At 38.2% G+C, this 72,089-nt stretch overlaps 1 protein-coding gene and 2 long non-coding RNA genes across 3 annotated transcripts; 2 read left to right on the top strand and 1 right to left on the bottom strand.

Annotated features, from left to right (window-relative positions):
* Positions 1-18,802: 18,802 nt before the first annotated feature.
* LOC111196599 (uncharacterized) lies at positions 18,803-39,380 on the top strand. The gene is made up of 3 exons (XR_007440609.1): positions 18,803-18,887; positions 27,583-30,774; positions 38,145-39,380. It is a non-coding gene; the product is annotated as an uncharacterized LOC111196599 (long non-coding RNA).
* A 7,347-nt stretch (positions 39,381-46,727) lies between these two features.
* On the bottom strand, positions 46,728-49,345 carry sox11b (SRY-box transcription factor 11b). Its single transcript, XM_007260835.4, has one exon. The coding sequence runs from the start codon at positions 49,191-49,193 to the stop codon at positions 47,940-47,942; it is 1,254 nt and encodes a 417-aa protein (XP_007260897.3). The 5' UTR covers positions 49,194-49,345; the 3' UTR covers positions 46,728-47,939.
* A 502-nt stretch (positions 49,346-49,847) lies between these two features.
* LOC111196607 (uncharacterized) lies at positions 49,848-60,354 on the top strand. The gene is made up of 5 exons (XR_007440608.1): positions 49,848-52,304; positions 52,592-52,708; positions 52,808-52,879; positions 59,918-60,091; positions 60,268-60,354. It is a non-coding gene; the product is annotated as an uncharacterized LOC111196607 (long non-coding RNA).
* The last annotated feature ends 11,735 nt before the right edge of the window (positions 60,355-72,089 follow it).

Here is a 72,089-nt window from a genome sequence, read left to right as displayed (position 1 = left end):
AGAGAGTGAATGGGATCTGTGTGTATGTGTAAAAGAGTGAAAAACAGAGTGAAAAACAGAAATAGGGGGAGAGAAAGAGAGAATCAGAGATACACAGTTAGAAACTGTGAGAGAGAATCAGATATGTGGAGAGAAAAAGAGAGAGATATAAAGTAGACCTGAGAGATAGCGAAAGAAAAAAGAGAGAGAAAGAAACAGATAGAGAGGGAGAAACAGTGGAGAATCATAGATATATACAGCGAAACAGAGAATGAATCAGAGATATATGGAGAGAAACAGGAAAAGATAGAGTGAGAGATAGCAAACGAAAAAAGAGAGAGAAAGAAACAGATAGAGAGAAAGAGAGATATATAGAGAGAAACAGAAATAGAGAAAGAGGAACTAAGAGGAGATAGAGAAAAAAGGAGAGAGCGAGAGAGAGAGAGAGAGAGAGAGAGAGAGAGCAGTGCTGTCAGAAGCATATCTCCTGAGTGCAGGTTCAGTGTGTTAGTGATTGAAGTGCTCCAGGGCATGAGAAGGGGAATTACCGGGTGCACTGACATGAGACACCTTACCAACCACAACCAGCACTGAATAAAAACTAAAGTGTAGCCCGTGGCCAAATGTTGGGAAAAATCTAAACAAGCGCCTTCGCCGCCATAAGCCACAAACGCAACCTTTTTCCTGACCTCTCCAGAAAAAATGACCAGCCTCAGCAAAGACCACAACACACAATTCCAAACTACTGCCTCTGATTAATATTTAATAGAGTGCAGAAAATATATAAATCTGTATGTATAAAAAAAATCACAGGGCGGGTTATCTGTCTGCTGGCTGTTGTGTGATTCACTGGCCAGCAGAGGCTGGGGGTCCCAGAGGGTCCCTTTCATTATCACACAGAGTGGAGCCAAAACAGGGCCTGATCCAGCCAGCCAAATAAATTATTCATGTCCACAGCAAGTCTGCACCACCGACCAATTGCTCTATCTATCTGTTCAGCCGGAGTGAGGAATAAAATGAGTTCAGAAAATGTGCTTGGTTAGATCTGCGCTAAGACTGTGACATGCTACGGCTATAATCTACAGCAGAACTACATCAACTGCGCTTCCTCTACATTACATTACCTTTAGTAGAGTAGAAACTGACTTTTGAACGTATTGAGTAAATTTTTATCAGAATACTCGGGTTATTCAAAACCATGTTTTAATGGAGTAAATCATTAATTTTGGATATAATGTTAAATATGACACACAAGTTTTGCAACAGATGTTTTTAATTTTTTTTATTTATTTGACATTACTTATATATAAAGTACATAAAAGATGCATAAGCATTGTGTAACACATTAATGAAAATATTCATTATAATTTTTAAAAGCATCCTGGACTTTGTTATTCAAGAGACTGATATTTAATCCATCTATAACCTGGAAAATATTCATTTCTTCTACATCTACAGTCAATGTAAACAAACATTCAAATCAGGTTAAAGGACTCATAGGCATTGGCAGCACCATAGCAACCACCTGAAGCACCATAGGAACCACCAATTTTGACCATAGCAACAACCAATACCATCACAAAGAAAACACAGTAGCAGTATTAACAATTTAGCAGCCACCTAGCAACACCATATTAACCATTTAACAACATAGAAAACACCTATAGTGACACTACCATAACAATGATTTTGGGATATCAAAGTAACCACCTAGAAACACCATAGCAACTATCTGACCTATCATAGCAACACTCTGTCAACATTATAGTTTGACACCCAAGCGTTTTGTTGAACTATGAACTCAAACCAAAGAATGCTGTTGCCTGATATATTATTTATAGTGGCCACATTTATCAGTTTGTGCTCTGTCCTGTTGAACCCAGAATATACTGAGAACATTTTGGTAAACAAATGAATTTTCAAATGATACTGTGTTTACTTCTGCTAAGGATATTTTGGATCTTTGCTTTTTACTCGATACTTTATATTTTTGAAGACTATACTACTAAAAAAAACAAGGAATTATTAACCAGAGTACAAGACATTTCTGTTACACAAAACAAACAAACCAGAAAAATATAGAGTTATGATTTTCTATTTCTATTTTGTGTTTCTTATTATTTTTCTTATCTCATTTATACAAATATAGGGGTAATTACATACAAAGATTACGTCCTGACATAAAGCTAAACAGATGCATAGATGTAATAAAAATAATAATAATCATTGTTTTTATTATTTTGCCGAATTCAACCCAATTTAAACTCATAGTATGCTAAATGTAGCGTTTTTTACTCTGATGACTAACCGAGTAATTTTCCATGGATCATTTTTAAATAGTCGATACCAATATATCCTTTTTAACCAGACGCTTTAAGGGAGGAGGGGGGTTATAAATAGAGTTGAAGTAGCAGAGCCTGGCTTTTCCTCAGTGAGAGGGATTTGTTTGTCATTAGCATGTTCAATTCATATCTCCTTCTTAACCTCTAGGGGAAAAGAGGAGTCATCACCCTCTCCTCCAGTCCACGTGAGTCATTCACTCTCAATTAGGAAGAGGGAGAGTGAACAGTTTGCAAAGACAACGGTAAATTAAGGCCGCAGTATAATGTAATCAGCTTTGCTATTGAAAACACGCGAGTCATTCCGACTCTCCCTGTTGATTGTGCAAATAAATGCTTCATTTAACTTGGTGCCTCTCAGATGAATGCGGCGCAATTATAGCGTGCATCTATTACAAACTAAACAAGATGAGAGCTGCGCTCTGGCATTTTTTTTTAATCACGGGTTTTATTGGGAAAAGGCAAATTGAGCAGAATAAATAGGCATAACTTAAAGCAGCATCGGCAATCTCTCTCGGGGGACTGGCTCTCTCCACTGTGTTTCAAATCACTTTTAAATATTTGTTTATCTGTTTGCCCCTACACTGTACATTCTTAAGATAAATAGAATTAGGGCCTACATGCACTTCAAAGCGCGGCGTGCCGTACATGTGCTATAAAGCCAGCTTTCACTCATCGCTGGTAATGGAGTGAATCTAATTACAGTACATTTCTACATATGATGCCTGATGTCATCTGTGGCCATGTGGAACAAGTGCATGCCTTAGTGAACAACTTCTGGACACATTTCATCTGCAGTATTACTGTTTCCAGTCCTGTAAATATAGATATAGAAGGCGACTGCTTCTGCGGTTTAATGATCTATACCCTACAATAAGCGGTGCAGCAGGAATGCTTGTTTACGTGATCATGTGGTGCGTGTGCTTCAGATCAGCGGTGAATTTAAATGAACAATGAACTAATTAGCACCATTGTCTAATTAATAGCTATTGAAATGAACTTGCCTACTAATCTATTGCGGTCTAACCTTGATGACACAGGCGTGTCTAATAAGGGCACAGGGTCTCTTCATTTAAATGTATTTAGTAGTCCCGGTAATTGCATTAAATGACGTGAACTGGATGTCTGTGTAGTACTGGTAGTAATCAACTCTATAAACATGCACAGAAGGGCACCAGGTTTTTGGCTTCTTGACTTTTTATAAAGAATGTGTCAGCAGTGGATTATAGGCTTCTTTACTGATCATGTATGGTATATACAGTACATGCGCTGGATCTGCATGGTGCTGTAAGGCTGTGTTGTGTTCATAGGCCCGTGGCCTTCGGAGCCTAAGATTTGCTCAAGACTTGAGTTTCCAGCAAAATGATGATCCCAGTTCATACACAAATACAGTATAGAGTAGTTCAGTGAGCTGCACTGAAAACATGAAGAACTGAAGAGCATTCTTAAAAAGCATGGTCCTAAAACATTGAAGATTCTGATAGAATCTCATATTTCTTTAAATTTTGTCAGGTGGGGTGCGGGAAGGACGAGGAGGCGGACGCAAATGCAAACAAATAAGGAATTTAATAACGAAAACAAACACAAAATAAACAAAGTTAATACAGACCAGGACTGAGGAGCAACGGAAAACACAAGGACCACTAACAGACGTAGAACGTAAAAGGATCGACCAGGAGAAAGGCAACACGGACTATAAATAGAGGAGCACACACACGGAAAACAGGAAACACCTGGGACTAAGGGGCGGAGTTACAAACTGAACACAGGTGAGGGCAAAGAAACACTAAGGAACCAGGGTCACATGGGAGACACACTCACAGGCACAAGCAGACGACAGGCACAGAAAACGTAAATAAACACAGAATCATGAGAACAGCCAGGGACCACGTGACAAATTTGCTGTGTAGTACAGAATCCAGCATAAACTAAGAACATTCTGGTATTTTTTTTTTTACATCTGCTAATAATTATTTTTTGAGAAAAATAATCTGCTTATTACTCTGATATTTTTAAATTTGTATGTTTATTTTAGATAAAAAGTTAGTAAAATACTGGTGTCCAAACAATTTGTCTTTTAGTGGGGTCCAAAAAAATAGAGATTATTATTCGAATCGTTATTTGCCAAGTGCAATATATTTCTCTCTACATAGACATAAAATAGATAAGCATATTTTAGGATATATGTATATTTAATGTTATGTTATACATTTATATAAAAATATGTTGTTGGCAAGTTTTAAGCTTTTAAAAGTGTATTAGACTCTATTTTGTTTTTGAAGTACAAACAATCTGTTATGTGTCATGTCCTGGCCCTGTTTCCTGTCTGTCCTCGTGCCTGTGTGTGTCCCACGTGACCTGTGCCCCTGTGTTCTCTCCCAGTACTTTTCCACCTGTGTCTATTTGTAGCTCCGCCCCCTAGCCCCAGGTGTTTCTACTTCCCGTGTGTGTTATATAGCTATAGTGTTTCAGTCTGTGTTCGTCGGTCTTTGCATCTTCCAGTGTTGTTTGTCTATCTGTGTTTTCTAGTTTCCTGCTTTACCTAGTCATTGTTTATATCCAGTTTATTTCCTTGTATTTATCCCAGCCCTGTTTAGTTTAGTTTATTTCTGTTCCTCGTTTGTTTCTTTGATTATCTCTCCCGGTTTGTTTATGTTAGTTTTATCTCACATTTGTTCCTTGTTTATTTCTTTATCATCGTTACCCCTCGTTTGTTTTGGTTTACTTCTTTTGTTCCGTGTTCCTTGTTATTTGTTTATCTTAGTTATTTATTTAATAAATTATTCATTACGCCCTTACCTGCACTTGCGTCCGCCTCCTCGACTCCCTGCCTGGCTAATCCTGACATTATGGAAGGGCAAAGTATAATTTATTGTTGAAAATGTTTTATTTATGAGAATTAGAATTATTTACTTGTTATTTAAGTAAATATGATTTGAATTGAGCCTTTAAAGTGCATTACACTATATTAATAATATATATTTATTTATTTTTTAATCTGAGAAAATAATTGCTGAAATAGAGCTTAATAGATGCATGCTGTCAGCTGCAGCCATGTCAAACAAGTGCATGCAATTAGTCGAATGCGGGTGGAAAAAAAGTTGAAATCTGTTGCTGAAAGCAACGCAGCTTCCAGGCAATAGATCAGTCTCCATAACCAGCAACAATTACAAGGCTTTCTGTAGCTCAGGAAATGAGCTGCAGAATCTCAGAGACAGTAAACAGCAGCATTTGTCAGCTGTTAGCCTCCAGGCTGTGTGGGCAACATAGGGCTGAGTGAGCTCTTTCATACCCCTTCATTAGCCACACTGCCATGAAGTAAGGCTGGGGTGGAGCGCGAGCAATGGCTTTCGTTTTAGACCAGACTTTACCAGGCGCAGTTATGTGTGTAATCTGTCTGTAGACTTTAATATCAGGGTCTACAAGAGGTTTATACTAGTGTTTTTTATTGATTAAAAAATCTGATTAATCAATACATTCTGTTAACTATCAACTAATTTTAACAATTAATCAATGTATCAGTCTATGATTATCACAAAGGAATTGTTAATGTTTTCTTGTTTAATTGTATATTTTTAGCTTTGAAAACAGATTGTCTTTTATAAATCATATTTAAATAGCAGTTCATTTTATTAGAAGTTTACAACATCAATGCAAAATATGAAAAAGTAAAAAGAAAATGAAGGTTTAGGTTATTAAATCTTATTCTCTCTGTCGTAAGGATTCAGAGTCTTCCTCCTTCACATTCAGCCTATTACTGAGGAAATAAACCACAGTGTGTGTGTGTGTGTGTGTGTGTGAGAGAGAAAGAGATAGATAGATAGATAGATAGATAGATAGATAGATAGATAGATAGATAGATAGATAGATAGATAGATAGATAGATAGATAGATAGATAGATAGAGAGCAGGAGAGGAGAAAGGTATAAGGGACTGATAGTTAGTTATGGGAATTTAATCAATATTTCAAGATAAATAAAAACACTTCTGAGCAGCAGTGACACTGTGTTTACATTGCTACATACCACAGGCTCTGTAAAGAGTGAGATACGGCACACTGTTGGGACCAAAACTGGAAAAATTACTCATTTGCATTAAACAAAAGAAATGTTCGGATTGGCGTTGATATGTTTTTCGCCTGTAGCTTCTGTGAAGTACTGTAAAAGTCTAAAGATTCACTTACTATTGTTTCTTAAGTTTGAGAAAATTACATAAATTTATAACATTGTAATGAGTGGAATAAGGTTGAACAGACAGATTTTTTATATATATATATTTTTTACATTATTTTAATTGTGAATATCATGTACTATGTATTTACAATGCCTGTTAAAATTAATTCTGGATAACAAACAACACTTTAGTTCATTCCAGAGGTACTAGATTAAATGTGGTTTCATGTCAGAGAACACTGCATAAAGTGCAATCCTGGGGGTCTTTACACTCCTGTACCCCACTATTGGTACTGGGCATAGTGACCTTAAACTGACCTTAAGAATTTAGCTTTCGGTGGTTGTCTTTGTTTGTCTATGGAGATTATATAACTAGTTCATTAATATCTGTCAGCAATAGGTGCAGAATTCACTAAATAATGGTGTGACTGAATACTTTTGCACATATATTGTATATATTGTACTTTAGCAAGTAATTTTACCCAAGCTGCCAATGTCTTTCCTCCTATGGCACATATAGGGGGAATTTTAGGTCTCTTGGTGGGCAGTCCCACCCTCAGTCTGAGAAAAAAAAGCCCTTGTACAGTATAGAGACCACTGGTTAACAGATGCGATCTACTGTGCAAAAACAAAGGGGTAGGAAAAATGTCTATGTAGAAAAAACAGTGCCTTCCTCACTTCCTCATTTGTAACACACTCACATGTGTGACTCTCCCAAGGGATAATGCTACTACATTTAGTGTATATGACAGTCAGAGAGGTTGCTAGAAAAAGAAGAAGCATTTTCAATAGCCAAAAAACTATACTTCTTTAATAATTCTTAAATAGTATTTTGTTTAAAATAGATCAAGCTGCCGGTGCTCAGAGGGAGCAAAATTGGCCCTGCTCCCTCCGGGTGGGTAGATGGCGCTCTCTCCCCACATCACTCCTACGGTGATGTCTGCAGCTCAGGTTGTCTGTGAGCTGATGTACCGGAGCCGAGTCGCTGCGCTTTCCTTCAAGCGCGCTGTGATGCTACTCGGCAATGCTGCATCAGCAGCAGCTCGAAAAGAAGCGGTGTCTGAATTCACATGTAGGAAGGAAGCATGTGTTAGTCTTCACCCTCCTGGTGTGTTGGGACATTACTAGTGATAGGGGGAGTCCTAATGAGTGGGTTGGGTAATTGGCCGTGTAATTTGGGGAGAAAATGGTAAAATTATAAAATTATAAAAAAAAAAATATATATATATATATTGTCAAGCTGTAAATATTTATATTTAAATTATTATTATAGCAATAATTTTGACTGCACTTTTAACTGTATGTTAAAGACAATGCCAAGTAGTGAATGATGCACTGAAAGGTGACACTTGGAGTATATGAGAAAAACTGAAATTAACGACCATGAATAGCAATAAATCAGAGAAAGTAAACAGCCCATAAAAATATCAAAACAGTCAGGGATTAGAGGATGGTATGCAGTGTGCAGGAGGTTTGGACCAGGGAACAGTCCATCCCCCCATACAAAGAAAAAAATACATCTATTTAGTGGGTGAAAGTTTGCATAGTGACTTTTGTGTAATGACTATGACAGTACTACAAAAATAATGTAAACAGTTGAGGGACGGGGTGAGTATGGCTCAGCTTTGTATGGCATCACTAAGCTGCACCAAAGACCAAAGTCCAGCTCAGACATCCGAGTTTGAATTCATGTTCCAGTTTCATTTTGTGGTCCATTCCGGCCTCTCTTCATCCTGTAGAATTAAACAGAATTTTTAGGAAGATACAGTTCCAGTCAAAAGTTTGTACAAACCTTGAATTCAGTGTTTTTTTTTTTACTATTTATTTTTTTCTGTAAATGAATACTAGACTTTTGGACTATAGAGAAAAACATATAAAATTATTGTGTAAACAAAAAAGTGTTTTATATTTTAGATACCACAAAATAGGAATTTCTTGCTGAGATGACAGATTTGCAAATCTTGGCTGAATTTACTTAGTCAGCTTTATGAGGTACAGTCACCTCGAATTCAGGCTTTCAGTTAACAGCTGTGCTGTGCCGAATAACCTTAACCTTCCTTCTCCTCTTAATGTGTTTGAGAGCATTAGTTGTAAAGTTGTGAAGAGGTAGAGTTGGTATACAGTAAAATAGCCCTATTAGGATAATGTTCTAATCCATATTATGGCAAGAACTACTCAACTAAACAAAGAAAAAAATGGCTTTAAGAAATAATGGTAAGCCAAACAAAAACAAAATTCAAGAACTTTGAAAGTGTTCTGAAGTGCAGTCAAAAAGACTATTAAAAAATGTTATGATAAAACTTGCTCTCACATGGACCACCACAGGAATAGGAAGACCTGTGCAACCTCTGTTGCACAGAATAAGGTAGTTACCATTAGGGTTGCCAGCTTCAGAAACTGTAAGTTAACAACACCCCAGACAAGAGCACCACAGAGTATTTTGGTTTGTTGAACACTTTTTAGTTATTACATGATTCCTTATGTGTTCCTTCATAGTCTGGATGACTTATTATATAGGTTAATTTACAATGTAAAATCTTTTTACAGGTACCGTATATGTACATAACCATTAGTCAGTTATGATTGGTTGTCCAGTATTGTATTTTAATTCAAAATGAGTTCAGGCAAAAATAATCTTATAATTTCCATGTAAATGGGTGGGGCTAAACTGCTTTAGATGAAATGAGCAGATACAGCTCAACTGTATGTATACACATTGGTCTTTGTGACATCACAAAAAATGCTGTTTTTACAACATAGCTTCTACGTATAGACTGTGAATTTGTTTGTTTTTTAATAAAAAAAAATTGTAATGTACTACATGATTCTGGTCCTTTAAATGTGTTTTATTTGCGAATGCTTGTAATAATATTTTAAGAAAATGTGCTCTTCCGTTTCTCACAGGATGTTCAGATCATGAAGACCACAGGGCGTCATCACCCACCCTGGCCGTCCTTCTTTGCTGAATCACAACAAATCCCGGCTTCACTGCATTAATCACATCAATTGGTGGACGTGGTCCGCGGTACTCAACGGCTGGAAACCATTTGAATGGCCTTGTCACACAGGGCTATTTGTGCTGTTGTGGGCCGTGTTTGGAGAATGGGCTCCCCAGGGCCGCTGCAGTTCACACAGCATCATTTATGAAGGCCTGTCCAGGATGGTCAGGGTGACCCCGCTGACCCCCGGCGCTCTCTTGGGAGGTCAGCCATCAGAAAGCTGAATGCAGAGCCGGGTAGGTGAGCGGAGAGGAGCTGGTGGTGGTTCGCAGGGGAAGGGGGACAGGAAGCAGGCGCTTGGCCCTGTCTGACCTCAGCTGATTTCCACCCTCGCTGTATGTTTTTCTCTTCTGAGAAGCTTACCTCCTCTGCACTCCAGCCCTGATGAGGTGCTAGGTGACCTGAGTTCTCTCTACCATGAGCGCGAGAGGAACTCCACTTAGCCACTTTCTCCAATATCACTGGCTCTGTTCTCAGAGCTGCTGCTTTAAAAGTCTCATTTCTGCAATCTGCACGGCCGTGAGTTACAAATGACTATGAGTAACTATGAATAACTATAGAAACTGAGACAACAGACTCCAGGTTCTGTTGTTGTTCAGCAAGGTATACAGTATTTCATGCTTGCATTATTAAGAGAAAAACTAAATAAATAGGTTAATTGGCATTATAACATGATTAGGGATTGAATTATAACCTACGTTCACATTACAAGCCACATTGCTAAAATCCGATTTTTTTGTTGAGATTGGATTAAGCTGTCTTGACGGTTCACACTCCAAAATGTACAGGGGTTGGACAATGAAACTAAAACACCTGTCATTTTACTGTGGGAGGTTTCATGGCTAAATTGGAGCAGGCTGGTGGTCAATCTTCATTAATTGCACATTATTGCACCAGTAAGAGCAGAGTGTGAAGGTTCAATTATCAGAGTAAGATCACAGTTTTGCTCAAAATATTGAAATGCACACAACATTATGGGGACATACCAGAGTTCAAAAGAGGATAAATTGTTGGTGCACGTCTTGCTGGCGCATCTGTGACCAAGAGAGCAAGTCTTTGTGATGTATCAAGAGTTAAGGTATCCAGGGTAATGTCAGCATACCACCAAGAAGGACGAACCACATCCAACAGGATTAACTGTGGATGCAGGAGGAAGCTGTCTGAAAGGGATGTTCGGGTGCTAACCTGGATTGTATCCAAAAATACATAAAACCACGGCTGCCCAAATCACAGCAGAATTCAATGTGCACCTCAACTCTCCTGTTTCCACCAGAACTGTCCGTCAGGACAATAAATTACTGTGGTCTAAAGGTGTTTAAGTTCCAGGTGTTTCAGTTTCATTGTCCAACCCCTGTAAGTGACCTGTATCTGTGTGTAGTTTGAACTAATCTGTCCCTGAAACGCCTCACATGTGCACACTGATATGTGTATAAAAGTCGCATTCTTCACAAACAACAAAAAACATCAGATTTGAGAGACGGCTCGTAGCTTTATAAAGGGAAATGGAATGTGTTAGCAGCTCATATGTGGAGCATCTTTTGCTGGAGTGGAGAGCAAACAGCTGGTCTGAGGTACATGCTCAGGTCGAGGAGGAGAAAAAAGGCCAGGCGGTTTGCTTTTGCTGTTTTTGCAGCTATAGCTGCACAGCTGCACCAAGAGATGTGTGGGAGTATGAGAGATAAGCACGTAGCACATAAGTTGAAGTAAAAAGACGTTTACATTTACATTCATGTCGCATGTCTTTGGATTGGTAACATATTCAATTTATGACCACATATGAAAGTGACTCAAATCCGATTTGAAAAAATCGGATTTGGAATTTTCACATAGCCATGAAAAAATCAGATCTGAGCAAAAAATTGGATTTGAGTTACTTGGTGTGGTCAGAACAAACATTTTGGGGCTTACGATTTCTGTTTAGTGGCTGGAGCACACCACACCATATAAACCTAAAACAAATTTAAACCCCTTCAAAACACAGCCAGAACACAAAATTCAACTCATAGCTTAACTTCATCTTTTAAACATTGTCCTACAAGTTTTACAGTTGGTCTTAATATACAGCAGTTTATGAACTCAGCTCAACTCACTCCATTATAATATTAAATGATATGTTTCCTACATGAATGCTGCAATATTTATTTATTGTGTTTTTTTTCCCTTTTTCCTCAAAAGTATTGTTACATTGTGACTTAGGTTCAAAAAGATTTCTGTGGAGACCCGAGTGTAAACATCTCAGAAAAGTTCTGCTAATTCATCTCTAAAAACTAGAATAATTTGAATAATGTGATATTGTGTGTATGTGATATAGTGATAGTATGTGATATGTGATATTATGTATAATGTGATATAGTGTGGTATGGTTGCTGTGTTAATAGCTACTCACTATTTGAGCTCTTTAGAGGGGTTTCCGGTTAGTGGTGTTAAAAGTCTTTATCTATCCTCCATAAGCCATGCTAGTTTTACATATTCTACAGTATGAGTTTCAATTAGAAACAGCAAAATAATAATAATAAAAAAAAAACACACAGTAAGGAGTACAACACTGGTAAGTTGAATGCTTTTCCTGCCCCAACTCACACATATACACACACACAATCTAACCAACCAACAAGCACTTCCTGAGTTTGAACAGGGATGACACGAGTGTGCAGTATAGGGGAACTCCAGGACCAGCACAAGAAATGATCATATGAAAAATATTATAGTTGTCTAATGGTTCTGCTTTTGCACAGATATATAAAAAAGTAGTTATGGAGTTAACCATCCGTGCATGGCCACGGTAAAAGCTGTTCACGTGGCAGCTGAAGACCTCTGCTGCAGCCCAGCCCAAAGCAGGAGCCCATCTGAGGTTATTAATGGGCCGAGCAGTGCACAGACTGCAGCCTTGCTGAAAGTGTATGGCAGACTCATCTGTAGCCATCATTAACATGTCTACTACCACGACCACACCAAAGGCTGGGCCTGTGCCGGAGATGGCTGATCTGAGAGCAGTTCTTAAATCAAAATCTCATTAATTGCTTGCCTGCCAGCCTGTGGCACCACATGCTCTTAGCAGGAAGAATCAAACGCCAGTTCGGCCTCCTTTTCCTCTCCAACTTTATGTTTCTCAATTTCCTCCTCTAGCCAGAGCCACGTCTGCTCCTTCCTCTCTCTCTATTTCTCTCTCTCTCTTTTTTTCTTTAGGGCTTTATGATGTCTGCTCTATACAGCACTATATAAATGTGAAATTTAAACTGACATATTGTTTTGACTTTCAAAACAAGCAACTTGTCTGCTCTGAAATTCTAAATTCACTAATCTTTTAGTTGTAAGTTGACATTCTATCAATCATCTCTGCTTTTACATTATATTAAAGCTGCAATCCTTAATAGTTTTTCTTTTTTAATTAAGAGCAGCATTATTTCTGAGTGGGGAGAAAACAAAATATTATAATAAAATGCATCAGTGTGCAAAGCTAAAAAAAAAACAAAAACACTGGTCTGGTAGGTCCTCTTGGTAGTTTTTCTGACCACCACAGCTTTTTTGGTTACCTAAGCCAGTGTGGGGCTTCTAATGATGCTGACACAATAATTATTGCAAACATGGAGAAAACAGTGGCACACTCAGTCTTAAATTACTAATTTACACACAATTAAACTAAAGAATTACATAATTAGAACTAAATAGTGCTGGCAAGCTAAAGGAGAGCACTCCTTTAGAGTTCTAAAAGAAGACTAAACCACAATGCACGTTTTAAAAATACTTTACTCGTGCTCTGTGCAATTACACATTCTCACCTATGTACTGTCACTTTAACTTATTTCTTCAAATGCATTATTGCTCAATGTTTTCTTCCTTTTCCAAAAGAAAGAGTTGGTGATTTTCTTTTCTCATTAATATATTTAAATCTTCACCATATCCATGGTGAAACTTTATATTCTTGAGTTTGTATTTTTCTGCCAGCAAGAGGATATGAGCTGTTCTCTCAAAAGAAATGAAAGAAGTGGACATAAAAGGGAGGAAATGCTGGGTGTAGTTTTCATTTTCACACTATGGTGTCTTACAACACCGCTAACTCTGCTTACACACACCACCTTAGCAGAATCAGCCTCGCACAGCTCAATCCCAACAGCAAAGCAAACCCCCACGGGAGGCCAGTGTATCTGTTTTCCCAGCTTTGACTAGAAGGACTCTGGGATTGCATTAAGAAAAAGCCTTGGGATAGTCATACTCCTGTGTGTTCCAAGGAAACCGAAGAAAACTCGAGTGGTGATCTTGCTTCAAACTGTTATAAACACAGGACTTTTTTTATGAGCAATCTTAAATAGCTGGCTTTGTGATGAATAAAATAATAGTTGGGATTGGATCATAGCTTTCACAGCGGCTATCAAAGGAGATTGTTCTGTATTTCTGCTGGTAACATCATAAGGAGCTCTGCACAATTATCAATGCAGCCGAACCTGCCTGGAGGGTGTGCTGCATAATTCATTCCAGTTTTAGGGGGGAAACGAATGGGTATGGAAACAGTTATTTTTGTCTTTTCACGTGAAGACAGTGGTTCCCATCTTTAAAAAAAGAACAGGACTGATGTACAGAGGCTTATTTGCCAGTTTCCTTCTCAAATGGGATGCATTTTGCACTTTTTAAATTTTTTTTTTATTAAAGTGCTGCACACGCCTAAAAACACATTCTATAGGCTGTGTGTACGAAAAATAGATAAATAAATAAATTGCATTTTTTACCTATTGTAGTGTCATGGAGGAGGCATCAAAGAAGAAGCACACAGTGAATCAAAGACAGCAATGATTCACTGAATAATGACTAATTACTGCGCTTATCAAAAACGTGCCACAGTCTAGGCAAGGTCACTAAACTCAACATGCTTCCTGTACATGACTAAATATATACATGTGGAAACTGCGCTCACCCTAAGTATATTTTATTGAAAATATTAGTGTTAATCTCAGAAGAATATCATTGATCTAAACATATTATTTATAGTACAGTATTTCTTGTGGGGTTCTTCAAGGATAGATCATATGGCCTTAAGAGCCTGTTCTCTTTGTACACATTGCCTCAAGATAATATTATAGAAAAACATGCAACCACATTTTTTTTTTATACGGAATTATACCTTTCTGTTCATTGCAAAATCAACCAATTGTGTGACAGATATTTTTCGGTTTGTCAATGAAGACAAAAAAAAAAAAAAAAGCATTCATTTAGAAAGAGCTGGTCAAAAACTAAAACTTACTGTACTAACCCCAAAGAGCCCATGGTAACGTGTGTGTGACAGACCACACAGGAAGTGAAAAATTACTCACAGCTCTCTTCACTTTAACTCATGAAGTCCCTACGAGACTTTGGCTACATTCACATTACCAGGCTGAAGTGACTCAAATCTGATTTTTTTCTCAATGTAGTTCAGATCAGATTTTTTTTCACGACTGTGTGAACATGCCAAATCAGATTTTTTCGAATCAGATTTGTCTCATTTTCGTATGTGGTTCTAAATCAAATACATATCTAATCCATGTGCATGCAACGTCAATGTGCGCATGTGAGGCGTTTCAGGGACAGATTTGTTCACATTACACACAGATACAGGTCTCTTACATTTGTGAACGTGAACCAATCTGATCCAATCTGATTTGAGCAATGTGGCTTGTAACGTGAACAAAGCCATATGTTGAACATCCTGAAAGCATCCAGGATGTGATTTGTGAGTATGTGATCCTGTGATATATATCTCCTGCTTGAGATATAAAACAATCTTGTTTTAAAGGTTGATTGTTTTTTTTCTACAGGTCTCTTAAAAACATTTAAACAACTACAATGTTGAATTTTGTATCAATATTCAAAACTACATTTGTGCTCTGTTAGATTATTATGTTACTTTACATCTGGCCTCTAACGTGTGTTAAGATGCATCAGCAATTTCTAGATCATCTTAATTGTTCTCAGAAAATTGGTTGAGTGTCCAAATGTTGTTATGTCCTTCGAATCAAATTAGATAAAGTGTCATTTTTGCCTTTTTTGTAATTGCTTGCTCTTGTCCTCTTGCATAATCCGGAGAGCTGCTGGTACACCAGTAACAAGCTCTCTTGATAGTAAAGATACAAGAAAAAGTTGAAGCCGCACCATGGGAAAACTGTTTCTCTAAAATATATCAGTAAATAGGTCTTCAAAAAAAAAGGGGACTTTAGGGAACTGAAACTAATCCTGACCAAAACTGGCAGGACTCCAAATAAACCACTTTTTTTCAACATCTTTCTGTGTTCACAGCCTTATGTGCAGTACATAATGCTCTGACCAGCTCTGTTAACCAGAAATGTCAAGTTGCTAACCTGTGATGTTACCACAGAACCTACATACATTCTTTTTTATTCTATTTTTTTTTTACCCAGACTGTCACACCAGCAATAAGCTTCAGAGTGAAGCGGCTGTCACTGCAGCCTCCCGGAGTGTAGAAAAGGTCACATCATAGCAGAGTGAGTGAGCAGGAGAGACATAGGGAAAAGGGGAGAGAGAGAGAGAGAGAGAGAGAGAAAGCATATATTGGAGACGTCACTCATGGACTCATGGAGTCTATGGTGATATTTCTCAGCCTGTGGGGGCTGAGACTGTTTACGTTAAACATAGTACCGACCTCAAATTCCAAAATTCACAAATACTTTAAAACCAGTGGCGGCACTTTGCCCACACGGATCATGCCCTGGGCATAGGGCACTACATGCCTGGTGGGGGGAGGCACCAAAAATCATGCTCATGAAAAATTATCATAATAATAGAAGTCATAATCAGGGGTGACATCTGGCCTGGGCCTCTGGGGCGTCAATTTTTTTTTTTATAGAGCTCAGAAGTAGGGCTGCACAGTACTGGAAAAATTTGACATTGCATTGTGTTTTTTTTTTAGCAAAATATATATTGTGATATTAAACAATGCAGGACCCGTGACAGCACCAGCCCCGCCCCACCCATGTGCTGTCTCTCAACAGAGATCCGGACCGACCGAGAGCTAAGTGAGTCCTTTAGAGTCAGTCAAGCACTCAAACCCGAGGAAAACAGCAAAACAACAATAATCAGGAATTTAAATGGCCTTTTAAGAGGTAAATATAAGCTTTCTACTGGAATTAAAGGCATGATTCCGGCTGTAATAAAAAAAAGCTGTGCAAAACTGAGGTGCACAACTTTGGACAGGCTGTGGAGGCCATGCGGTTACCTGTGTTTATGCCCGCTGTAACAAAGCCGACAGTTTTCTGTTGAATAAATTCTATTGTGCAGTTATTTGTACTTCTTCTTTTCTTACCTAAATACTAGGCTAGACATAATATTGGAATACTTTGTACTGTTGCAGTTCTTTATTGTGTTTTTATTGCACATATATATTTATTGCATATATATTATTTAAATAAAAGTGGTGGCTTTTATTTATTATTTTAAATTATTTTATTTATTTATTTAATACTTGGTGCCATTGTTAAATCAAAATTATAGTGTTATCAAGATTTCAGGGTTCACACACTTAGTAAACATATATGTTTACTACTTAGTAAACATATATGTGTACATATTTATAAACATAATTGTTAGACAATCTAACATGTTTGTAAATATTAATATATGGCTGGAATTTTTGCATCGTATTTAAAGATTGCTAATTTCAAATAAGTTGTATTTCAATATGTGACAAAAATTGTTAAGCATAAGCATATGAGCCATTGTGACAAGAGATGGGTGGCCTATTGTCCTCACACATAACAGACAATACAAAAAAAAATGCAATTATGTAAAATATAAAATAATGTAAAAATATAATTTGAATAAAGACTACAGACAATATAGAGCAGCTTATTGTTCTTTAAAGTGAAAAAGTCTACTGGGTCAGAATATTACCAAAACATTAGGAAGGTATTATGGGCTGTTTCCTGTATGCAGTGGTCAGTACCTAAAAAAAAGTCTTCCAAGATAGAACAAGTGAACCGGCCACAGGATCAGAGGGTCAAGGCTCATTAATGCTTGTGGAGATCCCACTGCACAACTTACAGGACCTATAGGATTTACTGCTAACATTAGTCCTGGTGCCAGATACCACAGGACACCTTCAGAGATCATGTGTAGAATAAATCATGTGGAGTTAAAAATAAATACAGTAGGCTATATAAGCGTATAGTGAATTGCTCTACTTCAGTTCTGCACTATTTTAGAGAAAAACCTCAGCAGTTCACTAAACTGTAGTAGCCAGTTTGGACGATAAAAGGAAAAGGGGATTTGATGAATCAAAGGGAATTAGAAAGTAGGGCACCCATGATGCATCACGGATCCCCCTGCCTGGAGGCCATGGTGAGTGTGCAGAAACCAGACTATAAAAACTGCTGCACAATCTCTGCTGATGAGTCAACACACACTTCCCAGTCCTGAAATACCTGGAAGTGCAGACTGGATGGAATCTGTTATCTTACAGATCAACACTCTTATACTTCACACAAACACACACACACTTGTATTCATTCAGTGTGTAACTTACGCATATATTGTGTATGCACACGGCTATGAGCTGTGTTTTTTTTTTTTTTTTTGGGAGGAAAAGACTGTAAGTCTGGGCAGGTAATGTTCCACTGAAACTCTACGTGTCTCTACACGTCTTTCTGTATGGCTGTGTAATGATGTCAGTATGAGTAAGCATGTGCTAATATCACAACAGTGTGACTGTTCCCTTACGCACACTCGAGACTTCCAGAGGCAGTCAGGAGGTTATGTTAATATTTTTTTTTCTGGTCTAAAACGCCCATCCCAGTGTTACATAGATCTGAACAAGAGAAAATATCATTCATGCAGTATATATTCTAAATATTCCAGAACTAAAGTTTAAATTATACATATACACTGTAAATATATATATATATTCCTGAGCCCAGTGAATTAAAGATTTTACCTTAAATATTAAATATGAACTTTCTTAATTAAACAATATTTTGTTGGTGTATTATGTTTAGAATTTTGCAGGAACATTGCACATAAAGGTAAGTCATTAAGACAGTAAGAACAGCACAATATTGTGTGTATTTATTTTGTTTAGAAATTTGTAGAAACATTGCATATAAATTTGAATATAGTTAAGAAATCTTTGTTAACTATGTTCAAATTTATATGCAATGTTTCTACAAATTTCTAAATCTTTGCATATTATAACAAGCTTAATTTTGCTTAACTAAACTCATTAACACATTTCAATATTGTGTGTGTGTATTTTGTTTAGAATTTTGCAGATAATTGCATATAAATTGAAGTAAAATCAGCATGACAGATTTGAGCATGCCTAACAATGTATTTTAAGACTGTTTTGGACCCCAGATGTTTCAAGACACTGGTGTATAGAAGCCATCACACAAGAAGTCTTACAGAAGGATTACACGGTAAGAGCTCGGTGTATTTTAAGTGTGTGAAGCATCTGTGTAGTTTGAGTTGGTTTTGGAGACACAGCGCTGCAGGGAATTACATTTGCAAAACAGCTTACAACTGTTTTTTAGAAGAAGGCAAGTATGAAACTGCCAATACAATAACTTAAGCTGGTGGCTAGTTAGCTAGCTAGCTATAGCATATTGGTGAATTTATCAGGCAAATATCTAGTTTACCTAGCTAGCTGAAAGTGTAGCTTTTCACAAGGTAAAATGGCTCATTTGTCCGAGCTAGGTTGTGCCAGATTAGCTAGCTAGAGCGTGAAGCTTTAGCTTTGCCCGCTAAGCCCGGTAGCCAGCATTGCTAATACATTTAGCCCGACTGTCCAAACCTGGTCGATGGTGTGGCTAATGATGAAGCTAGCGTGTTGCTAATACCACTTTGTGCACACTTAAAGCAGGTATGTTTTGGGTGGTGGGTCTCAGCACTGCAGTGACACTGGCATGGTTTTACATACTTTAAAAAGAAAAAAAGAAGTTGATTTAAAATGATCTAAGATTTGTTTGTGTATTTATAAATGTTTTTTAATGTACATAATGAACTATAATCAGCTACAGAACCTATTTAGTAATAGTTGTAGTAGTAGTAATGTAAATTCTTACTCTTATTCATGTAATAATAAAAACATGCCTTATTTTATTTACCGGAAAGTAAAGGCATTTAGTGAAACTTAGACTTTTTTATGATTTTTAGTAAAAATTATATTAAAAAAAATGTCAGTTAGCTGACTCCACCCTCAGCTCAAATAAAAAAAAAAAGCAAAAAAATGGGAAGGGTAGTTTTTTGAGGGGCACTGGGTGATGTATGGGTTTAGGGGCAGGGCAGGAGGGGAAAGCTGATTGGGCTGAGCTGTGTGCAGGTTGGACTTAAGCAGGGGGGTGGTATTATTGATAGCTACGCAGACACTCACAATACGCAAATCAGTGTAATTACACAGACATTCCATCCTTGCCTATAACATATTTAAACCTGAGAGGGCGCTGCAGAGCCAGAAATGACCAGAATAAAAGCATTTTTTTAAGGTAAGGAAAGGTTCATAAACATTTTAAGCAGGACTGGTATGTTTCATTACTTCAGAGGAACACATTTCAGCTATTAATGAAAAAAAATATGGCTTAAGGTATAGTGCCTCTCTTTAAAAATAGGATTGTAAAAATGTTGCCGTTTTTTTTTATATAAGTAAAACTATCACATATTTTTTGTGTACATTTTTATGGCAGATGGGCTTATCTAGAAACATATATGAACACAATTTAGAGTACCTCTAAAAGCAATTATTAAAATAAAAGTAAACACGTTCTTTAAGTAAACAACTTGAGTTCAATTAAAATAAATACCAGGTCAAAAAATACTGTCCTGAATTCTGCCCTGGAACTGCAGTGGCATTTCTAGCTACAACAAATAGTAACTGTGGCATAATAAATAGAAACACTGTCTCAGCTTTAAAATCCTACATGTAATTAACTCATTAGGCCTTCATATACTTATTAGACAAATGCATTTGCAAGATGTTATATCTGCCAAAAACATATCCTATATAAAACATATCATATATTTTTACATACAGATTTATCTCCCCGAAAGAGCTATATTTACATGCCAACTCATATAATTGTGTACAAACAAAATTAAACATTTGTCTGAAAGCTGAATACTGAAAAATCTGTGGGTCTGAAAAATGCCTGGGCTATGATGACATCACTTCTAATGCACTAAGGAGAGTCTCTCTCTCTCTCTCTCGCTCTCTCTCGCTCTCTCTCTGTGTTTTGGTCATACATTACACGCAGAATCACCCTGATCCCTTTAAACTGGCACTAATGCCTTTGCTCACAATTGACCTTTAAGACTGTGTTTTACAGTCAGACCACATGCACACAACCATCAACAACCATGACGCTGTACCAGCAGAGCACAGTGAGCCATGACCTCCATTCATGCAGAGAAGACAGCTGAGACACACATCTGTAAGAATAGTATATAACATGTACACAACACTGTAGTCAACTTAAATATAATAAAATAAATATAGTGTGTCTTATTATGAGATTCTTGTAGGAATACCCATCTTAGTTTTTTTTATAAAACCATAAAAAGGGCAGTGGTGCCTCAGAGCATTGAGCAACAGTAGATGTTGGGGTTGTTTATTCAATACCCAGGTTCGACCTTGAGTGAGGATCTTAACCCTCACTGCTCCTCATGCTACCCACTGCTCTGGGACATGTGCTTACTCTGTGTGTGTGTGTGTGTGTATTCACTGTGCATGGATGAGTTAAAATCAGAGGCCACATTCCAAGTTTGGTGAATATAGTTGCCTCGTCTAAAACCTTTGTACTAGATCCTGTATACAGACTAGATTTAGGTTAATTTCATAAGATTATTCATTTGCTGTACAAGCAAAGTAGCCTGAACATTCACATTACTGTGCTCTAATGTGCTCTAACTTATGTCAAAGTGAAAGTAGCATAAAAAAGAAAATAACTTGAGTAGAAGTAAAAGGGTAAAAAAAAACCCTGCTCCTCAAGTACTGGAGTTCCCTATAGAATTACAGTGGGAAATCTTTGCACATCCAGCAGGAGCACAAGATGTTCTTTCTGTCTCTGTTGTTCTCTTTTTAGCTGTATATAGAGCTTAGATTAAATGCAAATATTCAAAACTGAAAAGTGAACGGAACTGCTGAATATATATTAGTTTTCTACAAAAAAAATAATACAAAAAACAACAGAACAAAGTCAGTAAAATGTAGACTCTAAAAAACAGAGGTACAATATAAGTACTTTTTTGTACTCAAAAGGTACACTCTTCATAACTGTAGTCATTCCTAACAGCAATAAGTACAGATTTGTACCATTTAACCAACCAAAATGCACATTCTGTATTCTTTATCACTGCACTGATAAACAATATATATTTTAATTGCACATTTTTTAACTGAAAGCCAGACAATTATGGATCGTCATTTCTTGACACATATTCAGTTGATGATAATGTTTATAATCTTTACAATCTTTACTGGCACAAAATAACATGGGTCCACTGAAAGGTACTTTTTTTGGAGCTCAATATAAGGTACAGCCCCAGCCACAAGCTTTCTACTCTTTTAAAAACAAATCTGTACTTACCTTTCTTAGTGTGTTTAGTGCTTTTCTTATTCTCAAATCAAAGAAAATTTTATTAATTAAATACATAAATATTTCTAAAATATATACAGAAAAGTAGCCTAACAAAAAATAGCTTAAAAGGTACTCTAGAGTTCTCTAGAGAGTTCTCTAAAGAATTACAGTAGAATATTTTTTGGACATCTATGGGTACAAGAAGTTCTTTTATATTCCCTTTTTTATATTTATGTGTAATTTTGGTCTAAAAGGAAATGCAAATACTTAAAACCGTTGCAACAACGCAAGCAAACCAATCAATTGCCCAGGGCCCAGTGCCGGCCTGGGGCCCCTAGACAATGACTGGCTATGAATTGATTGCCCTTGCTATAGTTGCTGACAGAAGCCAGCCTGCTAAGTTTGTGATTCCTGCAGCCGGCAAAATATGAAACTTCAGCAATCATGATGCAGAGTTATCCATTAGAAAGCCAGAAAAGAAAAAAACAAGAATGCAGTAAAGTGATAATTTACATTGACTGGATAAATTAGGCCTACATTTCTTGTGTAAAATGGTGTGATTTTAGTAGCAGAAACTAAATATAAGGTTAATGCTTATGTTAGCTGCCTGCCTAGCAGTCAATGCTAATGATGAACTAAAACGTTTAGTGCATCTTTTTTTGAACAGGCTAATAATATGACTCAAAACTGAAAGACATGCACAGCAGAAAAAGAAAAAGGGGAAAAAAACGTCAGTGTCAAAATAGAATTATGTAAAAGGTAAAGTGTTTTTCTCACACATTCTTATAGCAGATAAAATATTAGATTTAGGAAATAATTTGAGTTCCTGCTGTGTAAGCACATTTTGCATATTTTAATGAAAACCACGATAAACTCCTTTAATCTAAAAAGAATCAGCACTTAATTTGCAGCACCAAAAGGCTTCGGACGTGAAGATAAGTTGCTGTGGCAGTAGGAGAGTAATTGGTCATTAGATTGTATGTTTGGGCTCCAGAAAGCCCAGGCTCCAGGCACAAATACCCAACAGTTGAACAAACACACTCTCACGGCTCAGCCTCCCTGACCTCCCACCTCGAGCACGCACCCACCGCTCTACCCCAGCACATCACATTACACACACACACACACACACGCACAGATTAGAAAGAGGAGAAACAGATATTTCTACTTGCTCTTAACATGAAGTTGATGGTGTGTATGCTAGACAGATAATGTAATGCTATTATTTCTGCTAGGAAGCACAGTCACAGATGGCACATTCTTATGCCAAGCGTAGACAGGGCCTAGTAACTGCCTGGAAAAATAAATAAAACAAATTCCTCACTGCTGTACAATCATCTGATATAGGAGACAAACAACTATTGTCTTTTCTATTGCAACAACAGGAAGAATGGCAGCAGGATTTGGCATCTTTTAATAGGAAGCAGGGAATGGTGGGTCTATTTATAGAGAGGTTTATACATACACGTTATAGAGCATGTCTGGAATGTGCTTCATATGATAATATTCTGGTGAGGTGTAGAATAAAGTATGGATAGATGTAACCTACATTTTTACAATCTGCATGGAGATTATTATGAGAACAGAGTTTTATACTGGAACAATTCATATTATGGTATGAATGCAGTTTCCAATTTTGAAAAAGCACTAAAAGCATGCAAATGTAAATTTGGTAGTTGGACCCACATAAATACTACAAAATGACTTGGAATAAAATATTTTCCTTTTAGCTTCAGTTGATTCTTTTTCCTTATCCTGTAACATTGCCATTTTGGAGATGCAAGGTTTTGTATAGTGCAAATCTGTGGACTGAGTCAGAAAAAAACAATTCAATACAATGAGACAAAATATTACAGTGTGTCTCAAATCCATTTGATTGATGTTCTAGAGGTATTCTAAAGGTTTCACAAACTTTTCTGTATAGAAAACACAGATCAAGCATAACACTGTGACCACCTTCACCTCCACCCTTTATACATTTTAGCTTCACTGAGCACACAGGAGCACTTTGTAGTTCTGTAATTACATACTGTAGTCCTTTAGTGCATAATTTATTATCCTCCTTTCACCCTGTTCTTCAGTTCTTCAATGAACAGTTTGTGCTAGTCATCAACAAGACACTGCCCCCAGGACACTGCCCACAGGACAATGCCCACAGGACACTGCCCACAGGACAAGGCCCACAGGACGCTGCCTCCAGGACACTGCCCACAGGACAATGCCCACAGGACACTGCCCACAGGACGATGTCTACAGGACTCTGCCCACAGGATGCTGCCCACAGGACAATGCCCACAGGAGGTTGCACACAGGACGTTGCCCACAGGACACTGCCCACAGGACGCTGTCTAAAGGACTCTGCCCACAGGACACTGCCCACAGGGCGTTGCCCACAGGACACTGTCTACAGGACACTGCCCACAGGATGCTACCCACAGGACACTTCCAACAGGACAATGCCCACAGGACGCTTCCCAAAAGACACTGCTTACAGGATGCTTCCCATAAGACACTGCCCAATGGATGCTGCCCACAGGACACTTTCTACAGGACACTGCCCACAGGACGCTTCCCAAAAGACACTGCTTACAGGATGCTTCCCATAAGACACTGCCCAATGGATGCTGCCCACAGGACACTGCCCACAGGATGCTTCCCACAAGACACTGCTCACAGCTCACTGTCTATAGGACACTGCACACAGGATGCTTCTCAAAAGACACTGTTCACAGAACACTGCCCACAGCCTGCTGTCTACAGGACACTGCAAACAAGACGCTGCCCACAGGACACTTCCCACAGAATGCTTTCCATAAGACACTCTGTACAGAACACTATCTAAAAGACACTGCCCACAGGACACTGCCCCAGGACACTGTTTTTGTACAATTCTGAGGTGTTTAAAAACAAGTTGGTGATCATAATGTTATTCTTGATCAGAGCATGTACTAATATAAATTAAGGAGAAGTTATAGAACGTGTGTTATGATTTGAAATAGTTTCTAAAATTAGAGTGCAAACATACTGTTGTAAAAGTTTATATAAAGAGTACAGTACAGTGCTGCAGTGTTATACAGTCTCTCGAAAGAAATAAATATAAAGTTATATCAGGTCAGGTCATAAATGTTACCCAAGGAGAAGAATCCCAGTGGAAAGATACTGGAGTTTTTTCAGTAAAAACAAGTCATTGTTTAGATGAGTCATTAAGCAGGATAATAACAGTCTGGTTAAGCTGGGCCTTGGAATTAGCCGTGGTCAGCTCTAAGTGTGTTTAAGCCTTGTGCTGTAATTGTAACATGCTTTTAAACAATGGTTTCTTTACTGGTGGTCTATAATCACTGGGTCTCCTTACAGTCTTATATGTCACTGAGGTGGACTACAGGGCTTCCTGCCATGAGCAAAACACACCCTTTCTCTCTCTCTCTTTCTCCTTGTTTCTCTGTGGGCCTCCCCTTTACTCCCGCGCCTATAATTCACCTAACAGCAGTTTGTGCTGTGGCTCGTAGAGCAGTGAGCAGGATGAAGGCTGCTAGAGCCTGAAGTGCTTCTTTTTTAGTACAGTATACAGTGGGAACAGTACAGCCGGCCCTGTGCTGACTGCTCTCTGCGGATGTTAGTGCTGCTGGCTCGCTGGCCCACACACAGCTGGATGACTCTGGCATGCAGGCGAGACACACACGGAGAGAGGCCGGGCACAGAGCCTGGCAAATTAGGCCCACTGCCAATCAGCTGTCTCCGCCACCTACCCCTAGGCCCCGCTTCAGCGGCCTCTAGAGGTGCCAGCCTGGGTTTGGGCTGCGTGGGTGTCAGGGTTTTACGTAAAGCTTATGTAAGACACGGGGGGACTCTGTGGTCTATAAGCACAAACAGGCCGATTCTTTAGTGGGACTCGACTGATGTGGTGCTGAATGTGAGGAGTTAAATTTGATCAAAGCGATAATAATATTAGCCTAAACCTTTTCACATGGTCATGCTTATACAGGCAGGAATTGAGCCTAGTCATACACTGTGTCTTTCTTTCAATGCAAAATCCCAAATTTAAAATGTTGTATAGTCCAAGGCCCAATCCCATTTCACCCCTTGGCCCTACCACTTACTCCATCCCTTCTTTTTAAGTGTAACCCTTCCCCTCGGAACAGAGTTCAAGCACCCGATACATCATCAGGAGCGCTAAATAAAGTTCAGGTTCTGGTTAACTAGATAACTTTATTGTAGGGCTTTATTGTATGCCTTGGACGTGGAGATGGTTCAGAAATGAATTATTAATGTCCTAAATTCCTTAAATCCATTGTGATTGGTAGCTGAAATGGTAGCTTTGATTAGCTTTTATTTTATTTTATTTTTCTGGTCCGCCTTAAACGCTGCAGCCCCTGCAGTCTCTTGCACCATTTAAGGTGGAATGGGAAAGTTAGCTAGCTAGCTAGCTAGATACTGAGATAAACTACTAGCAATATTTTATGCTTATTATGAAGAATTCAGCCATAAAACATTAAAACTACACATTAAACTAAACTGGTAATATAGTTACTAAAATACTGAAATGTGTGGGTTCCTTGGGTTGCTTGTTAAACCATCTTGCCAGTGATTTTCATATACCTCGGTTTAAAGTGTGCCTCTAAAAAAAATGTCAGTTTGAAGGACTAACAAGCCCTATCCCTTCCCCTAACCTACCCCTCCAGCCTAACGAGAATCGGGACAAGAGGTGACATGGGATTGGGCCCAAGACTATGTTCAATTCCTGCTCCTAATAGTTTAGATGAAAGGCTTTACTAACTGATATGCTTGTCAGTTGTCAAGATATACAGTAAATAATGTAAAGCCGTTGGTGAGTAATAGTGGATAACCCGTAGAAGTTTAGGATTAAAATCCAAGACTGGGCTTGACCTGTGCAACATAATTCAAACGCAAGTCTCACTGGATAGATCTTTCTTGCTAGTTATGTCATGAACGAAAGGTTGATAATTTCATAGAGTAAATAGTGAGGAATACCAAAACTCTTTATAGGCAACTTGTTTTTTTTTTGGAAGACAATTTTTGCTCTAACGTCAAGCAGTTATTTCTAGCCCCAAAAGACCATGCTCTCTTGTGTATGAATGGGGAGAGACCAAATAATTGCATTTAATAATTGCAACTGCATTTTAAAATTGTATTTTAAATAAAGTATTCTAAAAATAAAGAAAATCATGAATAGTTTGCAGCATTTTGCTCAATAAAGCACAAAAAAAATATGATTTTTGGTTTGTTCTGGCTACTAAGCTTGCACAGATCTCTACATCAAAAGAGGGCTTCCCCACTAGCGTCATAATTAATATTTTCACCCTATCTATGTTTGCAGCATAACTAGCAACCTGATTAGCTTTTGTTAAACTGCAAGATTTTGTCCGTAAACAGACGCCACACTGAGTGTCCATGAGTGTTTCAGCTTTTCCTACTTACCTGTCTTTCTTCTTTCCATTCTTTCTTTCATTTATCATTCTGTATTTCTTCTTTTTGTTGCAAGAAATTGTCGATTTATGTCTGTTTTAATTTCATTCCATTCCAGCACAGCTGATCCCAGGATCCTGACATGTCTGAAGAAACCACAAGCTCACAGACGCTCACAGATAAGTACAGCCCTGGCATGACAGGCCATTTTTCCCCAAACACAAACACTCCAACCACATGAATCAGCAGATGAAAGGCATGCCAGAATCAGGGGGCATCGCTCACACGCAGACGTGCCGTATGTTAACGGGCACCATGTATGAAAAAAAAAAAAAAAGAAAGAAAATTATTCACTGTAATCACTGAACCAAGTTCCTTGGTGGTTTTCTCTGTAAGTGTGTGTGTGTGTGTGTGTGTGTGTGTGTGTGTGTGTGTTTGCGTGGGTGGAAGTCAGACCACAGGTGCTGGAAAGATCAAAGAGCAGCAGAAAATCTGACAAAGATTTGGACAATGATTCTAAACATACGGTGTGTACTGTATTACTGGCCCATGCATTAAAGCCTTCACAAGTCTAAATGTTCAAGAATGAGAAGTAGTGCATTTTTCCTTACCCGGCAGCATGGAGGCTTTTACTGCACACTAGACTGAAATGCAAATGAGCTTTTTATTGAACAAATAGACAAATTTAAATACAAAATTATCTCACATCATATCACAATGTTCACAATTTTGCAAATTTGTAACTAGTAGTCATTAAAGTACACCCATTCTCATCACATAAAGTTTTTCACAGAATTGCATTGATGAAAGTACTGTAGACAAATCTTAGGGTCACCATGTGCAATGCTAAGATTCAGCTAAAGAGATGTGAAGCCCAAGTAAAGCTTTACATACAGCATGTTATCTACTGTAATGAAGCAGCATCTATTATCCTTGAGATTAAATAATTGCCCATCTGTGATCACAGATCTCAACGAATGCTTAGTATTCATTTAGTATTCAGCCATGGCTCCCTCCTCATCCATTCATCCACTCTAACCATTCCAAGCTCAGCTACTGTGTCTGTTAGCATTGTGGATCAGACCTTGTTGAGGCCAGCTATTAGCACTGCGGCTAAAATGCTCCAACCCTGCTGAGCCTGGCTGCTGTGTCTGTTAGCACTGCAGATCCAGCTCTGCTGAGCCCAGCTTTTAGGATGCTTGCAGATCTCTATTACTGTGTTAGCTGCTACTGTCCCTGGTAGCCTCACAGCTATCGCATTCAAACTTACAATGTTTTTTGGTTGAGGAATCAATACAGTTTGAAAAATTATCATCTACATATTCATAATATGTGTGTAGGCATATTAAATATTTACATCCTGATTGGTCTCTTCTTTTACTTAGTAGATCTATTACTTTACAGTTTAGTGTTGTTCCGCAAGTCAGTGCCAGAGGGTTGTAATGCATGGTATATAAAATCCACTACCCATACCTGTATTACCCTGTGTTTGCCTATATTACCTTGTGTTTTCCTGTACTACCTTGTGTTTGTCTATATTACCCTGTGTTTGTCTGTACTACCCTGTGTTTACCTGTATTACCCTATGTTTGCCTGTTTTACCCTGTGTTTGCCTGTACTACCTTGTGTTTTCCTGTTTTATCCTGTGTTTGCCTGCTTTACCCTGTGTTTGCCTGTACTACCCTGTGTGTGCCTGTACTACCCTGTGTTTGCCTGTACTACCTTGTGTTTTCCTGTACTACCTTGTGTTTGCCTGGACTACTTTGTGTTTGTCTGTTTTACCCTGTGTTTACCTGTATTACCCTGTGTTTTCATGTACTACCCTGTGTTTGCCTGTACTACCTTGTGTTTGACTGTACTACCCTTTGTTTGCCAGTACTACTCTGTGTTTTTCTGTATTACCCTGTTTTGGCCTGTAATACCCTGTTTTTGTCCCCTGTGTCTGGCTGTGTTACCCTGATTGTAAGACATGGTAAGATACGTTTACAGGTCTAATTCTTTTGACGGTATAATTAAGCATATATATATATATACTAGCTCCTAACAACATATGGTTGTTAGATGGCAAGGCTGTTAAAAAATGTAAAGAAACCTTTAACCGGGCAAAGAACCATTTAAGGATACAGATGGTTCTTTAACTTGTCATGATTCCTTATTGACCTGCTGACTTTACTTAAGAATCATTGAAGAAACTCTGAATATTATGCTTAGTAAGTGTCTGGATGCTTTTGGAAGTGCTGTACATTTTATTGTGAATGTGCAGTAAAGTCCTCATGGGAGTTAATCGTACTTGTTTTTCAATATCTGTAACAGCTTTTGTAAAGAATGCGGCCCCTCAGACATTCTCAGGTGTTGATGTTCCTCTGCAGCAGAAAGGCACTGGGGAACATGAGAAGCTGCTTGGTGTTTTAAAAGCGCTGCTCTGTTTAAGGCAAGAGCTCTACAGAAACCTCGGACAAAGGAGCGCACAGGTCACCGTGCTTCTCTCCGCTCTCCTCTGTTTTTGCCTCCGTTTGTCTCTCCTGTTCTTTTCTCTTGTGGGTTGGGCTCAGGCAGTGAGTACCAGCCTGCAGCTAAGTTTTTCATTTGGATCAAATTTCCCCGGTGCAGATGCTGCAACAGAACAGGACTCATGAAAAATAATGCACGCATGCTCGCTTAGCAAAACACCAGCCTCAGGAATTCCTGTTTGGCCTTAAAGACCTAAACAGCTTTTGAAAAACAGTTTGGCTGAGAAGCGCCGAGGCTCAGACACAGACATGAAAAGGAATGCTCGAGAGCTGAGAGACATGAGACACCGTGTTTGTTTGGAGGCACGGTACTACTAGTTCACCAAGGTCATCTCAGCTAGCTGATCAAACGTGGAATGCGTTCTCTTCATGTTTTCTTTTTTCTTTCCCTCAGCTTAATGCTGGTGAAGTATCTTATTTTGCCATCAAGCTTCTTGGTTCTAACATGTCTGCTGGTTTTGATATGGACTGGGATAGTGTCATAATGGGATGGAATTACTGTAAAAGGATAGAGGAAGGCCTACATCTGTTCTCGGGATGTTTCGTTCAGCAGTCATTCGCCGCTAAACCAAAACATCAGGCCTGCGTAATCTCTTCTCGCTGACTGGTGTTTATTGTTTTTCTTCCTCATGCTTACTAATTGGACGATCGTGAAAGATAGAGGGACGAGCAGTCAGGATGGAGCGGTGCGTGCGTGCGGAGGAAGCTGACGTCAACCCGGCGACCGGCCGCTCGCTGGCATGCACGCACACGTATCGAGTGCTCTGCTGATATAAGCTGACAGCCACTGGAGGGTCCAGGTACACAATCAATCGCTCATTCAGCCTCTGTTTGGTGCAGGTGACTAACATGAGGAATGATGGATTAACTGTGTCATTTAATGATATTCAAAGCGTTCTGCTGCCACTGGCATAAATACAGTGCCTAGCATGAAAACAACGCTGCTTTCCTCAGCTTTCATTAGATTGCTTTAATGCAGGAATTCAGATCATTTGGCAGTACTGTTCTAGGCTGACAACACCCAAAAACAAACAACAATGAGCAGCAATTTGAGACAAGCAGTCTCGTAAGATATTCAGCTCTGGAAAAAAAATAACAGACCACTTACAAATGATGAGTTTATTTGATTTTACCAAATTGAAAACCTCTGGAATATAATCAAGAGGAAGATGGATGATCACAAGCCATCAAACCAAGCTGAACTGCTTGAATGTTTGCACCAGGAGTAAAGGCATAAAGTTATCCAAAAGCAAGGTGTAAGACTGGCGGAGAAGAACATGCCAAGATGCATGAAAACTGTTATTTAAGAAAAACAGGGTTATTCCACCAAATATTGATTTCTGAACTCCTAAAACGTCATAATATAAACTTGATTTCTTCGCATTATTTAAGGTCTGAAACTCTGTATCCTTTTCATTATTTCAGCCATTTCTCATTTTCTGCAAATAAATGCTCTAAATGACAATTTTATATTTGGAATGTAGGAGAAATATCCATAGTTTATAGAATAAAACAATGCTGTTCATTTTACTCAAACATATAAATAGCAAAATCAGAGAAACTGATTCAGAAACTGAAGTGGACTCTTCATTTTGCCAGAGCTGTATTATAAAGGTGTTTTAATACACTATATGGGCAAAAGTATCGGGACACCTGCAAATTCATTGTTTTCTCTGACATCAAAGGTTATTAAAAAATAGTTTATTGTGATTTCTAGATTTACTTCAATTTAAGCATGTATCAGTCCAGCTGGGATGCCAGATTCAGCAACCTACACTATCCTGTGCAGGATCCACAGGCCCAGCTGTAACCTCTGTGCGCAAATGTGCCCTCATCCTGTTTATCCTGTTTCTGACACTGAAACACTTGTTACAGTGTCTTGCTCTGTTGTTTCCAATCTGGATTTAGGTGTGCTGATTACATGATGCTAATTGTTGGGGTAAAACCTCCCTTCTTATCTTCAGTGCGTGTAAAAAATGCATTCCAAATGTCTAAAAGTCTGTTGTGTTTTATGTGTTTTATTTCATTTCTAATGTTTTCCATGTGAGGTACACCTTTTTTGGCACGGGCATGCTTTCCTTTCCTGAGCTTGACTTTAAGAAAACAGTCTCCATCAGAAACATACTGTAGCTCAGCTCGCACAGGAGAGGAGGACAGGAGGAGAGGAGCTAAGGTACTTAGCAGTAGACCTCTGGAAAGCTTCAGCTATTAGCATGCTTGCACGTTATGATTTGTAGTGAAGGGAGAGGAGGGAGTTACAGAGTAAGGTTGGGGGGGGGGGGGGGTGGTGGGGGTGTTGGGGTGCTCCAGACAGCTCCTTTCGCGAGATCGGACTTTAAACCAGCCAATTAGTCGTCTCACACACCGAGAGCGCTGCGCAGGTCGCACATTAATTTGAGAAATGAGCAGGAAAAGTAGAAGTCAGTGATGTGTAGAAAGCGGGAGAGAGAGAAAGAGAGAGAAAGCGAGACAGAGAGGGAGAGCGGTGCTCTTCTGCTTTAATTATAGCAAAGCTAGATAACCCTGCTATCCTTAGATACAAGGGGTCCTTTACCTTTCCTCCCCCATTCCTCTCTCTCTGTCTATCATACACATAAACAAAACAGTCCCAGCAGCCTCCTCTACTTTACCTTCAAACCGTTCTCTTCTGGCCTGATGAGCAGACGGCCCACTCTCCTAAAATAAAGGTGCCAAAAGGGTTCTCTGGATCTGTGCCATAGAAAAAGCACTTTTGGTTTCCTAAAGAGCTTAAAACAACAACAGCATTTTAAACAGCTACTTAAGCTTTATCTGCTGCTTATGTAGAGTAAAGTTCACAGTGTGGATGTTACAGAAGTAAAAGACATGCTTATAGCTTCCTATTAGCTTCTATTAAAAGTGAAATTAGGGTCAATAGATTTTCTGTAATTTACTATTTACTCACCATTACACTTATATAATGCCTTTTTGCCTTTCTAGGTATAGAGAGAATCTTGTGCCAAATGTTTTACACAAAAAATAAAATCCGCAATCAAAGTTTTAGGAATCAAAAGAAAAAAATTGTATGTTGCAAATTCAAAGAGAGAGAAAAAAATCTATAGAAAATATATATTTTTAAATATTCTTGGTTACTTTATCCTTTGCACTTAGTTTGGATTTTTTTTATTTTTTTGCATTTTTTTTATTTTCTGTTAAAGACTTTTGCTTCTAGAATCTCACGTTTGCTTCTGCTTCAGTCTTTTTGCTTCTGAGTTTTGGCACAGTTTTCACAGGTGGGCAGGGCTTAGATTTTTTTTGTGTAAAACGTTTGGTACAAAATTCACTCCATATCTAGGCACCCATAGATGCTCAGAATTACATTCTACAGACAAACATTTACACTCAGCACTCAACACACACAGTACACACCACAAAATCACGCACAGCATACTCTCAACCAGAAACAACCGTCCACCTGGAGGACTAAATCGGCCACTGAGGAGCTGACCCAGCGCAGAGTGCCAATCCACACATTTATACACCTACACCCACACACTTAGGTTGCACTAAAAGTGTCCTGCACTAGAAGTTAGGAAAATTGATCTAAATTAATGTACATTAGAGTAAGAAGCTGTATGTTACAGACAGAGCAGATAGAGATTGAGTTGAGAAACATGCTGGAGTATTCCTTTAATCTAGTGGTTCTCAAACTGTGGTACCTGAAGCACATCAAAGTGGTACACCACAAAATACGTTTTTTTTTTTTTTTATGTATCATAAACAAAAAATTACACAAGCAAATGCATGTGGTACCAGAGAATGCCCAAATCTCTGGATCCTAAGAATTTGTCACTTTTGGATAAAAACATAATTTTCAAATGCCAACTTCAAAATGAAAAACATACTAATAAACAAATAAAAAATATTTTTACCAGTAGCCAGCCATTGTCACAGTGTCATTATATGTCATATGTCATTGTCATTTTGCCAAATTCACACAACACACTTTAACAAATACTGCAATACTGAATATGTTCAAATGTATTGAATACTCCTTCTAATGAACACACTCAGTTTCAGTGCTCCACAGTTCAATGCTGGGTGGTTTATACCCTTCTATTGCTTTAAGCTGATGCTCCCAACAAACTTACAATGCCAACGATAGGGGCATAGCATTGTGCACAGGTATTTTATTAAAAAAGACTGTTTATACACACAGTACCTTGTGGTTAAACATGAATGAATTGGAAGGATAGGGAAACAGATTGCAATAATCAATTCTGTGGAAATGCATAAATATTAAAGAAATATTTTCAGCAACAGTTGGAATTCCAGAGAATTCTTATTTGTGATGACTTATCGTGACTTTTAAGTTCAAGATGGTGACTCCCATAGAACTACCTCAAGGTACTGTGTGTATAAAATATTTTTAATGAACTACCTATGCAATTTAAAAGTTCTCAGTGCCTCGTTTTAAATGTCAGGGCCCTCAGAATTTTACCAGTGAAGTGTGGAGCTACTTTGAGCTTGATAATGGAGTAGAAATAGTGATTTCTTTGAATGGGAAACACTATGCCCCTATCACTAGCATTGTAAGCCGGTTAGGAGCATCAGCAAAAAAGCATTGTTTTTCGGAATGCTGGTGGAGAATAGAGGTGGGCAATTTGACAAAAAAATTATACTCGTTATCATGTTTCACTACAACCCAAGCCCATTTCACACCAGAGTTCTCCTTTAAGCTGCACCCATTTCTCACACAGATTGTTTAGTCCTAATAGAATAAGACTCTAAGGAGCAGAAAAACATTAAGAGGGCTAGAAGGGTATAAACTCCCTAATTTTGGTCCATGGAGCAGTGAAACTGTGTTCTCTCAAATGATGCTGCTCCATTCAATAATTTTCTGATGATTTGCATAGTCTGAATGCAGTCTAATGATATTTACAATCTTCTGGTTTAATCAAATCTTTTCAGCATTTCTTAAAGAAAGCATCACATGGACAGTAGAGACAGGTACTTAACAAAAAGCAAAATAAACTTTTTTTAATATCTCTGAGTTTTTAGTAGACATAATAAATGAATGTTCCACGTACTTTGGCCATGTAATGTATTTAAGCCAACTTATTGAGATTTACATATTTTAACAATCAGATTCCTTTTTAAAGTGTTCAGTCAGAACAGGTCTGTACAGCTGGAAAAGCATCTCAGGTTTTGGAAGATGCTGTGTGGGCACAAGCACAGTTTAGTGTGTGTGTGTGTGTGTGTGTGTGTGTGTGTGTGTGTCTATGTGCTTCTCCAGACATAATTAGTGCTAAATCTCTGACACCCTGTCACAGTTTGCCAAAACAAAAAAAGCTGTCCTCCACTGCTATACTTCCATATTAATGAGAGCAAACAATGCATGAAAAAAATAAAGAATTTAGATGTATAGGAATATTTTCATGCCTGCTGTCGCCAGTGCTACATATACAGTGGTGTACAAATGTATGGGCCCCCCTACAGATTTCTTTAGTTTTTGCTTTGTTGTCATACTGATATTTTTTCAATTATCAAACAAACTTTAAAATCAGACAAAGATAACCTGAGTAAATATAAAGAACACTTTTTAAATCATGATTTTATTTATCAAAGGAAAAAAAACATCCAAACCAATCAAGCTTTACTGATAACTGGTAATGAGATTTTAACATCTTTGCAGAACAATTTTGGGCCTCTCTTCTTTGCAGAATTGTTTTAATTTAAACATAAACAATAAATTGTTTCTAAACATAAACAGTCTGTTTAAGATCATGCCACAGCATCAATCAGACTTAGACTTGGCTACTCCAAAACCTTAATTTCGTTTAGTTTTAAAGCCATTTAGAGGTGGACTTGTTTGTGTACTTTGGATCATTGTCCTGCTGCAGAACCCAAGTATGCCTGAGCTTGAGGTCACCCTATTCTTTACACTTCACTCTCTCTCTCTCTCTCTTACCCACACACACATTTCACTGCTCCTGTGAAGCATACATTTTCTTTACAACCTGCTTAATGCCTCCCTACTTTTACCTAAAGTTAAAGTAGTGTTTAACAGTACACTAAAATACTATTATAAAATTTGTTAAATCTAACCTATTTGTAATGCATATCACTATACACATTTATTTAATTTAATAATATTTAAAATACAAGGAAGTAAAGGCATTTTACATGTGATTAATTATGATTATACATGTGCTTTCAGGTAACTGTTATAAATAACAATTCATTTTTAACTTCATGGCTTTTGAAGGTCTCATCTTCTCCTATTAGCTGAATGGAAAAAAAAATGACTATGGGTCCACAAACCTTGCAAACCATGCAACTGTGTATATTTCCAATATAGAGGCTGTAAAACCATAAAGTGTCTGGTGCTTTGGCTCCTCACCAGAATAAAGAAGCGAGGGAAAGTTTTTACTGAATGAGAAAGTAGTCTGCAACCCAGCTGAATCAATCTAATCAATGCTCCAGACCAAAATGGTTCTCCTGCAGTGGAAACTAAAAGAATTATAGATTGTTCAATTATGTTGTCAGATAAGGGAGCGGAGATAACAAATAACCTGGGAGCATAAGTGCTTGAAAATGTTAGCTGGATAATACATGTACTAATTAAAGCGGATTCGGCCATTATCATCTGTATGACTTGCACGACAAAACAGAACACCAGATAGAGCGAAAAACAGAGGGGGAAAAAAGCTTTTGTGCTGGAGACTGTCTGAGCAGAACCTTCGGGCGAGTATTCATATTTAACAACCGTGTAGAAAAAAAATAAAGAAAAGCAGCAAAGAGGCTCATTTTATTGGCTCCTGTTGTGAGATTGACTCTGGAGTCTTCCAGGAATGGATTTAGTCTGGAGTTTATACACTGTAGTATAGCCATGTGTGCGCAGGGATCTAGCGTAGCTTAATCTCAGCACCGCTATGGTCCAAATCTGTTGTATAATACTGATCACTTCCTGTCAGTCAGAAGCCTAAATTAGGTCAGCTGTACTGGAGGAAGTCCAGGAAGAGCAGTGCCTAGCTGCAGATTGACAACATCTAGTCTTTCTCAGCTGTAAGCTACAGTTATAAGTAAAAGCCCACACTGGGGCAGAAGCAGGCCTAAAGGAGAGCACTGCTGGTTACGGGTGATTGGCATTGATGCCTTCAGTCAATAAAGGCAATAAGAGTTTCCTCTGTGGGTTAGTGCTCCACTAGCAACAACAGCCCTGTGCACTCTTATCAGACTATAGGCTCAGCAGGAAGTAGCAGAAAGCCAGGCTTATCTGTGTTTTGGTCTGGGCCTTTTGAGGAGGGGAGTGAAGGGGGTGATGGGAGGCTTTGGTTTTAGGTCATGCTGTTTTGAGAGGGGAGGGGAGGCAGAGAAACATGACCCAGGAGAATGAGGGTGCTCATGCAGTCAGGGTGGAGGGCTGAGAGTGGTTTGAAGGGGAAGAAAGTGTTTGCAAGAGAGAACTTCTGCTAATCCAGCAGAGGCAGCTAGGGTCAGACCTGCATGTAATTCTGGGCAGCAAAACTGTACGATACGGTATGATATACTGCTATACTGGTAACTGCTGTAGTGGTACTGAAAGATTACAAGAAAGCAAAGCTAAGTTAACTGCAGTGTAAGTCTTATATTTTAATAGTACATGTCAAAACTAATTGTGTAATGTTATTTTTAAATGATTAAATTAAATAACTAAAGCAGTATTGCAAACAATACAAAAAGAGAGTGAAATATTATATTACATGCAGCTCTGGATTTTGCTATTTATAGGTATATGTTTGAGTAAAATGAACATTGCTGTTTTATTCTATAAACTACAGACAACATTTCTACCAAATTCCAAATAAAAATATTGTTATTAAGAGCATTTATTTGCAGAAAATGAGAAATGGCTGAAATAACAAAAATGATGCAGAGCTTTCAGACCTCAAGTAATACAAAGAAAACAAGTTCATATTCATAAAGCTTTAGGAGTTCAGAAATCAGTATTTGTTGGAATATCCCTGGCATGTCCTCCTCCACCAGTCTTACACACTGCTTTTGGATAACCTTATGCTTTTACTCCTGGTGCAAGGATTCAAGCAGTTCAGCTTGGTTTGATGGCTTGTGATCATCCATCTTCCTCTTGATTATATTTCAAAGTATTTTAATTTGGTACAATAAAATATAAAACTCATCATTTTTAAGTGGTCTCTTATTTTTTTTCCAGAGCTGTATTTGAGAGGGATCCCAGTTCTCTTGTTATCAAATCCCACCTACTCGCTGATGTCATCCAACCACAATTTCCGTGCTGCAACAACATAATGGGAAGACTCAACACGCTTGGAGGAGAACATTAACTGCCAGTTCTCTTTTGAGAGCAAACGCTGGTTATCCGTCAGTGTCTTGCTGATTGATGAGGGGAAGAGGGAGGGCCATGCTACCCACTCAGAGAGGCCAGTTATGCTGTTTTAGGCTCCCAGCACCAGATGGCTGTGGCATCACCAGGGATCAATCTCACGATCGTCTGATGATAAAGTCAAAGCTGATTTTGTACTATTTTTTTTATTTTTTTTTCATAATAATCAAAGGCAGTTTATGCAGTGTATTCAGTTTGTACAGGATTTGTATTTAAGACATTATTTTAAAATGTAAAATCATTACCATGATTAATAGAATTTTGAATACTGTTACAGCTCTGTATTCTGACAAAGTGATACTATTATTACAACTGTTTAGAAAAAAAAAACAATATGACACATAGCATTCAATACACAAGCTCATTATACATTAAGCCCATTCACACTGTATGCAGTAAATGTCAGACTGCTGTGAAGTGCTGATGTCTCACTGTGAAATTATAGTAGAAGTACTATTTACAGAATGTACTGTAAAAGGTCTGTTAACTGTTCAGATTAGTTTAATAATTAATAATAATTATAATAATAAAGGTTCTGTTCAGTGTATTCAAATGTAAAAGCAAGATTTTTGAGTCTAACAACTCCATACATGGAAAGTAAGCAGCAAAATCAGTCAAATTTAAATCCATCATGGTTGTGACATTACTGACATTGTAACTTTAAACAGTGTGCTTTAAACAATATTTAAACCTAAATATTCAGTGTATAAGAAAATAGAAACTGGTGTACAGAGCTTTCACGCCAGTAGCTTTCAGTTCTTTTGAATTTTAAACATTTTCTTACATAGATTTTTACACTAACTGCGTGGATGTGAACAGGGCCAAAGAACGGCATTGCCGCTTATCAGATGAATAGACATATTGTAGTATATATATTGTCTGTGATGCACAAAAACCTTCTCAAAAAAACTATTTTTTAGCTGTATTTAACCTTTTAGACATTGTGTGAACCTGGCAGTTGTTTTTTTATTCTTTTGCAAAAAAGTGTTTTAGTAGATGGATAAAAAATTATCCAAAATACCTTGAAATAAAAGGCTTTTATTTGTACTTGAGTAAATTTAGGATTTTTCCATTTACTGTGAAATTGCTATTTTAGTGACATTATGTACTAGCATATCGTCGCTGTCAAATGAATAACACTTACCTCCAAAACAGCAACTTTACAGGAGAGAGACAAAACCTTGTAAGCTTTCAATGGAAGTCAATGTAAAAAGAGTTTATTTCAGGTAATTTTCTATTGGTAGAGTTTCTATTGGTCTGTTTATCAAGACATTTTGGCACAGTGTAAGGGACAGTTTGTCTGTTCAAATTATGTAGTAAACTAAAAATCAACAAAAATGGAGATAAGTGTTTTTCATAGGACAGCAACGATATACTATAATATAGCATATACTAGTGGTATTTTACAAGCAACCAGCATACTCATGCAATAAAATGTAAAAACAATATCTAAATATAAATATGAATAAAGCAACAGTAGTTAGTCAGTAACTAAAGTTTACAATAGACTTTCCCCATGACTCCCGCAATTCCAGTAGAATACAGTTTAGCATGTCTATAGAACAGGCCTAAGGGGGGCTGCAGTCTGGGCTCTCTGCCACACCCAGGAGCTTGCATTTCAACCAGAATCATTGATTTGCCATTTGATGCTTTTCTGAAGTTACACAGAGACACAGATCAGCTTGTGAAAGCATTCCTTTTTCAGCTAGAATTATCATGTTGATGTTTTCACATTCCATAGACACAAAAACATAAAATATTCACATTTGAATAAATTAATTAATTAAGGAACAATAGAACACTGACGTCCTGCGTCGTTCTGTAGTCCTCGTATGGCTTCCGTGTCTAAGCGGTGAAAAAGCTAGCATCTTTCTTATTGCGACTCTTAAATGATCTCGCAATTCAAAGGATTCAGTGATATTTAGAAGTAAAATTAAATAAAACATACAGGGGTCTGAACATATTTATTTACCACAGAATGTGATAGAGGTGAGTTTTGAAAAGCCCATTATTTTTTTCCATTGACCAGAACCGCTTAGACACGGAACCCCAAATATGGGCATAAACAACATGGCGCTGACTACAAAATGACGACACGACTTCAGTGGTCTATTGTTTGAACATAACTTCAACAAAGACATCATGCTTTAGACTTTAACATGTCTGTTAATGCCACTTTGATGCATTATAGCATCACCAGGATAATTAGGTAGTGTGTGCAATCTGCACAATGCTAAAACAAGAACAAATTTAAAAGAACCATAACACAAGGAAACTAAGTATCCTTTGTTTTACTAAAATATATTTACACCACTGTTAATTTAACTGGTCTACAAATTATATACAGATAGGGAATTTAAGCAGGCCTTTCATGGCAGTTCCCCACTATAGCAGTTCTCAAGGGGTGATTAAAATTTGAGGCAATCTGCATTAAAGTCATGTCTTTTACAAGTCTTGTACATTTAACAGTTTGTTCTAAACAGTGAGATAAGGGTCATCCTTTTTAACCATTGTGCAGCAACACAATGTAAAACCCGAATTTAGCCTCCATATTTAAACCAGCGGTTTAAATGGCAGTAAACACACAAATACAGACTAGTGATAGTGAGCACACACACAGAGCAGTGAGCAGATAGTTTAGCAGGGGTTAATCACACAGCAAAATATTCATTTAATCCTCCCAACCCACTTCCTGTTAGTCCAGGGTCCAGGGGACTGAACCAACTGTGTTGCAGTCTCAAACTCAATTTTTTTACTTTTCTGCCATGGCTGTCTCTGTATCCACATTGAACTGTTTTAGGCAAAAGGCATGTGGCCAATCAGAGCAGAGGTATCTATATATTTCATTAGTAAAGCCGGTGTCACAAAAACAGTTGTAAGTGCTCAGTTAAAGTGTATTAATATTGTTCGTATTATTTGTAGCCAGATAAGGGGCCACTGCCCATGTAAATATATGTATTTTTTTTACAAACATATTTTCAGGAGCCTAAGAAATTTGAACATTACAACACCTACTCAAACATACTGTAATGCAAAAATATTGTATCTCCATTTTTGCTGTCTTTCACTTTTTGGCAAAAGAGGCAGGTGTGTTTTTATGATGAATATCCCAATTGCAATTAAAAGCTCACAAATCATATGAAATAAATCTTTTTACATAATGATTTCATTGAAGCATTTTCCATTCTTGGCCATTTTTTTTTCACAGACAGCGACTATATAAATTGAGATTTTTTATTTCTCCCATAACTGACACTACAGAGCAATATTTATGTATTGCATATGACCTCACACATTCACAATACAATATAAAACTAACAATACCTTTATTTCCCACTCAGTAATGCATGCTGCTACTATTCTAAAACCTGTTGAGAAACTGGTGGATGTGGCTTTAGTGTAAGGGTAACCTCAGGTTAAAAAAAGATCACAGATCAGGAGCTCTAGAGGACTGAGACACTGCAGCTTCGCACGCTGCAGAATTATTCAGTGGTACTAAACAAACACAGCCTAAAATATTAATGCCATTCTCAGATACAGAGTTTGATCTAAAAGGGCCATCTAGGTTTAAATCAGTACTGACTCTGTGCCATGCATTCTCATAAATAATCCCACTGCTGCTCTTTTATTATGCTTCCTGAATAAGACTTTGTGTCAGGATGACAGCCTGACCCCTGGAAGAACCTAAGCTGCGATTTCCTGCAAGCCTCTGGCTGTGGCTTAAAGGTGACTTTATAGTAGTGTCAGTAAACTTCATTCCTCCCATTTTAAGAAAAAAGAAAAGTACACTGCGTCTCCAAATGTTAGCAGCAGGTTGTGTGTGTGCTGTAGGGACCAGGAACTGTGGGTAAAAGGCTCACTCTGGTCACCTCTGGGTTCTCTAGTTTCCTTCAAAGTTTCTAAGACATACATGGTAGATGAGTTGGCTATGCTAAATTGCCCCTAGGTGTGAGTGTATGTGAGTGAATGAGTATATGCTGTGCCCTGTCCAGGGGTATTCCTGCTTCCTGCACCCAGTGACTCCGAGAAGGATCTGGACCCACTGTGACCCTGACCAGGAAGAAGCGGATAAGATGGTGGATTTATGTCTAAATGTTTGTAGACACCCGCTAATCCAACATTAATCTGAAATTAATGGAATGAATACGTCCCCCTTTTGCTGCAGTAACAGCTTGGCTTTAAATACAGGGACTTTGGGTTCTGTGTATATTTTTAAACCAACAAAATAAAAGGAAATAACACAAACCTCCTTTGTGCTTAATTATCTTTACATCATTAATACTGAGGTGTTTTGCTTTTTTGTTTAATTATTTATAGCAACACACATATCGAAGTAATTATTAAAGTAAAAGTAGTGCTGCTTTTGTAGCAATAAAATAATTTAAAATCAAATATTAAAAAACTAAGTCTTTCTTTTGGGAGAAATAAGTCATGTATATATTTTAATTTGGACAACTTTTTTTTTGCAGTAAAACATTAAATTGTCCTTTATTTAGATGTATAGCTCTTAATTCATTTACGCACTTAAAAAAAAAAAAAACAATAGTAAACAAAGTAAAACATTCTAAAAGGGGGAAATGGTTGATACAGTATATTCATTTTGTTTTTGATCTTATTTTTTTATTTGATTTTATACAATTTTATTGTTACAATAACAGCTATAATAGTCACAAATTGCTAAAAAAAATAGTTATAATTAAGCACAAAGGCTGGTTTGTTTTTTAATTTATGGTTATTTATCGGAAAGGCCCAACTGACAATACAGTTCAATCATGTTGATAATAAAATGGTTTTGTGGTTTAATATTAATATATAATATTTTAGGCTGTATGAATGCTTTAGTCATCTGTAATGACTTTAAATTAGCTTTACTAGCTACTTTAGCTTCATTAGAATTCACTAATCAAAAGGGGTGTCTGTATATTTTTGTATGTGTCAGAACAGGCTATTGGAATATCAGAATGTTGGACTGAAGCAAGCCACATACAGTAAATGCTAACTGCTAACGTTGGACTGAAGTACTGTTGGACCACTTCCGATGAAGATTATCTCTCTTTAGTAGGAATTCAGACTAAGAGGGAGGCTTTTAAAAAGTAATCTCAGTCACAGCGCTCCTGTTTTGCCTTCAGTTTATCCTATTCAAATTTCTGCTTAAGAGGAAACAACTGCACTGCACAAATAATTACAGCTCCAAACACCTTTTTAATTTCCCAAATCGAAGCCAAATTGCATGGATCTTATTAATAGCATTAACAGGTTTGGACGCCTGCTGAGCGTATCTCCACTGGCGTGCCAGTTCCTGCTTCTGGAGGCACCGGCATAAGGTTTGGCTTGCAAATCCAGCATACAGAGATCTGTTTGGGTTTAGTCAATGCTACAGACAGCCTTACAGACATCCTTGTACCAGACCGCCATCTGTGAGCGCATGGAGCAGCTAGGTAGACACATGCTTTCTGCAGTATGAGTGTCAATAATCTGCTTTGCTTGTTATTTGCTGTCAGCCGGAGAGTCTTCTGAGGCGGCACAGAGAGCGCCTAATAAAGCTGCAATAGAAATGCAGTCAACGTGGGTGGGAGGGGTGGGAGGGCACCCAGCTGAGGGATGAACTCCTGTAGACACTGCCAAATCAGCTTAATTCACATCTTTAACAAGTCGCACATAAGTTGCGCATATCAAAGGCTTCCTTTACATTCGTGCATGAATGCAGTGGGGTAATCAAGTTAGATGTGGAATGAGCAGCATTAAACTGTCAATAGCTATCTCTGCTGGAGCACCAAGGTGGTGTTTGATAACTTGCAATGCTTGTTACTTGTTTAAGTCATCCAAGATTACCTTAATATTCTAAATAATTTAATTGTGATTGTCTAACTGATTTTCTAACAGATATTCATGATTTACAGTTTGCTCATTCTTAACCAGAAGATGTCGCTTGGCCTAGGATCTTTATAATGTTCCCAAAGTCAGTAGTGAACTGTGACTACGTAGAGTAAGGAAGGACTTCTGTTTAGGATAATAATTTCATTAGTTGGTCAATAAATTAGGTAAAAAGTAAAAAAGGAGAACATTTATTCAGTATCAAGACTCTTCAGTGGTGCTAGAGCCCAAAAAAAGAAATTCAGAAATAGTGAAACACTCAAATTTATGAAAAAATCATTTTAAACTGCAATAGTTTGGTTAAAGATCTTTAGGTTTCAGTGAGGTCCCTAACCAAAAGCCTGCTATTTAAAGTAATGTAATGCATTGGAGTAAAACTTAATTTGAATTTCAATAAACACTTTTTAAAACTCTTTACATTTCTTTTTTAGCCCATTCATGAGTTTGTGACTGTTTACAATGACTACAATTATAGCAGTGCACAATAACATTTCTTGTCTGGGAACGAATATTGTAACTATTTTACATATTTATATATATTTGCCTGTTCTTTTATGATTTTTACAGTTACTCTTCCAGTAGAGTGTCCTGGCACTGATTTGTTGATGCAAGCTGCTTTCCAAAAGGCCTACAGTAATGTTTTTCCCTCATTAAATGGCCATATCTTCTGAAAATTAAATATGATTGTACTCCACTATTACATTCTGATTACACTGCTGACTACCTTACAAAAGGGCAGCTTGCTTTTTACATTTTTTTTTGCTAGAAAATCTGATTGGACAATTTTTCATTTGCTTGTTTAAAGAACTGAATATATTTTTTATAGTTTCCAAAATGCTTTTGAATCAAAATAATTTGAAATGTTACATATATGCTCTGAATCTTTCCCATTGATCAAATATAGACTTTTTAGGTTTATTAATAATATCATCAGAGGTACATGTTTATGCAGAACACGATTTAAGATGTTTTCACGGTCTGTACATCCCATGAACACATTAACCAGCATTTGATCTTTGGAGCCCAGCTGAAGAAAAAAAAATCACACACTGTCAGTCCCCTTCATCATAATTAGCTGTTCCTGCACCCTTAGCTTCCTGTGCTAATCAAGCACCACAGCAGCCATTGGATTGACTTTTAAATCACAGCCCTGAGCCGCAGAGCCTGAACAACCTCCAGATCAGTGGAGAGAAGAGACACATAATAGGCCTGGTCACGGTCGATATGCAGTGTGAACATATGGCCAAAAAGCCTTAGCTCCAAAATGAATGCGAGCAGAATGCTAACCTGCTGGTCAAAGTGGTAAAGGCCCTCAGTGCATTTATAATAATTTTGCCAATAGTGCACATCCGAAAAAAGGGAGACAAAAACAGCTCCACCCCCACTCCCACATCTTGGATGTCACATTGCTTTATCATAGGAAATAGGTCACTAAAAGGAGCATACAGTCAGAATGGGACTGAGACTGTGTGGATGAGCAGAACAGAGAGAAGAACTGTGATTTGCTTACAGAGAGCCTTTTCAGTCATTTGAACTGTTAACACACACCCACCCATGAAAGGAACAGGGGAATGGCTAATCAAAGCCATATACTGTGGCAGCCCTCCAGAAAGAGACTTTCCTTCTGTAGATTAACATATGTGGTAAATGAGAGCACTGGAAAGCAGTTATATCCCACTAGAATACACTCCCCTATACTCTAGAATCCAGACAGAGCCTTGCTTAGGCCAAAGCTTTTACATCCTGATTGTGTGTTTTTAACTGCCTTTTAGGAGAGATTTAGTTTTAGGGAACTTCACAAGAAAGAATCAGTATACAATAAATCCTTGGTTTAATTGACCACCCTAAAGTGAACTGTATGTGACCGTTTCCCCAAGCAGGGATTAAATCTAGTGTCTTGGACTGCACATCATTTGGAATTGAGATTTTCTACTGAATTAAAAAAAGTCTATTACTAGGCCAGAAAACAGACCCTTTCATATATTTAACTGCCTTTAAAAGTCTCACCACCTCCAGATTAGCCTGATTTTGAGCACATTTGACACATTATCACAAGTATATATTATTTATGTCATACATGCATAGCTTTTCTGCAAAAAGGTAAAGTGTGTTCTTTGCAAGCATGCATTCTTATACAAAGTTAGACTGTATTCCTCCCACCAGTGTAAGTGGAGAGGCCTTTGGAGTGGAACAGCTGCACGGAAAGGCTTGAATGTATGGCTGCTGAATGGCTGCATAGACAGAGGGGCTTAACTTGTCTGACACAGGGGGAGCAGCTTGACCAATCAAAAAGAGCCCCTCAAGACCGCGCGATATTTGAGTTTTTGTTGTTTTTTGTAAAACTCAGATCCTTGCCGGTTAAGGAGAGAGGAAGGACAGAGTAGGAGGAGGGGGATGGAGTAAAGGAAGGGGTGTCGGATAACACTCAAACCAATGCAAGATGCAACATGGTCAACTTGATCCCACACCATCACTTGTTACTGAGCAAAACACATACACATAAACAAAGCAGACATGATATCAGTTCCAGCTGATTTATTTGCCAAGATACAGACTTTCAGCATGACGACATGTAATGCATTTCCTTTGCTAGAAAAAAACGCAGATGGTCCATTTCAAGAGTATATTGCACAAAATAATGAGAAAAACAAAACAAAAAAAAATGTGCCATTAAAGATGATAAAAAATGAGTTTTTTTTTCACACCTGCTATTTGGGACCCATTCACACTGATATACATAAACTCCTAGCTTTACTATATTACAGAACATATACAATCTTGAATCTAGTACCAGCAATGAGGTCTATAATTCCCCAATTCCATTGTACATCTCTAGAGAAACGCATGGTCAGATCTACAACTGTACACAGCCTAGACTGAAATAATAACAAGGCATTTTAGATGCAAGTTCATGAGATCTTTCTCCTCTTTTAACCCTTGCATGCTGGAAATCAATGAAACCGGGTAGAAGTGCCTGAAGAAACCTCACTGAGAGCACAGTAAGAACATTCCCTTTAACTGTACAAAAATAAGCCAGAAAATATTTCACTTCTTTTTTTTTTAAGTTTAAAAAGATGAGGTATGTTGGTTATGTATCAAAAATGCTTCCTGCCATACCTGTGGGTTCTACAACAGTTTGTCTGCTTTAACATCTCTCCACACGTGGAGGGGGAACGGAACCGGTCAGAAAACAGAAAACAGTTATGGCGTACAGAAAAATCACATAAAAGTTGTTTTTTTTTTTAACATCCTGAACAGTGTTTAAGAGATTTTAGCCTCCTTTTCTCCCTCTCAGACCAGCAGCCGGGTTTTAGCTCCCTGTAGAGAGGACACGGGGCGGGACGGGAATGCATAGTTAGTTCATGTTTGTACATTTTACCGTCCACTTCAGGTTAGCTAACATTAGGTTAGCTAGTTAACTAGCTAGCAGTTTTACTGCGGCCCCTCTCACACAGACAGACAGAAAAAGATAGAAGAAGGGGGGGCACCCATAAAACCCTGTCATGGCGACAAATGTCACTTTTTTGCGGTGTTTAGCTAGTTAGGTTACCTTCCTCTAAACGCTCCCGGCTTCGCTTCCTCTCCTCACACCGGCAGAGGACGAGTCTTTTAAAAAAAAGAACCTGAAGATTCGAGTCGTGCTCCCGGCTGGCGGAGGACTGGCGGAGCGGAGCAGCGGGTTATGTAGCCTTAAAGTTAGCTGTTAGCTAACTAGATAAAACCCGGCTGCGCTCAGCAGGTGAACACCAAGTCTGAAAAGTTCGCCTCCAGCCAGTCCCCCGCGATCATCTCGCTCAGCTCCGGGGTGCAGTAGTCCGGGAACTCGAAGTGCGAGCCGAGGCTGCCCTCGCTGAACGAGTCCAAATCCTTATCCACCAGAGAAAGGCAAAGGTTCCCCGAGCCGCTGCCCAGCTCCGCTGCGTGGTGCCCGGCGGCCAAGTTCAAGCTGAAGTCGACCAGCAGGTCGTCCGCGTCGTCGCCCGAGCTGGAGGAGGTGGAGAGGGAGCGGAAGGAGGAGGCTGGAGAAGCCGAGGCGGAGGAGGAGTAGGAGGAGGCGGGGAGGTAGTGTGTGGAGCTCTGCTTGGTGATGTTCTTGAAGCTGTAGAAAAGTCTGCCGCCCTGCCTCGACTCCTCGTACATGCTCGCCCACTCCGGCTCCGCGGCGGAGCTCAGCGTGGGGCTCGCGGGGACTTTGGCCACGCCGTACGGCCTGAGCCGCTGCAGCTGCCGGTGCTCCTCCTCGTCTTCCTCCACTTTAATCCGAGTGGGCAGCTCGTCCTCGTAGTCGTCGTCCTCCTCGTCGTCGTCTTCGTCGTCATCATCGTCGTCGTCCTCGTCGTCCGTCAGCTCTCTCTTGATGGACTTGGAGACTTTTAAGTTCGTGAACGCGTAGTTGTACCTCGCGTCTTGGTGGTGGTGGAGATGGTGGTGCTGGGAGTGATGAGAGGATTTCACCGCGGCGGAGGAGGAGGAGGTGACACTCACACCGCTGGGTTTACTGGGCTTAACTTTCGCGCACTTCTTGGCCGCTGCTGATGCTGATGATTTCACCCCCGAGGCTTTATTACTGCTGCTCTTCTCCGGAGAGAGTCCCGCCGGCTTTGAGGAGTTTGAGTCCAGCTTTGGCTTCTTCTTGGGTCTGTACTTGTAGTCGGGGTAATCGGCCATGTGCTGCAGCCGTAACCGCTCGGCTTCCCTGATGAAGGGGATCTTCTCGCTGTCCTTCAGCATTTTCCACCGCTTTCCCAGCCGCTTGGAGATCTCGGCGTTGTGCATGTCCGGCGACTGCTCCATGATCTTTCTCCGCTCGATCTTGGACCACACCATGAAGGCGTTCATGGGTCTCTTGATGTGGCCGGTCGCAGTCTTGCACCAGTCCGGCTTCGGAGGCACCGGGCTGCACGCCGTCAGCTCTGCCTCCTCGGTGTCCGTGGCCTCCCGGGACATGCTGCTCTCCGTCTCGCTGTGCTCCGTTTGCTGCACCATGCTCCGTCTCACGGTCTCTTCAGATGAACTCGCGCTGTGCTCGCTGAGAGATACATATATTAATATTTCCCCTCTCTTTATTCCCCTCTTTCAGCCTTAAAGCTCAGTCTAAACCTCTTTGCAAAGTTCTTGGCTGCCTTCTTAACTACTTCTCTGGGCTTTTTTCATACCGGCTGCGTCACCCGTAATTATCCAATCACGGGGCTCCTCTCCGCCCACACCGCTTTAGACATTCCTTCGCGTGTGTCTCCTCTCACTGATTGGCCGTCGGCGCGTGTGGGCGGGGCTTCACGCTGTCTGGGTCTGGGCTCGGCGTGTGAGACACGCAGAGGCACAACTGAGCGACAGCAGTGTTGTTGAGAAGGTAGATATCAGGTAATTACACACACACACTGAAGCAGTCTGGTTAAATGTGTAGGACCTGGCCGTTACATTAATTAATATTTCATGTGCTTTAAAAAGTGGAAGCGTTTTACTGCTCTTTTAATGTGATTAAAATGCTGATTGTGGCGCCTGAGTACTGTACCTGGCACTGTGTGGTGTATAAAATGTAATAGACCACATAACTGTTACCTTATAAAGTTTATATTTATATATATATATATATATATATATATATATATATATATATATATATATATATATATATATATATATATGAGACTTTGAGGTGCATGCATAATCACTGTCATGCAGAACAGTACCAAAAGGTCAGCTTTTCAGTGGAGTCAGTGAAAAAGATTTCATTTGGGATCACCCAATAGTAAAAATAATAATAATAATAATATTAATAATAATAATGCATGTTTGACACTATAAATATCAACTGATTAAATCCTATCAGAAAATGAAAACAAGAACAAAATAGATAGATACAAGGTTTACTGCATGAAAGTGGTAATATGCCACAGTAGAAAAGAAGAACACTAAAAACATGTCACATGTCCAAAAAGGTTTCTTCTCCCCAATTCCATGTTTACAGTGTGTTAGCTTACAAGGAAAGCAGGGAGAGTTTGCTGTGTCAAGGAGGACAGCAGTCTCTCTCCCTGCAGGTCACCACAGCATCAGCGTTGGCTGACGGCCAGGCCTCCACTGATAAGCAGCTTCTCTCTCTGCTCTCTCTCTGCATCCCCTAGAGGGCAATCATTTACCCCTTTGAATTTGCACTGCCCAGCCCCCAACCGGTACAGCACTCACTGCCTCTCCCCTCCTGCTTCAATCTCATGTGGTGACACATTAGACATGCAGCGAGAGGATCCTGCCCTGCCTCTCCCCTGCTCACTCCCCCCACACCACCCAACCCACCCCAGGCAGTGCATGGGCACTTTTGCACCAAGATATTGAGATATAGCTTCAGATTAATTTCCACCGGCAGCGCCACACTGTGAGACGCTCATGTCGCGACTGACTGCTGAGGTGGCTAAAGATCAGCTGCTTCTGAAGGCCCGCCTGCCAGGCCCAAGTGATTTGAACAGATATACTCATACATCTGTGTGGATGTAAAAATCCTGGCTTACGCTCATTCTATAGCCTGTGACATTTTAGCTTTCATTTGGGATATACAGTATGTGCCTGAACACATCCTCCTAACATTATATAGTCTTTGGGGTCTATTTCTCTTTTTTATGATTTTACTGAAATCATCAAAAAATAGTTGAATGTAGATTTGTAGCACTGCTAACGAGTGCATTACCACACACACTTATAGGACCTGCGTATTCAGAGGTGTATAATAACGGGTGAAGCTTTAGCCCAGTGCCTTTTAAGAATTCTCATTGTCACATTACATGGCTCCTGCTGGACCCCTTCCCCCATCAATAATAGCCTCCTCCTCTGAGCAGTGGTGCATTACAGTAAATTAGATGGAGCTTTTATAATGGGCAAAACGGGCCCATCAGTGAGGAAAGGCAGAGAGTGAAAAAGAAAGAAAGAACCAAGGAGAGAAAGGGTGAGAGTGAAGCATGAGAAAGAAATAAATGAGACAGTTAAAGGAAAAAAAAGTGTGAGGAAGAGATTTAGTGAGAGGAGCATAGTGAGATAGAGTGGGAGCAAGAGAAGTGAGCATGAGAGAGCAATGATGCGAGTGAAGAAGACAAGGAGACAGACGAAAAAAGAAAAAGAGAAACAAGAAGAGGAGGAAGAGAAATAGTAAGAGAGAGTGACTATGAGAGAAAAGTGAGAAAAAAATGAAAGTAGAGAAAAAAGCAGCAATAAAAGGAGCGTGAGAGAGAAATACAGTAAGATAAAGGGGAAAAGGGGGAGACAGGTAAAGGTAAAAGTGTGAATCAGTGAGAGAGACAGAAAGCTTTGAGACACAAGGGTAAACATGAGAGTAATAAAGCTATAAACTCTAAAATAAAAAAGAAGACAGGTAGAGAGACAACAGAGAGAAAGACAGAAAGAACAGCAATAGAAATTGACAGGTAAGAGAAAGAGCTAATAATAATAATAACATGAATAAACTGAGAGGAACCCAACGAGAGAAAAAGAAAATGGTGACCAGAGAGAGGGAGAGAGAGAGAGAGAGAGCTCCAGGTGGGAATGACTCATCTCCTGGCCGACTCTTATCATCCCAAGACTGGGGGCTAATGCCCCACACCCTCCTCCCAGTCCAGCAGCACAGAAGGAAGGGATCGATAGGCAGCCCTGACTAGCCGCTATCTGATATTGAAGATGCTGGAATGTATTTCTGAATAGCCCCCAGACAGGTGTGTTCGATATGTCTTCAATCTCCTCAGCTCACAAAAGGCCAAGCTCAGATTAGGTAACTGCAGGCCTAAGCACCATGGCAGCCGCCCTCACTAATGAAATTCTTCCCTTTCAGACTCACACCTCTGATTATTATTCCATTCCAGCATAGATTTCTTTGTATGTAAAGTTATTATTTGTTTATTTTTTTCTTTGCTTTTCAGAGCAAACAGTGAAGAGCAAATGTAACAGTCTGAGCAGAGGCCATTCTGTATGAGTGGAGAGTCACATTCACATAAATGAGTTAACTTGCTCAACATCCTGGCCGTTGATTAGGAATGCGGCGGATAGCTTTGGTCTGAGGGGACGTGGCCCGGCTAACGGCTGCCGTTAGACGTGTGAAGTCGGAGCTCGGTTCAGTAGGTATGCAAATGGCCTGCTGTGACTGCAATGTCACACTTTTGTTTTGGGGACAGTAAAGCCATATGAATAAGCTGCTGCCAGGCTTTCAGTGGGGTTTATGGGGCAAGCTTAGAGATGTAGACTAGCTGAAAACAATAACAGCCGATTTAAAATGTGCAAGTCAAAAGTCCACTGCTTCACTGGTGCCTCACATTCAATTTCAGATATTGTGTAGAAAAGCTTTTATCTTCGTTTGCGGTAAATTATGAATAATCCTGCTTTTCACATGTTTTGTTGTTTTCTTTTAGGCATTTCCAAGATTTCCACAGTCTCAGCAGCACAGGAATGCACTTTTAGCCAGGAGTATCTCTCTCCTTCCATTGCTTCATTTTCCCCAGTGGAAACAGCATGGCTGTGGAGAATGGGTGAGAGCAAAAGAGTTCTGTTATCAGGTTCAGATAAGGAGCTTCTGAAGTGGAATACATACTGTAATGCATTTGACCCCGTGTCTCCACACTTTAAAGGTCTGATGCTTCGCAGACTCTTCAACCACCGAGGCTTGACGAGAATGTAAACAAGGTGTTCTTAACACTCTGGTGAGTGCTTGTCTGAACACAAACACTTTACAGCATTGCAAATGCTCCGGCCAGTTTATCCTTCACCACCACCTTTACCCCCCTTTAAGCCACACTGACACACACACACATATATAAACATACACACCTCTGAGTGTGTACATTAGAGGGGGTTAGGGTTTTTGATGATCGTTACATTGCAAATTCAAATTTATCCACTTAGCACCATTTCACAGCACTGTATTTCACAACTGCATGTACATGTAGACATAATGGTGACATGTATCACTAGACTAGCTCTATGATTCTCTAGAGAAAATCATCATCATTAAAGCTCTGGTCCCATATGAAAATGAGGCACTGGCTCATGAAAATGTACAATTACCATACAAATGACGATAAGTGCTATAGTAGGTACAACAACCACTCATACTTTACGTAAGGTTGCTCTTGCAGCAACATTTATATTGTATTTCTGAATAGTATCATATGCTGAAATAAACAAAATCACACTCTATCAGAACACCCTGTAATCAGTGTGTGTAATGATGTAATCAGTAAACCTAAAGGAATATTTTAGCAGAAATAATAAACATTCAAATGAACATGATTTATCATTGGCCCCAGACACACTCATTCAGTTAAGACAAGTTAAGACATGCAGCTTTGCTTCTGTAGTTTAGAACAAGAGATGCTAGGCTAATATTTGTGGTAAAAACAGGACTTTGGACACCCAAAAAACATCACAGATCATTTGAAAAGCATCCAGATTCAGATTTGTTTTGCACACACAGGGATTTTTGTGGAAAAAAAAAAAAAAAAATATATATATATATATATATTTATATATTTAGTTAATAAACTCACAAATAAACTTTTCCTCGTGGCTAAATGATGGAGTAGCTATTTTAAGTAACAATTCCCGTTTTAGATTAATAGTTGAATGAGGTATATCCATTCTATTTACCACATGTTTCTTTCCTTATTTGTGCATCTTGTTGATAGATTTAAGCAAATAAATTAATCTAGTTTCTACTGGCTGTTATCATTAGCCAATTATCTCATGTTGTAAAGAGATGTAAAGTATTGCAAATTGCTTGATAACTATTTTTTATTATTTTTATCTTACCTGACTGGTCACATTCATGCCCCATGCACACAAACAGGATATGTGTCCGATACAGGAACGCAAATGAAATATATGCTCCTGTATCGAATATGATGCATACGGTGAGCCTCTACATTGGTAAAGAGCATTTACATCAGGTGAAATGAAGGCATTTACCTTAATACTCAGAGTTGCTGCATACAGTGATGCACAAAAAGTGTGTGTGTGTGTGTGTGTGTGTGTGTGTGTTTAACAAGCAGGGGTATACACAAGCTGGGCGCACCTATGGGAATATAGAAACTCTGACGATTGACTGTTGTCTAGGTTCATTTCAGTCAGTGGTGCACCTGTGTATTTTTTTACAACCAAAATATCAACACACCATAAACTTACCTGAACACACCTCACTTCCAGACCACCACCCCCATCAGTGTAGATTTATTACTAAACTCAGGCACTATTTTAATGGTGCAGGGGCAAGCCGTAAAAAATAGACTGTTGACAGTGTGTAAGATAGCAATGAGCATTGCAACGCGCCTTGCACACAGTGTGTGATAGGGCCCTAAGTCTCTCTGAACAAGACATACATGCAAACACAGTCTTTCAACATTTCAACCATTTTAAATGGTCAATGTTTAATTCCCACAAGATTGTGTAGATTCAAAGTTAGTTTTTACTTTGGGGAAGTGGGTGGGAGGCGGGTGGTCTTCCGCCATCAGATAATTCTATGGGATAATTTCACCTCTTTGCTCTTTTACACAGTACTGCAGTAACTTATGTCATTAGTGCTTTACAGCACTGCAAATGGACCAGTTTAGGCTGGTTTATCCTTTACTACCACCTTTATGCCTCTTTTAGCTGCACTGACACAAACACACATGCAAGAATAAACCACTCAGAACTAGACGCATTACAGGAATGATTCTTCCAGAACACACTACAGGGCTTTGGTTTCTGAACTTTATCTTTTTTTAATGCTCAGGAATTTTCATGTGTGTAAGAATGTTCACTAGTTGTCTGCCTGTCACAGTAATTACATTATCAACTTATATGGACTCAGTACATTTTGTTAATCTCAACATCGCCCATAATTGTTTCTTAGCAAGAATAGGCCATTAACATCAATTAGCTGGATGTCAAACTTATTTAAAAGCAGTGGTTTTACTTATTTATTTATTTATTTATTTACCTTTTATTTATGAAAGATATTTAGACTCTTAATTACTTTCCAATTTAAATTTGAACTGCATATTCTTAATTACACTGAGCATTATAATCGTACTGTTTTATCATTTTACTGGTTTAAAAGTATCTTAAACTGACATTAGTATGGTTCTGTTGCAATTATTTCTGGCACAGTATTGTGTCCAAACAAAAATGTATTTAATTTAAGTTATTGTGACAGGTGTGCTTACATTCTTACCAGTGGAGGTTGTTCATTTGAGTGATGCTATAGAAATGTATTTTGCTTCCATAAAGAACCAATTAAATGAAATAAATGAAATAATGTTAAATAATTAAGATGTTTGAATATGAAGAGCCTTTAAATTGTAAAGAACCTTCTTACATCAGGTGAAATGAAGCATTTTTACTTTCCACTCACACATCTCTAATGCATACATGGTTCTTCATGATTTTTCTATGGCATCACTCAAAGATTTATATTTATGAGTATATGTGCTTTATGTGTTTATCAGCTCCACATACTTAAGCTACCACACAGCACATGTACAGGAGTGTTTACTTGCGGTATAGCTGTGGTGTACTTAGTTATTTGGTGTGGTAATAGTAAACATGTATTCAGAGGCTTTTTTGGGGGGGCCCTGACCTACTATAATGAGAGTGTGTTTAGTCTGAAGGCCAGGGCCTGTGTTGATGGATTGCACTGCCTGAGGGAAGGCTCTTTTTTCCAGCTCTCTGACACTAGCAGAAGGAGCAGAGTGGATATAGATTCACATGTGCGTGTGTGCCCTTTTCAGAACTGTCGATTACTAAAGCCGGTAAGGTGCCACAGCGCTCTGTTTTATATGTATCTGATGGCAAAGGCCAAGATGGAAGATACTGAACAGCGTTCTGGCTTTATTAATCAACATGGCAGTTTAATAAATGGCTGCTAGCTTGAGATAAGGCTTAATTACTTATTATTTCTCATCCTCGAGAAAGACGTAGCCAATTCAGTGGAGAGTGGAGAAGTTGTAGTCTCTTTTTCTGCAGCTTTAAGTTCAGTCTGAATCCAGTAGAAGCTAAACTTAAAGATGTGACAGCAAAGGGTACGATGAAAGACTCCAAGCACTCCATGTTCTTATCAATCTGTTACCCACCTTGCAAGATGGATAAATCGTTTATATAAAATAATAAAACTCTAGTTTCACCTCTAGATTTTTGTTCAGGCAAAAATGTCCACTAACACTGTATCATTGATTTATACCATATTTTCACCATACTTCATGGATCTTGTTGCGGTTTGGGATAGGACACACTCCATATTTTACACATGGTGATAGTGTAGAGGTGAATAAATGCTCCAGCTAATGTGAGCCGTTGCAAACTAATGTTCTGTCAAAACGCCTGGTAAGTCTCGTCCAGTACACAAAAAATGGCACTTCTCCCGCGGGCCATGGCAAACCACTGTTGTTAAAAAAAAAAAAAAAGAAATAAAGAATGTTGTTATTTATTTCAGGACTGCTCCTCATTTTGGAGCATTTTAGATGTTTTTTTTTCGCCGCTTTCTGCTTAGCTGTTGGAAGTCACGCTGTGGCCGTAATGACTGTAGATTTTCCCCACTCAGCCTGACAATGAGAGGCAGTTATCCACCACTGTGCATGACCTTACGGCAAGGTCGTGTGAGGGAGTCATCCATCTTCTGCGTGCTCAGCCACTGTTAAACTGCAGCTGAAAGTGGCTCACCTTAACACCTATGCCTTGCTTCTACTCCGCTGTGTATTGTCAGATCTTAAAAAATGTAGGTGACAAAAGGGTTCTCTGCAGTGATGATGTATGGATAAATGTTTTAAAAAAAACTAGTTCATAAACAAAATGTATGTAAATAACCTTTTTAATGTTGAAAGACAATATATCAGGCTGAGGTTATATGTGGAGGACCAACATCAGGAGGTCATAGCCTGCAAACAGTGCCTCAGAAAATAACACAAAATGTAGTTTGTTACATTTATGTTTACAGTGATGCTGTGATTAATCATGATTAATATTTTTTATTTCATTTAATTCAAATGTAAAATAGAAGAATCAGTGTAAAAAAAATCAAAGTGGGATTTTATTCATATTCAAATCTGTTTGTTTAATTGTATCTTTTTAACTTTGTTAAAAGGTTGTTGTTTGAAAACTATGTTTAAGTACCACGTGATTATCAAAAAAAGTCACAACATCAGTGCAAAATGTATAAAATATATCTCTATAAGGAGGAATAAACAGGCAGAAGAGAAAATGGCTTTCTTGACTGAAGCAACAATATGCGTGTGTATGAGAAAGTTTTAAAGTGAGAGAGAGAGAAGGTAATGCAGAGATTATCTATATTTAATCTATATTACAACTTAAATAAAAGTAATCTACCTTAAAAACTTCTGAAGCATATCATTGCCATGTTAAGATCATTGACAACTGTTAAAAACTGCCAATATAACACGAGGCCCTAAAAAAAAGAGTGAACAATTATTTCAACACATATTTTCTAGACTAATCATGTGCAGTAACACATTAATGTTGACAGCACTAATATAAAAAGTTTTAAATCATGCTTTATTTTACTATATTGAGACATAAAAATAAAAAAAAATATTACAATTATTACAAATATCTGCATATACATACTTATATGTTTTGCTTTTGCACCAAGAGCATGTCCTTAGTTTATTCTCTCCTGTGTTTCAGTTGTTAGCTTAGCTTGACTCAGTGTGTTAGCTTCAGTTGACTGGCCCTTGAGTGCCAGTGGAGGAATGTAAGTGTAATTCTGTAAGTATGGTGAGTATTCTTGAGTATTCTAGTCCATTTCATGTGGCGTTCTGGAGAAGTGTGTAATAGTCTAAACAGCACTGGGAATCTGAGGTACTCTAATTGCTGTAGATTACGGTTAAATGTACAGAATTTGGAATAAGCTCTTATCTAGACTGACTGTTCCTTATATGTGAATCATTACAGGCAGACAGGAATGTGGTTGTAGTGTTAGGAGTCTTGTCCAAGAACTCTTTATTTGTGTAGCCCTGTTGTGAAATCACCCTGTTGTTGCTATCTCACACTCTGTCAACAGTCTATTTTCACACCTTGTGCCCACACCATTTAAGTAGCTATTTAAGAGTGTACGCATATAAATGTACGCCGATAGGCATGGTGGTCTGGAAGGTGTGTTCAGGTAAATTTCTGATATACTGCTATGTTGAAAGCAGATAACACAGGTGCTCCATTGACTAATTTAAACCCTGACAACAATCAGACTTTCACAGTGTGAATGCACAGGTTAGTCTCCTCTGCTGAGAAGTACAGAAGTGCTGCACTGTTAAAATATCAATCCGCCAAGTCAAAGCGCACCTTTCTTAAAGGGAATGACAAGTGAAATGCTGATTGGTTTATTTCACCTTAAGGAGAAAGCACACCCATGCGTCCTTGCGATACCAAAGACACACTAACAAACCCTAAATCAAGCTGTGTGCAGTGTGCAGTTGACGGCTCACCTATAGATCACTAAAAAAGAGCTCATGGTTTTCAGACAGTGTGAGAATGGGGCTCTATGTGGTGCTGAATCCTTGTAGTGCTTTACCAAAACATGTCAAAGCTTGTTTCTAGTACATTTTGATTCTAGAGATTTAGTTTTTCTAAGCTGTATTTACTATACCGTATTTTATTTATCAGTCACTCAAATTATTAACCTGATCTATATGATTTTATACATACAGTATCTCAGAAAAGTACTTCAGTAATATTAAATGTGAGGATAATCATAAAGAATAAGAAAAGAGTAATAATACCAAATGCTAATCGTACAGAAACTTTTGTTTTGTATCAAATAACACATTTAATAAGGAACTACATATCCAACACATGCTAACGAGTATTATCTTCTGTATTGACTTAAATTCTAGATCTAGAAGAGTTTTATCCAAATTCTAGATCATTTTGTTTATTTAAAACAATAATGCATTCTCATATGACATAACAGAATTGTGTGCATAAATAAGAGACTTTTAACACTTTTTAACACCTAACATAAATACCATACAAGGTAATGAAGTTAAAAATGAGGCTAATAAATTAGCTAAGCAACTAGCTTAGTCCACTGTCAGAGCTTGTTTTTAGTCAAAACTGGGGCCTGTATCACGCATATTACCCTAGCATGTGGGAAACATCTTTAACCATCTTGCTTTTCGTTTTACCACCATGTTAACAATGTGTAGCATTCCCTGTGCCTGCGTGAGCAGCATGGCAGTGCGCCCCAGAAGTGCCCCCTGCATCTAGAGAACAAGCACAAGCATGTTATTTTTTTTCTCTGTGTGCTGAATGTGGCATGCAGCAAAACAACACAGTGAAATAAGCCATGAAAACCAGGGCCATTAAAAAAAAGTCACCAATAATATAACAGTTTTTATATATTTTTTTATTAACAATCATCCCCTGACCCCAGGTTTATCTTGTGTAATTTTAAAAAGTGTGGGGATATGCGGGGTGTATTTCTTTCCCCCACACTAATTTTGCACCAGTGGTTTTATACCAATTAAAGGTTTTTGGTCTAAGCCAATAACCATTTAGCAGCCATTATTTTAAACAGCACACTCATGGATTCATGTATCCGTGAGACGCCTTTTAATGTCAGGGTTCAAAAGGCATTTCATAGCTCATAAGCTGCTCTCATGAAGTGCTAAAATAAAATCATTATAAAAGGGTTCGGAGAACATTTCACGTCTAATGCAAGATCCTTTCTCTCTCTCTTTTTTTTTACCCAGATTGCTTGTACAATGCACCGTTTTGATCTCAGCTGTTCCTGAAGTTTAAGAGCTGAATTAGTAAGCTGTCAAGGGCTTACTCACAAATTGCTCATAGCGACTCGAAAATTGAAGTTCTCTCTCCTCTGCAAGCCTCTTCAGAGCACTCCATCCTCAGGGCAGGCTAATTTAAAGGTAAGTAGAGGATGTCATCAATTTTGAACAAATAAGACAATGGCGAGGAGGGGCCAGGAGGTGGGCGGCAGGCAGAGGAGATGGGTAGAAAAAGAAAAATACAAAGATAATGATCACAGCTCGTAGATAAAAGAAGCTATTATTTCACCCCAGTTCATCTCGTGTTGACATTCCAGTTAATTACCTGGTGCCTGGATAGAGAGACAGGGCCTGAGCCGGAGCACACCAAACACGTGCAGGCGGCGCGAGCAGCAAACTGCAGGTAACTCTATCCACAACACAGGGTTTATCACAGACACCCCATCAGCATCCGTCTACAGCAATCACACTCCTTCACTGTAATGAATGCACACACACACACACACACACACACACAAACATACACACATACATACACACACCATAGGGGGGTTTTGTAAAGCTGGTAGGCTCTGAGCTATGAGGCTAAAGTTGCTAACAACTACTGAATGAAAACTGTTAAATACAGTGTAAATACTCCACATCACTTCTAACTGAAAAAAATATTGAAGTTTACTTGCCCAAGCTTTCCAGATTTCTGGAAAATCAGCAGTATTTGTAGTTTAAGATTCAAAATAATTGGAGGTCACATGACTTTAAATATTTTAAAGTTAAAATCCTGATGTAACATATATGTCACAGTATAATTTATATAGTATTTGCTATCATTTTATTCTAGAAATAAGGTAAAAACAGGTTATATGTATTATATGCCATTTTAAAGCATTTGAGTTGTTAATTGACTTGACATGACCTGGCAGTTCTGACATGACATGACTCTCTTCTGTGATGGCATCCAGAATGTTCCATAGTTTTATGTCACCTAAGGACTTCATAAGTGAAAATGAAGGAAAAGTGTCTTAGAAAATGCTCAACATATTTTAAAAAGGTCTGGTAAAAATAAGTGTAAGTGTAAGTATTATCTAATTTTGTGCTTAGAATTTACTTACCAGAACCAAACTGAAAATTTATGTATTTCCTTCAAGGTTTATAAGTGTCAGCTTTCAATTTCAATGACTATTTCTATTTTTATTCCAGTTGGGCATATTTAATAGATATTATGATTTACTGTAGTATGAGTGCTTTAAGGTCACTGGCAAGTGTTTGCAATATCAATATAGATATATGTTAAATATAAAAACAAAATATATTGAAATATAATTCACTAGCAGTTGATATATTGTTGGTGGTAACCCTTCCCCGTGACAAAATAGAGTTTGATTCATGGACTTGACATGATTAAACCTAGGGCTGTGTATTGGCTAAACAGGGGTTATGATTGAATAAATCTCAATATATTGTGATACTGTACATATTCCAGTTCATTGAGATTTCACTAAATTGTAATATTTTTTATTTTAAATTATTTTATTTTATATTATTTTATCCAATCAGAACAATGGGCTATAATGTTAGGAGGAGTAGGAGAATAACACTACTATCCAGTGGGCTGAATGTACCACTGTCTGCCACCAATCTTTACAAGTAAACTAATAATTACAAATCTATATATTTTTTGGAAACCGATACAGTATTCCAAAACAGAATATTGCGATATATATTTTGATATATTAATATTTTCTTACATCCCTGATTATACCCCACTTCACTAATTATACTCAAAATTCAAATGTACCGTACATCTTTCTTAAATATAAGTGTTGACATTTGAAATAATTTGGTTTCTGTGGAATAATATTATAGAATAAATAATAATATGGAATAAAAAAAAATAATATATATATATATATCTTTTTTTTTTTAATTGTGGCAACTCTCAATAGGTCCCAAGTATATGGATAGTTTAGACACGCTTTTTACTAATGTTATATTGGCATTTATTAAAATCAATAAAAAGGCTAAGCATAATTTTGTATAGAATAAAATTTGTATGGATATAAGCTTTACTTTTTGCCTGATTTATTAGGTTTATAGCTAATAAATTAAACTAAAGAAGCAGGTACGTTCATAGTTCTGTCAGTAATTCTATATGTCTATATCATATTTGCTAATCTGATATATATTTATATTTATTTATATATTTATATATTATTTGTAATCCCTCAAGGAGCTTTCTGTATTGGCCTAAAAAGCCTATTCCCAATGGTGATTTGGATGGGGGTGAGAATATATCGATATATTTACAGTAAGTATTGCAAAATTATTTTTTGCAAAACTATGAATTTATCTCAAAACCACAGTGTAGATTTTATGTGTTGAGCTTAACATCCCACAATACTCTAGACAGCAGTATTGTACTCAGATCACAGTGTTCTGATTGAATAAAAAGTATAAGATTATAGATTTTATGCATGTTTGGTGTATTTTTGTACTTTGACTGTTTTTATACTGTTTACAGTTTATCTACTCACTTACAGCATCACAGTGTATCAGAGTATATCACAGTGTGTCAAATCCTAACCCCTGTGTGGTGATGCATATCGTATCGCCAGCTTCCTGATTAATACACAGCCCTAGATTTGGACGAGGATGTGCAAATGAGATTACTGCTAATGTCACAGTGGGCCTTGCAGCTGTAAGTCAGGTGTACACATGAGCACAAGCTAAAAAACAGCCTTAGTGTGCTCCTACAGCCAGCAGCATGCAATCCCACCCCCAGCTGCAGCGCCCAGTGCCTCCATCGACTGGCTCTAATGAGCCTGAAACAAACCCGATGAACCTGACTGAGGCTCCTTCTGCGTGCATGTGTGTGTGTGTGTGTGCGCGCATAAGACGCAGAGATCTGATTATTCTAAAGCATGTTTTTTTCATAAGGATACTTACATATTAAAATATGCAAAATCATATGATGGCTTTAGATTTGCCGCTCTTTATTGTTCTTTAATAACTGAATAAATTGAAAAATTGCGGAAAGACATTAATCAACCACATCCTATCATTCACCAAAAGGTATTTAATGTATATGATCAGGTGCCCCATATACTTTTATACACCTACATATATAATGTCTTTTGACCATATTGTGACCATATGCATAGCATATATATTTTATGTTGGGACACCTACTTATAAATGTTTCTTAGGAAAATCAAGGGTATTAGGATTTATCCTGCTTTTGCTGGAGTAACTGTCTCTACTGTGCTGGAACTTCCAGGCCTTCCACTAGATATGAGAATGCTGCTGTTTTCTCTGAATTTGATTGTATATAGAAAAATTAAGTAAATAATGTGGGGTTGCTGCAGTTGGTCAGGTTTAGGTTCAGCAACAGTATGTGCTGAAAGAATGAGGTCAGCTGACTACCTGAATATACTCAATATAGACCAGGTTATTCCACCAATGGATTTTTTCTTCCTTGATGGCATGGGCATATTCCAAGATGACAGTGCCAGTGCTAATCTGCTTCAGAGATTCACCTACAATGGGGCTATGTTCTTGCTTCAGACAAGCTTAATTATATTTTGTGTAGTTCCCATCAGAACTGTTCACAATTATAAGCAGCATCAAGAACGCATTGGACATGGAATCTTTATTAAGTTCATTAAATTTACATTTTACATAAAACAAAGTACCAACCCATATTAGAGTCGAACAATGAAAAATAAGATACTCAATCACTTACTTATCATCAACCGGGGGAGCCAGAGCCAATCACAGAAGCCATCGAGCAGAAGGCAGGAAACACCCTGGACAGGAAAAAAAATATAATTAGTAAAAGTATATAACAGACAACATAATAGATATGATGGTTTCAATAAAGATATGTACAGTACAGATATAGCACATGTATGCTGCACACAATTAGCTCATTTATAGGAGAATGAAACATCTTTTTACCTTCCACTGGTAGTCATTGCACAAAGATTTTAGGCATTTGGGATTATTTCTATTGCCCATTTTAATTATGAAATTCTGACACAACTGCAGAGACTGAGATAAAAGATTTTAAATGTCCGTGATGAAAGTCTACTGAATGTTTTATTACTAAAAATCATTGAAAATGTTTATTAGCTTTTGAAACTAAAGCTTGTAAATTATTCCAAGATTTTAGGTTTGGCTTTAAACAATGTTTACCTTTTACTTCTAGCACTTAGAAAATGCACACAGATATTTATAAACCAGGACAGTGTACCATTAGACACTGTGACTGTCAACAGATCGAAGCTCTATTCTACAGTTAACTAAGTCATTTAGCTCAGCATAGTATGACAGATGAGGAACCTGCTATATGTAGCTAACTAGAAAGCTGCAGCATTGATCTTACATTTGTTCAATCCACAGCAGAGCAACAGCTTATACTGTAGTGCTCACTTTAACACAGGTATCTGCTCACTGCTCGTCTCAGTGATCTGCTAAATGCTGTTGGGAATCACTGGACTGTATGTGCGTATACGTCAAGATCATGTGCACAGTGGTAATGATTTTATCAACCTTTGTTTTTTTTTTCATTTTTTAAAAAGTGGCCACAGTTAATGTTGTATTCGTTTCAGCTGACTGATATGAAGTGTAAATTAATATAGCAGAATATCAACACTAAGCAGAATACAGAATCTCCATACAGAATGTTACATTTGAATTTAAACATTTGACAGCATTGCCATTGCAGACTTCACCAGTTGGGCCTGACTTTATAAATGGTTAAACCATTGGTGTTTAAAACAGTATGGTCAAAAGACATAAAATAATCTACAATCTAACATCTACACGTCTAAAAACATATGATTCGATGTTTGATGTTCCCTCACAATTCATTAATAAAGGGTATTTAGATAACCGTTCTGTGAAAAAGTGTAAAGTTTCTTTGCACAGTGTAAAAATTCTCTAAAAAAACCTTCACAAATGTGGCTATTTGTGAAATCAAATGTGGTTCATCAGTGGCATTGCTCAAAGAGCCATTTATTTTTAAGCATATGTGCTCGTGATTGTCATTAGTTAAACTGCTCTTGGAAAATGGGCTTTAAAAAAAAAAAAAAAAGAAAATAGCAAAAAGGAATTTTGCAAAAAATATGAAGAATCCAATCTTTTCCAACTCTCCTCCAGTTATATAGATACAATGGGTAGTCGTTTGAAAATCCGATAAACCAAAATGAAATATAGGTTTTGTGGTTCATATTTTATTCAAGGCTGTAAAATATGCACATATAGACCGCTATTTTCCCGCTCTCCATATCAGAGAGAGCTCCTCACCTTTTAAGTGTCTCCTCCCCTATATCCCTGAAATGTCAGTCATTCTTCTCTTTCATGTTACCTCAAAATGTCATTTAAATGGAGAAAGTAAGTTTAGCGGTCTTTCATATTTAGCCTTTTCACAGTGCCGAGTAGGCGACAATCGGTAGTGCATATAGTAAGGCTTTAGGTGTGTATCTTCCATACCTCTGTTACTCTCCAAAAGCACAGCCGTGCTCTTATTCTCAGCTGGTACTTATCCTATCTATTGGCAAGGAGCTTAAAAAAAAGAGAAAGGGGGGGGAGGCTTGTGACTTCCTTTCCAAGTTATTTCTAGGGTTTGCCAATCATAAAATAAACCTGAGCGAGACCTTAATCCAATTTCCTGTTTCCTGATCTTAAAAGAATATTTTTTTAACATTCATGCGCAGCATATGTTTCCAGACGAGGGGGATTTTTTTCTACTGGGACCATTTTCAAAACATAGATTGTAGAGACTGTATAACCATAGAATAAAGCGAGAGGAGCAAGTGATGAGGGGCTGGGGGGGGGGGGCACAATGCGGTATCCTTCATGCTTTGCGCAACATCTACGCTTTATTGATTTATTCCTTTAACATACAACATGTAACTTACATACAGCGTGACCCGAACCAAGGTGCTATGTCTTTCCTAATGTTGAAATAAATCTTGATGTATGTTCATTCATTTTCTTCTCCACAGACTGCTGCGTCTGAATCACGTACCTGTATTTTTTTTTTCTTTCTCTGCGCTCTCAGTGTCATTTCTAGTTGTGGTAACAGCAGTATTACCTCACAGCCATTGACACGAAGCACATACCTAAATGATGGATGGAGGCCATTATAAGGCAAAGCCTCCCCACCCCTCCATGGTGGGAGGCAGGGATTAATCTCACCTATTACAGGAAGGCTCTGATTAGGAATACGGAGAAAGCTACAGAAATTGAAACCTTCAGGAGTTTCTAGGTGACCCAGGCCTTGGCCTAAAGGATTATTCCTGAAACATGTAATCTACAGAACAGCATCTTCTCTGGTGCCTGGTGGACAAACTAGATATTTGGCTCTAGCTGCTTGAAGGCATGACCTAGATGGAATACAAGATGCACTTCATCATTTGAGAATCTTCTAAGACGCAGCAGTAACAAATGGTTTGTCTTTGTGGGTGTGCTTGTAGACCGCGAGATGTTGCTGCTGTTTCAACAGTTCAGGAAGAAAGAGCTGGAGAATATATGTGTAGAGCTCCCCAGGTGATCTTAAATTCTCACATTTGCTAGAACATTTTCTGTGTTTGGTTTCTGCTTTTGGTTAGTAGTCTCTGGTCCCTGTGAGTGCTTTTGGTTAACATCTCAGGTGCCTTTTTTCACTAACACAGTATTTTGATGTAAGATGTAAGAAACGTGTTGGTTACAAGTCTGACATGAAAACTAAGCAACTCTGCAAGACTGCCTTCATTGAGTTTGTCCTGTAAGTGTAATGTTTCATTAATTAATGTATTAAATGGTATTCAGACTCGGCCCAGACAAGACAATAAAGATGGTGTGAGCCCTGGCTGAGACAGAGTAGAAATACTTCACGTCTAACTGAGCTAACGTTGGTTGGCTCAGCTATTTAGATCACACTGGAAATTTTATGCTAAAAACAGATGCACTAAAAAAACACTGTAAAGAACTTCATACATTGAGTGTTAATGCAACCAACACCACATGACCTTACACTGAACGATTTACAAGCAAGTTTGTGTGGAGTTGTGGTCGTGTCATCTCGATTGTTTAGTGTAAGTGGTTAAGATTGAAGGTTTAAGTCAGACTCTTTCTCCGATAAAATCAACCATATTTAATATTATCAATAAGTCTTGAGACTTGACTAATGCAAATTGTGACATAAACAATGTCAACAAACAATAGGAGCGCTACGGGAAGCCGCAAGGCAAGCATGGGAACATTTGCGGAACTGGACATGGATAAGTCGTGTCCACATTCTGCGGTGTCTTGTCTTTTTCTTTTGGCTGTTTTTTTCTGAACAAATCACTGCACACATCAAGGCAGCTGTGGCCAAAAGGTGCTTCTGTTTCTGCTGCAAAATCTTAGCCTGTGACTAGTCTGTGAGTAATAAGTCTGTGAGTAAAAGGTCTGTTGCTTGTCTTTAGATGTGAGAGGGTGTCAGACTTTAGTCTATTAAAAGTAATTTCAGAGCCTTTTCTAAGTCATCTTGTGTATGGTTAGCATAACAAGCTAGTAGCTGTCAGTTGGATTACAACTCAGCTACTCCATGTAATGTAGACAGTGTTTTCCAGTAAGGCTGTCAATCACGTCCCTTAAGAAGCTGATTTTTGGGAGGCAATTGAAAAATGTGCCAACATTAGTACAAGGAAATGGAACTGTTGAAATGTGAAATATGGTTTTGTCACCAAATGGGGATGATTTGCTAAACATGAAGCTAAACAGCATACTACAACCAGCCAGCAGAGGTGCTAGACCTGTGGTGGCATTTTCTTTGAACGACAATGTGCTGTCTTCTGTTTTACTACCGACCTTCATTTAGACAGATTCATTCAGTTAGTACTACCAGCAATAATGCCATAAATTAAATACACTTTTCATTTCTGATCATTTCTTAATTGTTGGAATTGTATTTTTTTTTCACTTAAGTGACATCCAATATCCTATTTAGCTTAATACAATAAAGTTCTACTTATATGCAGTAAATGCAGCGTTTAAAGGAAATTAGCAAACAAAATAAAACAGCTGGTAATTTGTATTTTGGTAGCAAATATGCTAAGCTGGCCCTGTAGAAAATTTAGATTGTCAGCTTATGAGGATATTTCAAATTAGAAGGACATTTCTAATTTGTTCTTAATTTAAAAACAAGTTGAATCTGTTCATCAAGTTTAAGTATTAGATGGGTATAGATCACTTTTTAAATTTGTAGCAAACCTTCAGCTGGATTAGCTATTATGCTAGTTAGCCTGCATACTTCCTAAACTACAGATGAAACAACCATTTCTGGGTCTTTTGTCTCTTTCTTTAAAGGACTGGCTTGACTGTGTGAAGCTCGGTCCTGTCAGACTGGAGGTTTTTCTTCAATTAAAGGCTTGTTATTTGAGCCCATGTGGAACCTGACAGGTGGTGTGTTGGGTTTGCTTTTGTGCAAAGCAACGCCTGCAGCTAACTGAAATTCTCAGTTCACTAAAACCCCAGAGACTTGAGCCTCAACTCAGCTTCACATCTCTGCAGCCAGGCTGCTAACTTTCTTTTAAACGTTAAATCACCAAATTAATTTTTACAGTTAAGCAAAGCATTTTAATTTCTTTCTTTCACTCTATTTCTGATCTTTCTACTTAAATAAAGTCTCTTCTTAAATAACATGGGCAGCTGTGAAGTGCAATGCAGAATGTGAACAGAACTTAGCTCAGAACTGAGAATATGTAGTCTATCAATAAGACAATGGTCATTTTTGAAATGTATTTTTACCTTTATTTATTAAGGCAAGTCATTAAGAACAACTTTTTATTCATAGTAGCAGCCAGGCAAAAGGCAAAGCCTCTTAAAACACATAAAATATGTGCAGACATCAAAGACAATAGCAGAATATGAAGTATGCCATATGTATATCGTATTTTTCACACTATAAGATGCACTTAAAATCCTTTTAGTTTTTTTTACCCAAAAATCGACTTTGCTTTATAATCTGGTGCACCTTATTTATTAATTCTACCAGTCAGGTTGTAAGGAGCAGTAAAGCAACTCTGGTGAAGTACAGATTTATACAGGAGTTTCAGTTTAGTTCTTCAGCACCGAGGCTGGAGCACTATTAGCATTAGCCGCTAACCTCGCTAAGCGCTATCTCTTTCGGAGTTCAGAGGTGAGTTTTATCGGAATGTAGTCTGCGCACTTACTGCGTTAAAAAAAGCTACATAAGACAAACTGTTAGTTGATAGCTCCCTGGCTAACCAGAACACCCAGGGTTTCTCAGTGTAGTGCTGTTGGGCTGCATTTACTAGCGCTAAACGCTAGTGCTAACTGGGCTAGTGCTGCTGCTAACCATGCTAAAATATTAAACATCTAAGCTTATTGTAAATAAACGGAAGTGCTTTACTTACCCAAATAAACAGTTTTCAGCAGAGAAATTTGTGTAGATTAAAGTCCAGTGCTCGTTTAACTTTGAAAATGCGCCTCATGTATGAAAATAGAGCAGAAAATAGACGTTCATTTATAGTACACCTTATAATACAGTGCCCCCTATAGTTCGTAAAATACGGTATACTGTGTGTAATGTCACGGTGAAAAGTAAAACTAGCAGCAAGAAATGGTTTATGTACATGTCTAAACTGATTAGTTGCTAGTGCTATATGTAGCATGAATAAATAAATAAATAAATAAAGACTTTTGACAAATGCAGTGATTAATAGCAGTGAAGAAGAGATAGATGGGGATATTGCATGTTCATGTAAAAACAGACTAGTCATTTCCCCAGGTCATCTCTGCTTGCTTGTTTTCATTTTTCATGCGCGCAGGAAAGTGACTGGGAGATGGACGTGGGTGGGATGGGGGGTCATTTGATAAGAGGCAGTGGCCACTGCTGTTAGATTGATGGCTGGGCCCAAGTGGTTGACAAATCCACATTAAACCACTGTTACATCTGCATGGAATGGAACAAGGGAGGTTGTAGAGAAGATAAAACGTACAGTACATCATCTTATCGACCGGCCTATTAGAGTCTATTAATTCTCCTGGACACTGTTCTTAATTTATTGGACAGGTAATTAAGGCAGCTGGAAGCTAAAGCAGCCGGGCAGAGGAGGAGGAGGGTGTGTAGACAAAGCTGTGTCCTAAAGAGAGAGCTGCTGTTTTATATTAGGATTTTAATGTTGGTTCCTCACGCTATAAAGATATCTTTCCATGTGGAGGACATTGCATAGCTTAACTTTGACAGTTCTCTGGCCATCTCCATATATCTGACACCTCATTACACAAATCTATCTCATATCTATTTCTGGATCTGCACTGAGCCGTGGCCTCTGCTTATCAATATTTTCTTATAAAAAATTCCCAGAGGAAGGAATGAGGTCAACCACTTCAGTACAGTATAAAGCTGGTAATGAAGTGGAGTCAGTATAGAGTCCATGTGTTCCCAACTATATCACATCACATCACCACTGTTGAAAAAAAAAAACTTTCGTAACTGTGATATATAGTAACATATAACATGTATCTTCATTTTTTCTATTTTTTTTGTTTACTAAACACAGCAGTTGTCATTCATATTATGTCAAGTTTTCTTGATTAATGGACCAATAAAAATGCTCTTGACATGAACATGATCCAAAGATTAGAACCTAATGTTTCCATCTCATGACAAGTTGTGTATATGTGTTTCTCTTTGGATAATGACACTATGGGAAATGCAAATTTAACACTTGGACAAATTCCATTGTTTTTTGCAACATTATTCCTGATTATATTTTTGAGATTTTATTAAAAGTAGTTTAATATAAAATAGTGCATTGTAGTGAAATCTAGCCTCTCTTTTTTTGGAGTAGAACTTGTGTCTTCTGCTTCGTATACATATTTGTCAAATATGGTAAAATATTGGAAATTTGAAAAAATAATTCTTTAGAAACTGTTTTTACTTCAGCCTAAATGTATCTCTTTTCCATTAATAGATTTTAGGCAATGTTCTTTATGCTAACTTATCTACAATTACTATATTAGAATATTGTATATTATATATTATACTTGAGTGTCTCAGGCATTAGGCAGTGCATTCATAAACACCTCCTGAAATAATTTTCTCGTGATGTAGCTTTTAGAGGTATGAAACTCCTTATCTGTGGTTCTAATTACCAACACTATGAATAAATCTGAAATCTGTGAATATCAGTTCAAGCCAGATGCCACCGGTCAGGATTATTACCGCACACTGCACTTTCCACTGTGGGTGGTAATGCCTTCTATGACATATTGCTGGTGCACATGTGACACTGTGGATTAAGAAATGTTATATCAATCCTCACTTATACTCAATAATTCACATTACCTTGATATAAGCACACTGGACAATTTTCAGCCTCAATCACAAGATAACACCTCAAAACCTACACAAGTGTGGGCATTCCCCAGTCATCTTCCGAGGTAACACTTCATAATCTGTATGCATAGTGCTATCCCATGACTTTTGACCTATGAGTGTAATTAAAGCAGAAATAAAGCATATTATAGGGTTATTTTACTGAATGACAGCTACACTGTACTGAATAGAAATTAAAATCTGCACCGAATTTCTGTTCTATGCTATTTAGGTCTAAAGATGTTGCTTTTCATATGGGCTGTTGAAGACAATTGACCCCACATGCCTGTCTGTGAAAGAGCTATTACAAAAATAACCGCCTTTTACATATTAATGAGGATCAGATTGGCGCTGAGAGTTTTCCTTTCACACGTTGATGACTCGAGACGGACCCGGAGCCAGAAACGGTGACATCTTCCTGTCTTTCCGAGCCACCTGTTATTATTTATGAAGATAATTAAAAGCATACATTTGAAGATGAAAGGAGGGGAGAGCTCTCACTAATCACCTGGCTCGCTCGGCTAGGTCAGATGGGAAAAGATTAGAAAACAGCCTCGCTTTTCAAATGTTCGCCACTCAGGTTTAATAGCCCGTGCAACAGATGTGGATAATCACGACGTGCAGTGCCTCTGTAGTTGCATTTAGTGTTTACTGTATGGACATTTACACGTAGGCTTACAGAGGGGGCAAAAGGGAATAAAAGTGGGCTAAAAATAAATCAATGCTTGGTTCTTATCAGGGTGAACTACTTAAATGGCCGTTAACAGGCCG

Source organism: Astyanax mexicanus, chromosome 1 (genome assembly GCF_023375975.1).
Source record: "Astyanax mexicanus isolate ESR-SI-001 chromosome 1, AstMex3_surface, whole genome shotgun sequence".
Taxonomy (NCBI): Eukaryota; Metazoa; Chordata; class Actinopteri; order Characiformes; family Acestrorhamphidae; genus Astyanax; species Astyanax mexicanus.
This window is presented reverse-complemented; position numbering and strand designations above follow the sequence as displayed.

Excerpts from the sequence above, each read along its gene's own strand:
- sox11b (XM_007260835.4), bottom strand. The coding sequence starts at position 49,193 with ATGGTGCAGCAAACGGAGCACAGCGAGACGGAGAGCAGCATGTCCCGG.